General features: G+C 37.4%; 1 protein-coding gene and 1 pseudogene across 1 annotated transcript; both read right to left on the minus strand.

Annotated features, from left to right (window-relative positions):
• Positions 1-6776: 6776 nt before the first annotated feature.
• LOC141680059 (uncharacterized) lies at positions 6777-12005 on the minus strand. The gene is made up of 7 exons (XM_074486386.1): positions 11629-12005; positions 11055-11385; positions 10221-11003; positions 9504-10166; positions 8197-9383; positions 7421-7638; positions 6777-7189 (listed from the first exon to the last, which is right to left on the minus strand). Exons 1-7 carry the CDS (start codon positions 12003-12005, stop codon positions 6777-6779), a joined length of 3972 nt encoding a protein of 1323 aa, XP_074342487.1.
• Positions 12006-14235: 2230 nt separating this feature from the next.
• LOC141678347 (endochitinase EP3-like) lies at positions 14236-15423 on the minus strand (annotated as a pseudogene).
• Positions 15424-72089: the final 56666 nt, after the last annotated feature.

Consider the following 72089-nt stretch of genomic DNA (forward strand, 5'->3'; position numbering starts at 1 on the left):
GAGGGAAGTTGAAGAACAGGTGAACGCCATCACCTTAAGGTCTGGAAAGGTCGCAAGCCCCCAAGTTCAGCAAGACGAAGAGCCAGAAAAATCTCAAGATTCAGAAAATACAGTTGTGGCTGAAGAAGATGTGCAGAAGGAAGTAGAGGTGGAACCAAGGAAGACTACTGTGGAACACACTCCTCCTGAGGGTAATACAGGGGAGAAACAGATTTATCCTCCACCTCCGTTTCCTAAAAGGCTGCAAAAGAAAAAGTTGGATAAGCAGTTTGAGAAGTTTCTGGAGGTGTTCAAGAAACTTCATATCAACATACCTTTCGCTGAAGCTCTTGAACAGATGCCTAGCTATGCGAGGTTTATGAAAGGTATTCTCTCTCGGAAAGTGACGCTCGATGACTTAGAGACCGTTGCTCTAACGGAGGAATACAGTGCTGTGCTGCAACAGAAGTTGCCTCCGAAGCTTAAAGATCCTGGAAGCTTCACTATTCCTTGCACCATCGAAAACTTGTCGTTCGACAAGTGTTTATGTGATTTAGGAGCTAGCATCAATCTGATGCCCTTATCTATCTTCAAGAAGCTTGGTCTGCCTGAGCCGAAACCAACATACATGTCATTGCAACTAGCTGACCGTTCCATCGCTTATCCACGAGGTATAGTGGAGGATGTCTTGGTCAAGGTGGATAAACTCTTCTTCCCTGCTGACTTTGTAATTCTTGATTTCGAGGAAGATAAGAAGATTCCCATTATCTTGGGAAGACCATTCTTGGCTACAGGCCGAACTATGATCGATGTGCAAAAAGGAGAGCTTACGATGAAGGTTCATGATCAGAAGGTCACTTTCAATGTGTTCAAGGAAATAAAATTACCCACGGCTAAAGAGGAGTGCTTTAAAGTAGAGCAACTGCAGGTTTTGAATGCACCTCCATGGGAGAAGAAGTTGGATATGCCATTCGATTCTCTTGGGTTAGCAGAGCTGAAAATTTCTCAGGAGCGTTTTGAACCATTTACTCAAGAAGTTCCCACACTTGAGCTCAACCGACAGCCAAATCACTTGAGTTATTCATTCTTAGGTGCACCCCTTGACAAAGGGGTTGAGATATATCTTTGATGATGAAGAGGGTAGTCGAACGGATCCTGTAGTGCCTACAGAGGGTTCTTCTCATGTGCAGCAGGTAGTTGATAGGAATGGTGTTGGTGACGAGCAGTACATGCGAGTAATTAGGCGTATGGAGGCCATGCATGACATTCACCGTCATTTTGCTGAAGATTTGACACACGCTTTCGGTACTATTTTCCGAGACACTAGTGGCGAGGTTGATTGGCCACCGGATCCTCCACCCGACGAGGGTGAATCTCCCGCTAATTAGGTATGCCTGAAATCCTTATTATTGCCTTCAATGAGGACATTGAAAATTTTAAGTTTGGGGGTGATAATGTAAGGATTAGTAGTGTGTGTCCATATAGATTTATGTTGCATGTTTAGTTGTAGTTCATTCATATTTTTGCATGATTGTTCATTTAGGACATATTTGTTTATTTTTATGTAATTTCATATAGTTGCATTTGCATGCATATTTAGCATGATCCCTTAAGATGAACTATGATATTTGATAAGTTGATGTTGATTTGAGTGTGGTGATGAGGAATAGAGGGATGTTTAAGTCTTAATGAATTGATTTGCATGCCAGAAATAAATATTTTCACAAAGTCTTATAGGGTTGCTTTTGATCTAGATCATGATCATACTTGTTTGTTGTTGAGATTTAATCACTTGGTTATATTTAGAATTTGTGATATTCTCGTAATGACGTAAAAACACTGATTTTTTTTATCTGGAGAAAAACTTGGATTTCATTGCTAGTTGTTGTAAGGCTAGGCGTCAAATGGCTAGTAGCCGGCTCATATTTTTATGAGTAGTCTAGGGTTGAATGAGATTGAGCGAAACGCACTCATTCATAAATTGTTGAAAAAAAGGAAAAAAAAAAAGAAAAAAAAGAAAGAAAAAAAGTATGTGTTTATGCACAATTGATCAAGAGTGAGCTCTTTAATACTCGAGTTATTAAGTTCTAGGGGACTTTGTGCCTAGTGACCTAAGGCTTTTATAGTCTGGGATCCGCTAACCTAACGCTCGCTACATGGGTATTATTGTATAAGTCTTTTGGGACCTCATTCATTGCACGATCAAATAAGCATCTTTGCTATGTGTTCAATAATAGTGTGAATCCTTGTATAACTCTAGTAGAAAGGAGGTGTTGTGAGTCATAATGCGTTTATTGTCTATTCTGTTTATAAACTTTTGATTATTTCAATGATAGATAAGTTAGGGTTATTGATCTAGTATCGAGAGTATATCTGTTAAGCATCCACACACGCACGTTTCTGGTTTGTGAGTTGGTTTGTGGGATTTATTCAAACTCTGTTTCAAGTTATTGCATTCTTAGAGGCATTGGCTTATTCATTTGGTTATGGTTATTCTGAGGGGATCGATTCCATTGTCATTTAGTTGCATTCACATAGTTGCATTCATGCATTAGGTTTGTTTTGTAGTTTGGGGGTGTGATAAGTGGATTTTATATCCACTTGGAACGCTCTATTACAAACTTAAATTGGTGTTTTGGACTCAAGTTGTTGGTATTTTGATGTGTTTTTGTGTTATTGCATTTCAGGTATCAGTTAAATGAAGAAAAGAGCTTTTAAAGGAAATATGATGAAAAATGATCAGAATTGGAAGCCAAGGCCATTGTCAAGTTGTAGAGAATCTCAATAGATTCGCGTGGGCAGTTGAATCGCCTAATTCTGACGAGTAGAACTCAAGTTATGGCCAAAACAAGATTCATCAGAATATTTTTCCCAGTCAGTAGCTGAGCGCCCGCTCAGCAGAGCTGAGCGCCCGCTCAGGAGAGCTGAGCGGCCGCTCAGGGCGCGGCTGGTCGCTGATTTTGCTGAAAAAGCCTTTTTTGAGTAGAATTTGACGATTTTAAGGGTCCAGGTCCACTAGGGGCGTATATATACTTAAAAAAAGGGTTTTCATCATCCGGGAAGATTGGGATACCAAGGAGAAGACCTAGAAGCACAGAACAACTCCGAAAAAGAAGATCTTGTTTTCAACTTGCGATTCTTTGAATTAGTTGTAACTTTGGATGCTCGTTTTCGTTCTTGTTGAACCTAGATCTCATTTATTCGTACTTTGATTATTATTTAGTTTATTAAGACCTTGTTTATACCATGCTTTCATTGGAACCCATGGTGACGATGAGTTCGATTATGGGCTAATCGTTGTCATGTGATTCTAGCGGATTTACTTATGGATTTCAATAGTTAATTGTTTTGATATCTTGGTGTGTGGTGATTGTATGATATCCTAGTATTAGTTGTGCTTATTCATCTTATGTGCGTAGCTAACATATAAGATAGCGTGTTAATCTCTATTGAAGCGACAGTGAATATAGAGGTTTAAAACTTGACATGCTAGCATAGGTTCTTGTATGTGTATACATGATTCGTAGGTAACTCTAACCGTTTTACTTGCCCTATGTAATCATTATAGATAACTTATACTTAAACCGTTATGTTGTCAAATTCTATAGACATATAGGGTCTCAATATAATTGGTGCCTATTCAGCTTCTATCTCTTTTGTGGATGTCTGGTAGAATGGTACTCGTGCAATGAAAGTTGGCGTTTATCAGTTTCGTGTTATCTGATTAGTGTCATCACCATCACATGCTAAGGTTAAGAATAATAAGGCTATTGAATGAAGTATTTAATGAAGTTAGGATCCCATGTTTGTCATATATAGTAATTCAACCTCAATTCTCTTAGTTAATGTTATTTAGTATAATCTCTTAGTTTAATAAAAACCCAATTTGTTATTTGTCTTAACATTGAGCGATAACCATACATTGTTGCATATGTGCATAAATTGAACTTAACCTAAACCAGTCTCTGTGGGAACGAATCTGATTTATATCTTATACTATTTGTGAACGCGTATACTTGGGTGAATATTAGCGCGTGTTTTCGCCCTAACAGCCAGGCAGAGTGCTAATATGGCCGCCAGGCTTAGGGCGCGTCTTGCTGCTACAGACACTACAAAGAGCCAGGCCAAAGACAAAGTTAAATCTCTGGAGAGGTACATTACCCTCCTTGTTGCAGAAAAAGATGCTGAGATCAAATGTCTGGAGGGGGAGAGGACGCGTCTGGAGACGGAAAAAGCTGTGTTGGAAGGCAATGTCTCCTCCATAGAGAAGCAAATGGACAATGTCATTGCACTGAATTCCACTATGCAACTGGAGCTTGACACCCTAAATGATGATAGGCTACATGGATGGACAGAGGAAAAAAAGCTAGTTTACCAACACGGCTTCCAGGCTGGGTTTGAAGAATGGTGCTCTGGGTTCATTGCCAATGACCCAGAGTATACATTCTCAAAGTTTGATGCAGATACCCAGATATGGGTAAATGATTTCAGGGTCAGGGCCGCGGACTCCATCAAGAACAAAAGGATTTTTCTGGGCTTAGAGGAAGAGGACGCGTCCCCTGATCCTGCTCCACTTCGGACTCAGCCTCCCCCTGCGGATGACCAAGACAAGCCACATGACGCGCCTCCTGCTTAAGACGCGTCCTTTATCTTTTATGCCCTTGAACTATTTTAAGGGTGCGGGCCCCTTGAAGCCTTACAAGTTGTAGTACCTATGTTTGAACTTCATTTGTCTGCACTTTTATAAAAACCTCTTTGCCTTATCCATGCATATTTTTACTTAGCATCCTATTTTGCCATTCACTTGGACGCGTCCTAGTCTTAGGACACGTCTATTTTGACTATCACCAGTTAAGCAAGTAACCATCCTGGGCGCGTCCTCCTTGACTGGACGCGTCTTTTATTATTTTTTTAATGAATATTTTTGTTTGCAAAACATATGAGCATAGCACCATGTTACACCTGCGTATTTAATCAAGGCACAAGGCTCAGTTGGGCGCGTTATATGGTTTTGACGCACCTCACCTTTAATCCAAAATACATCATCCTTCAAGCAGGACGCATCCTTAACAAGGACGTTTTCTTTTTCAATTATGTTGTGAATATTACAGTAACATTCAGTCTAAAGGAGCATCAACCAAGATAACTTGGGCGCATCCTTGAAAATAGTACATTTTACTTGAGTTTCATTGTTCCTTTTGACAACCACTACTTCAGTTATCATTCATACAAAGCCCTTACTTAGGGCGCGCCCTACGTTTAGGACGCGTCATGAAACCAAGCAAACTGAGCAAATATCCTTTTGGAAAGTTTCAAAATTTTATTTATAATCCGCTCTGGTGTCAAAAGTGCACCAGTCCCACGACTACTATGCTCTGTTGGGAAATTATTTCTAAAAAATGACCCTTCAACTAGTTCCAAGGTAAGTAGTACATGCACTACCCCCCTAGGCTAGGATGAATTTATTTAATTCTAGCCTATAATCCGGGCATAACCCAAAATAATAAAAGAAATATGTAAGGGGCCCAAGCCGCGCCTTACTGGTAATACTTTCGGAGATGTTCCGCATTCCAAGCTCGCGAAACCAGCTTCCCTTCCATATCTTTAAGGTGATAAGTCCCCTTCCACAGGATGGACTTTATTTTGTATGGTCCTTCCCAATTAGCTCCAAACACACCATGTTGGGGGTTGTTTGTATTGGGCATCACTTTCCTAAGTACCAAATCTCCCACCTTCAGCAATTGTCCTTTTACCTTCTTGTTATAATACCTTGCGGCGCGTTGTTGATATGCCGCTAGCCTTAGCTGAGAATTTTCCCTCGTCTCCTCTAAAAGATCTAAATGAAGCCTTTGATTAACCTCAACATCTTCTTTTCTGTAACAATCTCTGTGAAGTGATCCCGATCCAACTTCCACGGGGACCATAGCTTCGTAGCCGTAAGTCAGCATAAACGGCGTTTCTCCCGTAGTAGATCGTGGCATAGTGTTGTATGACCACATCACCTTCGGGAGTTCTTCAGGCCAATTCCCTTTGCATTCCTCTAGCTTGGTTTTGAGGGTATGCTTTATTATTTTGTTAATAGCTTCTGTTTGTCCATTGCTTTGAGGATGATAGACCGCCACAAACTCCTTCTTGATTTTCAACTCCTCACATAGATATCGCAATTCCTTGCTATCAAACTGCTTTCCAGTGTCGGAGACAAGCTTGTAAGGGATTCTGAACCTACATACGATTAAGTTGAACACAAAATCCCTGATTTACTTTGCGGTGATAGTAGCCAGTGGCATAGCTTCCGCCCATTTAGTAAAGCAATCGACTGCAACCACTGCATACTTGACGTCTCCTTTAGCTTTCGGCAATTCCCCGATAAGATCAATTCCCCACATGGCAAACGGCCACGGGCTTGCCATAGGTGTCAAGAGTGTCGCCGGCATAGACGAGTAGTTCGCAAAGCGCTGGTAGCGATCACATGCCTTGACGAAATTTGTAGCATCTTCTCTCACTGTGGGCCAATAATACCCTTGGCGCAAAATTTTCATTATCAACGAGCTACTCCCCGAGTGATTGCCACAGATTCCTTCATGCACCTCTCTTAGGATGTAATTTCCTTCTTCTTCTTCAACACACCTAAGCAGAGGTTGGTTGAACCCTCTCTTGTATAGGACTTCGTCGTATATCACATATCTTGCAGCCTGATAGCGGAGTCGGCGAGCCATAAACTTATCCTCGGGGAGTATTCTCTTGCGAATGTAAGCTAGAATGGGCGTCATCCATGTTTCCTTGGGAGCCTCATCCACTCACATAGTTTCTACCTCTGGGATACTAGGAATCTCCTGGATTTCAAGGGGGATGGATCCTAACAACACAGCCTCTTGTTGCGACCCCATTTTTGCCAGAGCATCCGTATTACTGTTCTTCTCCCGCGGAACACATTCCAATCTAACTTCTTTGAACATTCCAATCAGGCGCTGTATACATCTCAAGTATAATTCTGTTCGTGGGCCTCGCGCTTGAAACCCCCCGTTCACCTGATTCACTACCAACTCTGAGTCACTTCTTGCAATTAAGTTCCGCACCCCCATTTCTAAAGCGATTTTAAGGCCATTAATCAGCGCCTCATACTCCGCATCATTATTGGTTGCATAAAACTTGAAATGAATGGCGCTCATCAGATGGTGGCCCTCCGGAGACACAAGTACTATACCTGCACCTGCTCCTCCATTGTTAACCGCACTATCCACATGCAAGATCCACCAAGGATGCGGAAACTCCTCCAAAGACTCCTCAGAATGAGGCAGATGTAGCATTACCAAAGCTTTATCATCAATTTCAGAATCAAATTCCAACAAGAAATCGGCTAAGGCTTGCCCTTTTATCGCTGTTCGAGGTACATATTCCAAATCAAACTGTCCCAACTCCATAGCCCATCTCAGCATTCTGCCTGATGACTCTGGTTTGTGCAGGACCTGTTGCAGCGGGTACGCTGTACGAACTTCAACTCTATGGGCTTGAAAATACGGTCGCAATTTTCTTGACGCAAGAATCAGGGCGTAAACCAGTTTCTCCATGCTTGTGTAGCAAGTTTCAGCGTCGTGTAACCGCTTGCTCACATAGTACACTGGTGATTGCTGCCCATCTTCCTCTTTTACCAGAACTGCACTGATCGAATATTCAGACACTGCGGGGTACAGTATTAGAGACTCCCCATCCAACGGTTTTGACAACATGGGAGGGTTTCCCAGTTGCTTCTTGATTCTTTTGAAAGCCTCTTCATATTCTGACGTCCATACAAAGTCTTTCCCAGCTAATTTGATCGCCTTGAAAAATTCCTTGCATCTATCGGACGACTTGGAAACAAATCGATTTAACGCGGCGATTCTCCCAGTCAAACTCTGCACTTATTTCACATTGGTGGGTGACTTCATATCCATCAATGCCTTGATCTTTGCGGGGTTGGCCTCAATTCCCCTGTGGTTGACAATGAACCCGAGAAACTTGCCCGACTCCACGCCGAACACATATTTTTGCGGATTTAATTTCATACGAAACCTCCTTAGAATGTTAAACATCTCCATCAAGTGCTTGATGTGGTCACCCGCTACCTTGGACTTTACCAGCATATCATCCACATACACCTCCATAGTTCTCCCGATTTGATCCTTGAACATCATGTTTACCAACCGCTGGTAGGTCGCGCCAGCATTAATCAATCCAAACGGCATTCCAATGTAACAGTATAACTCCCTGTCAGTAATGAAAGATGTATGTTCTTGATCGGGGCCATACATCGGAATTTGATTGTAACCGGAGTATGCATCCATAAAACTCAGCAACGCATGCCCCGCCGTTGCGTCAACCAACTGATCGATTCTTGGCAGCGGGAAGCTGTCCTTTGGACAGGCCTTATTGAGATCTGTGAAATCCACACATGTCCTCCATTTCCCATTCGGTTTCTTCACCAGTACCGGATTTGCAAGCCATTCGGGGTAGAAAAATTCTTTGATTAGCCCCACCTCCAACAACCGGTCCACTTCTTCTTTTAGTGCTATTGCCCTTTCTCCACTTACCGGGCGGCGTTTCTGACGCATGCCCTTACAATTTGGAAGGATATTCAAACGGTGACACATTACTTCTGGGTCGATTCCTGTCATATCTGAATGACTCCATGCAAAGACATCGAGATTTACAATTAGGAAGCGGGCAAGACTTCTTCTCATTTCATCAGCCAACTGGGACCCCACTTTCAAAACCTTGCTCGGGTCATTTTTATCAACCGGTATGGATATTGTGTCTTCGGCCGGTCCCGTCTTTTCGGCGGTCATAGGGGGGATCTTGGGATCCAAATCGAAATCAAAATCTCGGAGGTCTTCAACTTCCACTTTTATATCTGAGGGCGCGTCCTCTTGGGTGGGAGCGTCCACCTCCAGACAGGACGTAGCCTTGTGTAACGCAGATGAAGAGGGCGCGTCCTCGTTTGGAGGAGCATCAACCTTAATTTCATTCAAGGGCGCATCCTTCTCTCGAGGAGCATCAACCTTGAAGTTATTCCCGAGACCTTGCAAAATCTCACTTCTTCCTTCCAACTTTTCCCCGTTAACCTCTTTCTGTATGATTTCCTCTGTATGACTCACCACCACTTCTTCTACGCTACGGATCTTCGAAACACGTCCCCACGTCAAAAAAGAGTTCCCAGAGGCATTGGTTTCTTCCTTTCCGGGGCTTTCAACAAAATAGTGGGCATGGACCTCTCCACTCGGTTTTGTATGAATATATTCTACATCTTCAAATGGGAGACCTTTCCCTTCATACCTTCTTCTGCAAAATTCCTTGACAGCCTTGTGATAGCAGTCGCGTGACTCATACTGTGACCCTCTCAGACTGCCAACTCTGTTTGGCGTTGGGAACTTTATCATCAAGTGGTGTATCGAGGTTATCACCCTGAACGCTCGCATCCAATGTCTGCCGACTAGCACGTTGTGCGCGGAATCTTGATCTAGCACCTTGAAATCTATCATTTGAGTTACCGACAAAGCCCCTTCCCCGAGCGTTACGGGAAGCCTGACCGAACCCATAACTCTCACTGCTTCCCCAGTAAAGCCATAGACGTGCGCATCTTCGAAATACATGTCACTATCTGGGAAACCCAGCTTTTTGTAGGTGCTATAGTACAAGATGTTTGTAGAACTCCCATTATCCAAGAAGACTCGATGTACGTTCATTGCCCCAATAAGCATGGTAATCATTAGCGCATCGTTGTGAGGATGATGCACCCACCTAGATTCTTTTTCCTTGAACGTAATATCAGCGGACTCTCCCTTAAAGACCTGCGGGGGTCTATCCTCCAAGCTGTGGATGTTGGTGAGCGGTGGATATCGCACTTCTCTCGCGTTTTTCTCCAGTGCTCGATTACTATCATCAACAAAAGGGTGTCCTCCGAAAATTGCCCTGATACTGCCAGCCCTCTGAAACTTGACCTCTGCTGTTTTTTCAACATCCTCCTTCCGCGTGGGCTGTTTTTCATCCTTACCCTTGTCATCAAGTCCCCGGCGTCGCTTCACCTTGTCAATCCATTCGCCTAGGTATCCTGCCTTGATCAATTCTTCAATCTCATCCCGCAAGTGACGACACTCATGGGTGTCGTGGCCAGTAGACTCATGGTAGTCACAATACTTCTTCTTGTCTCTGCTCTGCCATGAAGTTAGACGGTCGGGCTTCTTGAAGGTTCCTCTATCCTTATTTACCTCAAAGATATGATCAATGGACGCTGCCAGCGGTGTATAATTGCTGACTCTTCTCTCGTAGTTCGATGGTGGGCTCCATTCTCTCCGCGAGCTCACAGCATTTACCCTGTTAGGGCTTCTGGCGTTTCGCCGATAATCTGGGCTCAAGGATCTGTCCCTTCTCTTGGATCGCCCCTTGGAGTTATAGGTATTGTCATTATTTTTTATTTCTGCAAGCGACTGCTCGATTGCTTTGAACGACTCTGCCTGCACAAGCACATCAGCTAGCGACACTGGGTCCTTTCCTTGTAGGTGCTTCCAGAAATCCGTCCCCACACGCAACCCAGCTATAAGCAATATTTTCAATGTTTCATCAGTTGCACCCCTAACCAAAGTAGATTCTGCATTAAACCTCTTGAAATACGAAGTCAAACTTTCTCCTTCCTTTTGTTTCACATTAGCCAGCGTAGTAACATGTGGTGTATACTTCACCGCGGCTTGGAATTGTGTCAAAAACAAAGTTTTCATCTGTTTCCAGGATGAAATCATACGTGGACCAAGTTTTTGGAACCACTGCTGAGCGCCTTCTCTAAAATTGGCTGCCAGAAGACGGCATCGACCCAAATCAGGTACTTGATACACGTCCATTTCAATGTTAAAGCGCCCCAGGAATTCCACAGGATCAGAATTCCCATGAAAACACAAGTCGTTGGTTGTGTTCCTGTATCCAGCGGGCAATTGCGCCTCCCTCACGACAGCAGCAAAAGGAGAAGGAGCTTGCACAGTCGCTGTTACTCTTCCTCCCTCAAGATGGTTGAGCAACCTCTTGAGGTCGTTCACATTAAATGTCCCTACCCCAGGAATGGTTTGAACATTAGGCTGCTGGGGTTGCTCTGCGACTTGCTGAAATTCCCCTTGATTACCCCCTGGGTGTGGCGGAGGATCTCGCCGCCCCTCGCCCTGAGACTGCGGCGATGGCATGTTACCATTTTGGTTCTGGATATTTTCCCGTACGCGAGGTTCATCTTGACCGCGTCGCGGAATTTCATCATTGTTCTGCATTCTTACTTGAATTCGCCCGTCGTCCTGGTCATGAGGACGCGCCCCAGACCCATTACCAGTAAAGCTGTGGGAAGCTACGGGAATAACGGCGGGGGCTTCTCCAGCGCAGTGTGCTCCACCTCTTCTACCATTGTAAGGGGCTCTTCCGTATTGATATCCCATTCTTCCTCGTCCATTCCTCTGATATCCCCGGTAATAATTCCTGGGTCTTCCTCGCGGAGGGGCACGCTCGTGCTCGCGGTGCCGCGCCCCGTCATCCCTTTGGAATGCGGGGGGCACACGCGTCGTGTCACGGGGCCTCGCTTCTCCGGCGTTTCCTTCCTTTTGCCATTCTACCAGCAACATCCTCAAATCGTCGTCCTCCAACCTTATGCCAAGCCTCCTTTTTAAGGCTGAAAGATCCCTTCCTTTGTCATCTTTGTTTTGAGTGTTCTCCGTACGACGACATTCGTCCATCGTACGCCCAGACCTATGCGGGTGTGGCACTACCTGGTTACCCAGGCGAGGCCTTTCTCTGCCATCAGTGTCTTCATCCGCAAGCTCCACAATAGGTTCTACATCATCAGAGTACTCCAAGCGCCGTGGAGTGATTTGCGGGTTTTCCCCGCTCCCCTGGGTATCTCCTTCAACTACTGGGGCTTTTCCCAAGGCATGACCGTGACGGGGGAAACGACGACCTCTCCTCGTCTTTCGACGCTCCACCGTGTTCAGTCTTGAGTTAAAACTGTTAAGAGTATCCCCCATGCGATATAATTGCTCCAATATATCAGCGTTGCTGATGAGAACTGGAGGTGTCCCCCCCACATCCGGAGCCCTTGGTGGATCCGCCATGTTCCTGGAAACGTAAGGTTCGTGGCGAGTATAGCGCCCCCTGCCTTCTCCTTCAGACCTGCTGTCACTTCCATCATAAGAACTTCCATCACGATTGTAAGACATCTTTTCCTCCTAAGATTGCGACCTTAATTAGCACCCCTCCTTCTAGCTCCAATTTGTTGAAGGAAAGTAGCATATTTTTCTATACAATATCTTTGTGCCTGTTAGAAATTTATCTGCTTTCATATCTAATATGAGAGATGCCTCCCCATTTCATTAGTAATTGATGGTTTATGAGGCACTTGGGTAAGGCGAGTCGAACGCCTAGGGGCATCACTACCTCAGGGGCACCAAAACAAATGATGTATATGTAGTATATAATGACGAGTTTATGCCATGGAGGCGAATGATGTATGAATTTCTTTTTCCCATCAATGATGTGGTTCTCTCCTATATATCTGACAAACTTAAGATGATAATTTTATTTATTCAGTAGTAATGCTTGCAGTGTATATGTAGTTTTTTGGTGTCTGGCTAGATCCTGACTTTGCATGCTCTCGTAGTGCAGAACTAGTTTGATCGCTCCCTGTAATGCTGTTGATTGGGTAGCCAATATTTTGGAAAGTTGAACTTTGGTAATCCCTACCAAGAATGCTGGTGTAACTGGGAAAACCACGTATAGATCTGATAGTGCTAGGTAGTAGCAGTAGCAGGCACAAGGATTACATACTTTAATGTGCGTTTACCTGGTAGCATTACAGTGTCTCAAGTTAAATTTGAAACTAAAAAAAAAACTGATCTGCGAATGATGGTGTCCCTGGTATGGTAATATGAGATAGACATATACCCCTCTTTTTCATAATTACTAATTGACATGATGCTTTAAGAATCTTAATTAGAATTTCAGAAAGGGTATATGTTGATGGAGGAATCTGGTAACAACAAAGATTGAGGTTTCTCGCCGAAACTAAGATCTGTGATGGTAATTCTTTGCCGGAAACTTAAGCGGTGTGTGGTTGATTGTGGTTGTTTTAGGCTGAGATTGATCAGAGTAAGTGGTGGCTCTCTTATCAGCTCTCAACTTCTTACCCTCTCAATGTGCCTACGTACCCTTTATATAGGGATCAAGCCTGACGTAGTTCTCGTAGAACAAGAAGCCTGATGGGTTTAGACTTCTTATTCCTAAGTCCAGTAGAAGCTCATCCAATATCCGTCTTCCGCTAGCTTTAGGAATGTCCAACTATGAGGCCCAACCGCGAAGGCCCAAGGCTCGTCCATAATCGTAGGACTTCACGGATAGTGCATCTCCCTGCGCAAGGATAACATTCCGCTACAGCTATCTCCCTTGATTTACGAACGCAGGTATAGCCACGGTTCACCCCAAGTGCCAGACGCGTCCCTGTCCCCCGAATGAGGATAACCCACCAGATAACAGGATAGGTGATCCCTAGCTCTTGGGTGCAAAGTGCAGGATGACTCCAAAGTTCTCCAACGAGGACACCCGTTGAATACAAGAACATAGCTCCCAAAGCACACACCAAAGTAAACCCCGCATCCCCAACGAGGACACCCGTTGAATACAGGAGGAGGCCTTCAATCATCAGGCATACCCCTGGAGGCCTTCAAGCTTTTCACGGACATCCCCCTCCTTGACTGTCTCAAGGAGGGAATTCTTCAAAGAGTACCTGCAACAAATACATTAGTAAAAATAACCTCCATTGCTCCTCTCCATGCAAGCTTTGTCCTGAACTCAACATCAAAAGTATATAGACCAAACACAGGACGCGTCCTACCCTTTGGGGCGCGTCCTAACCTTCATAAATCCAACCCTGCTTTCTCATCAATCGTTCCTTATAACATGTAAAGCCACAGGACGCGTCCTAGTGGAGACAAGCGCGTCCTACCTCTTTCATTGCCACAAGATCATGTTCACCAGGTAATATTCCTAATGTTGACGCGTCAACCAAATGTGGGCGCGTCCATATCCAAACTTGCTATTACCAAAATATAAGGCACCAACTTAAATATACGCGCGTCCTATCCTTCCGCAACGCAATATCGGGTTTGACCGTATGTAATCCGCATTTGACCCGAATCAACTCAATACCAAATTTTGGATATAACAGTATATATAACTCATGCTGGTTTAAGATTTTCCAAATTTCTTTACCTTTGATATCCATAAATAAATACATAATTATTTAATCATCTGTGACAGACATGGGTACAAATAAGATTATAGTCGCACAGAAGAATTTATGTGTTTATTGATAGTATTGTTCCTTCCCTCTCAGGGACTAATAAATGAATAGAAACGTAGAGGAGCATTATGTGTTCTAGCTAACACGTGCACCAACGGCATCAGGTCTTTTACCGTCGCACACCATGCTGTTGTGGTTGCCCCGAAACCTTGGTTGGTAACAGACTCAACGTTGACCTTCCAATACCACAAGGCTGTCTTGAAGGACAGCACTGCATCTGAGGCCACTTTGTCTGGATTGTTTAGCCCATCCAACTCATCCGGCATCGATATAGTTATAATTCCATGTTAGCTGAAGAGGGCCACTTCTGGCTTCGGATCACAGTAATTGTTGTTGCGGCCATCCGTCTCTTCTTTATGGCAAATTGTGTTACAACATTTTCTGACTGAGTAACAAAATTAGCAGTAACTTTAAAAGTTGAAATATAGAATGAATTTCATAGTTATACTAAAAAAAACAAAATACAAGTGCATAGCTAACTTCTCAAGTAACAAAAAAAGAGGTAAGGAGAGAATTTTTACATCCTGTCTCATGGGTGGCGTGGGCAAAGAAAGCTGCAATTTCACGCTTAGAACCGAATAGGATTTAAGTGCTTCAAGGAATGCTGATCTAGTATAGAAGTTTCTTCCATCGCAATTTCCTGTAGCTTGATTAGTTATCCCGTTGAAGAAATCGTCCGAAACAATATCAGCAACCGAAACACCATTACCACCACTGCTTGGGGCTCCGTTACTGCAAGGGCCACCTTGGCATCCCTCCCCACAAAAATCATTGCTAATGCCACAGTAACCGTACTTGCTACAACAGAGGTCCGGTGCACAATTGCAGTTCTGGGCAGAAACAAGAGCCACCGCAATAATTCCGGTTAGGAGGGTAGTAAGGAAAATGTATTTAGTAGTGAATAATGTTGTCATTTTGTTGTATTAAGATGGTGGAAAATAAGGTTGGCGATGGATGGGTGCAGCATGAAGGTGGATTTTGAAAATTAGAGTTTGATAATTTGACTTGGCATCGGTACAACTCAAGTTGGCAGTAATATGTACGTTACGTAGACCCTTGACTCAGTTGTGGGAGCACCACTGAGTAAAAAAAATGAACACAACCTACAATCCAGTACTAGTCATTATAGACTTGTCTATATATCTCAAATGATATCATCAAATTTCTCAACGTAAAGTTTTAGAGGATGTCCGGGTTTACATTGGAAAAATGCAAACATTTTTACCACACCCAATTTAACAATCTCTTTATCTTCAACTTCCACCATCCCCTCTTTTTAGCTATAACCTCCTTTTCTACTTGTTTGGTTCTAGCCCTAATATTTTATTTAAGTACGCCCTTTCCCCGAGACAAATCATGATCCATTTCCTTAATACTGACTCTGTATTTCACAATTTTTACTATAACCTGCAAATTCCTTGAAATGTTCCTGAGTGAGTCAGAATAGCAACAGATTCTTGAATTTTTAAGTCTTCTCAACTGATGATCAAGTCCTCTACACTAGGTAGAGGTGGCCGCCCGTGCGGGTCGTGCGGGCCGGGCCGGGTTGGAAGCGGGTTGGAACCGGAAAACCTGAACACTGAACCGGCACTGGAAGCGAGCGAATCGGGCCGGGCTGTGTTTGAGCTTACAGAAAGTAACCCGGATTCGGCACTGAACTCGTGTGCGTGCCAGGCGGTTCACGGGTTTGCGGGTTGCAGGTACGCGGGCTGGCACGCGGGTTGGCGGTTGTGCGGGTTGAACAGAGTCTTTGTACAAATTCCTCAGCATTCAACACATCAAACCTATTCTGAATAATCACAGGAGGACCACCTATACTCTTGTTCTCCTTTAAACCCCCAGCTTTCACATCACTACCAACCACCTTAGAAAAACCCGAGCTCCCCAAACCACCCTTCTGCAAATCAAAAGGGTGCGGGTTAGTGCCGGTTCCGGTTTTTTAAAATTAAATTCGTATTCGGTTCGCTTCTTTCGGCGGGTTGTGCGGGTTTGAACCGGCCCGAATCGGGCCGAATATTTTACGGTTTCCGTACGAGCCGGTCCCGAATGTGCGGTTCGAACCCGCACATTTGGCCACCTCTAACACTAGGCTCTCTGAAAAATGCAGCCATTCATTCAGACTCCTTATTAAAAACCCTTTTAGATTCAGTAGTACTAAAAGTCAACAAAAATTTCCAATAAAAAATCTCCTTTACCTTTGATAAAATCTATCTTTAGTTCACCTAGAACCTCGTGGAGTATATCTCCATTAATAAGGAAATGAGAAAAGCATATAAAGCTGTTTTCAAAACAATACTCCCTCTGTCCCATCCATTTCTTTACGGTTACTATTTTGGGCCGTCCCATCCATTTCTTTACATTCCAAAAATAGTAAACTTTTAATAATATAAAACACTATTACACCCACTAACTTCCTCCACTCTCTCAAATCTATTATTAAATATTAATAGGTCCCACTACTTTAACCACTTTTCATCATTTTTCATTACTTTACCTATTTTTATATATATATATATTGGTCTCCGTGCCCACCAGAGATGTAAACATCCTGGTGGGACGGAGGGAGTAACATTCTCAAAAAGTAAATCTAAGCTCTTAATTAAAGTAGTTAATGTGCTACCCACCTCATTCACCTTCTTTTTATATTCATAATTAATCACCGCTTCTTTTAAAATCTCAATATATTGAAAATATGTGTTTACCCTCTCCTTGTGAGATGAGTTTTTATTTTTAGCTAGCTGAAAATCCAGATTAGCACCATAAAACTCACTCCCTTCATCTTTTCTATGATGTTAAAGGCTCACTTAAAAAGATAATATTCAAAATTTTCCCCGCATTTAAAGAAGTGATACTAGATCTCCCTTGCTTTAGCTTCCTTAGAGAATCTCCAATAAAATTTATCCCTCTCGGGGACTTTCTTAAGAATAAGAAAGAGAACCTCATGTAAATACCATGGAGTAAGGTTTGGTCCTATTCATGGAGATTCCATAAATATTCCATTCTATTTTCTTTTCCTTACTCGCTGACAACCTTGCTAGCTGGCTGGAAGGTTGGAAGGAGAAGGGTTTGCCAAATCTTAGGTGCCATAACAATTTTGATTGACTAACCTATTGAAAATGTATATTTGTCTTTCAATATTGTCAAAATTTGACAATTTCCCAAATTGGTTAAATCATACTTACTAGTACCAAAAATGGATATCAATAATATTTCTTCTATTTAATGTAAAATTTACAATTTAACTTAGGTAATATTTAGAAATTGCTAATTATTGAAATAAAATATTTTTAAATTAATATAAAATTGTCTGAAATAGAATATTAATATTATAATGATTTGATAAGATTGGCCCTCTTTAGGTACCCCTCTTGAATAGCTATTTGGAATTCTAGCAACAAAAATCATGCCCCCACTAGTCTTAGGGATAACCTTCATCTTTCTCGTTATTGTTTGCCATTTAAAAACTGTTTCTTTAAACCATCTCCAATTATAATAGCTAAAATGGTTAGTTAAATTAATCATCTAAAATTTTATTAAATCAGTAAGGTTATTTGCTCCAGTGATATTAACTATATTGATTAGCTAAATTTAATAATAGTATGTTATATGTATTTTCAAATTATTTTATATATATAAAAATTTCACATGCTAAAATAAATTTAAATATTTAATTAAATACAGTAAAAATAAAAAAAAAATTATATAATAAAAAATATTGAATATATATTTATATAATTGTAAAAGTCACTTATATGTGTTTAAAAGTATATACTTATATTTATAATAAAATTTTATATTTAAATTTATATTACATTTTATTATATTAGATTAGATTTATTAATATTTTTATAAATATGTAATGTTTATTAAAATAATTAATAAAATTGTTCAATAAAAAAATCATAGTTTGACACTTAATATAACATAAAGTTAAAATATTAAATGTGGCGCCCCAAAATCCGGGGTTAGGGATCTCGGAGGCCACGCCATCTCAATCACTATAAACCACATATCTCGCATCACAATATATAAATACTCACACTTTAAGACCCCACACTTATCACACACACTTATAGGTTATTGTTTTGGAAACGAGTCATTCATTACTAGAGTAGATCAACCACAAAGTGATAATTATTACAACCCAAAAGTAATTAAGTCTTACCGGGGAATATCCTTGAAGTAAGGCTAGTCCGTCGGCCAAATATACGTTTCTTATTTATTACCTTACATAAGTCATACTTATAAATAAGCCGAACTAAAAACAACTGAAAACCAATCCAGCTTATTCGGACTACCTGTGGTACAACACCAAACAACCTACGGAACAGCTGACCATTTCCTACCCGTTTCCTGGATGTGGTTCTAATGGTAGGCATCTTGATTCACTGTTGTGTTGTGTCAATTTAAGAAAACAAGTGTGAGTTATAATGCCCAGCATAAAAATGTACAGTATGAAAATGACTGTATGATAACCTACGTAAAACATCATATATGATAATTATGTTTTATTCGAAAATAGTTTTCCTTGGTGATACACACCTTCTTATGAAAACAATTATTTAGTGGATTTTATTATCATGCGAATACCTTAATAGTAAACCCAGCACCTAGGCTTGGGTTACGGTATTGCATCACAATTCCAATTGGAAGAATAGGACATTCACTGAAGCCACCGTATACGATGATCAGTCGTACTACGGAAATAGTAATATTTTCTACATGTAGGTGCACGATTCCCTTTTATTATTGGTTATCACCCTGGCCGCATTTGGGCCTTTTCTGTGTCCGTCCCTCTCAGGTACACACTTCGTGTCTATCCCTCTCAAGACACGATTTTGTGTCCATCCCTCTCAGGTACGCATACTCCATATGTTCATCAGTATATAAGATACCTTCTCATATGGTAGTAAATTGGTAGTCTCCCCAGTCCACGAAGTACTGGAGTCTACCCCTCCTTGTCCTTGTAAGAATCTCATCATCAATCTGGAACTTATATTGTTCCCCAAACATATTGCTTATTGATAGGTACACTTTGATTTGTATGTATATATATGTACTTCCGAGAATTTTCGGAGGAAGTACTAGGGATGTGAGTTGACCGTTGTCAACATATTTGTTATATAAGGGGGAGTTTCTTTTGAAACTATAATCTAAATATTTAAAATAAGTCGAGATAATATTCTCCGACGATCTGAAATTATTCGAATGATTTTCCGAAAATCAGAAAGTATTTTGAATCAGGTTCTATGATTTTTAAATCATAATTAAACCATTAAATAACTAATGCTTAATAATTAAATATTAATCGTTGAATAATTAAACCTCGAATAATTATACTTTTAAAAGAATATTTGAAATAATATTCCTCAACTAATTTATGTTTAAGTAATTTAATAATCTTTAATATTTAATCGAGTCTGAAATAAATATTTACTAGAGCATACTTCTCCCATAATAAATGAATAGTAAATAGATATTTATTATTCGAATGATAAAGTATAGTTGAGGGAATATGATCTTTAGAAATCGTTTTAATAAAAGTTCGAGGTGTTTAGTATTTTGTAAGTGGACGTTGAGTCCTTTTAAACCGTACTACTATGGACTTTTAATCGTCCTATAATATCACCGGGATGATCACCGAGTTTTTATTTTAAAATCCCGACCGACTCATGGTCTTATACTTATATGTCACGCTTAAAGCGGAATTAAACATTCAACGATACTTACTTATCGTACAACATCGCTATATTATGCGAAAAGTTCAATTACTACGTATCATGACAAGCATGGTATTTATGCAATGATAATAAAACAATCCTTTCACAACACAACAGTAAATGGAGTTGGGTTCGTAAACTTGCCTGGGTATCTCGAGGTGGAGGATGCTCTATGTTCCGCTCGGAAATCTATAATTATAAACACAATCCATTTCGTTAGGTCCCGTTCTAATTTACGGCTAACCGCACTCATGCACTAATTATTATGCACCCTCTCAACTTATACTACCCTTATAATTCCTTTAAGTCCTTATTCACTGTTAGATATATTTGATAATGTCATGTGTAATATGATTTGTGTTTAGTTTTCAGATCTTACCTAACATGACAAATCAATACTTAACTGGAAATCAGCACTTATACTGAAGACAAAACTTAAAATATCAGAACTTAAGTTATCAGAAGATATCTATCAGGAGATAATATCAGGACTTAAGATGACTTTCAGATAAGGCAGGCGGCTGATTGAAAGGAAAGAAGATCGAGACTAAGACATAAAGAATTGTGTATGAAGAAGGAATTCTATGAAGAATAGAATACTTGGAAGAAAAGATAACTAGTTGATATTGTTATTCCCAGTGGACTAACAATGAGATTTACAGAAGGGGGGTTGAATGTAAATCTCAAAACTTTTTCAAGTTTTGAGTAGTTTCTAAGGCTAAGTGTTTTAGTGAGCAAATGTGTGTGAATGGCTTGAAGCTGATACAGACAGATATATATTCAAACACAAATGTAAAGAACACAAAGAACTTAAAAACTTTTCTGGTGGATTTGTTGTTCCACCAGAGATGTGTTATTTCAGAAAATCTGTGTCTCAAAGAATTAAATCACAGTTGCTTCCTAGTACAAACTAGATGATTTTCTCTCTGGATTTTTCTAAACAGCTCTTGAAAATTCACACCTAATTACTAGCTGCTACTTGGTTTATATATCACCAAGTTTACAAGTGAAGACAAAATTGTAAAATACAATTAAAGAGGCTCTTCACATGTTTCTTCTTCATTTCTCTATCCAATGCAATTTGGGTTTAGCTGTTGATCTTTGAATACTCCCTTGTTTGCACCAGAATGGAAATGCTGTATTTTCTTGATTCCTCCTAGATACTGCCACATTCCAGTTTGTCTCTGTCAACCCATGTGTCTCTCTCAGCTTATAAATTGTCACTATCAACTGCTATTGAACTAAGCATCCGTTGAAGCTTTCATCCGTTGATGCCTTATCCGTTGAGGCTTTATCCGTTGAAGCTTTATCCATTGATGCATTAGCAGTTGAAGTCTTATCCGTTGAAGCACTTATCTGTTGATGGATATTATCCGTTGAAGCTTTAGAGACATCCGTTGAAGCTTTGTTTCTTATCCGTTGAAGGTCTTCAATTTCAGTTGATACTTCTTCACTTATACAAAATTACAAGGCATGAAATATTTACAATTAGCCCTCCTATTTGTATATCCACTAGTAGTCAATATGACTGATAATTTCCTACAACATCTAAGAGTTACAACTTAAATCCAGAGAATGAAATGTGCTACAATACTAAACTTATTTCTAAGTAAAGCTACTCCTTCAACGGATAGCCAAGATGGTCTTATCCGTTGAGGCTACAAACACTAGATTTCTACTTAAGTGTTTTGTTTAACTTATCATCAAACTAATACACATATTCCTAACAATCTCCCCCTATTTATGTCTACTAGAACTGTAGGCATAAATTTGGGTTTAGCTTGATGTTAACAAAACACTTGACAAACATATTAACTGTAATAAAGCAGAAATTCAAAAGTGCTGCAAAAATATGTATGCTGAGATGAAATTGAAGAATTACATTGTTTCCAAGGGTGCTCCTTTAGCCTGAGCAGATTAATTTCTTTTCCTTTGATCCCTTGTTTTCTTTCCTAGCCTCCTGTCATTCTCCTCTATTTGAAGTTGAAGTTGTCTGTAGAACTCAGCTTCATCTTCTTCATTGATGTCCAACTTAGATTGCATATCCTTGAGAGTTTTATTACTGGCAATCTTGAGCTGATCTTCAAGTCTGAAAAATCTTCTGACTCCTTTGTTGTCTCTGAACTCCATCAACCAATGAGGTGATTTTTGAACTGTAATTCCTCTTTCTTGAATGAGTAATGTTCTAGGCAAGGCATTGGGCTCCCACCAAGTCTTCCTTATGTTGGCAATCTTGTTGAGAATCTCAGTCTTGGCAGTTCTGGTAAAGCCAGAATCCCTTTTTATGGCTGAGTAGACTCTAACCAAGGTAGAGTAGCCTTCATTCAGAATCCTGTAGAGAGGCCAAGTTCTTTCCCCACTTCCTTTGTATTTGAACACTAGTCTTTCTGGTAGCTGTCTGTAAGCATCTATTGCCCTCACTTCCTCCAGCTCATCTAGATAGAGTTCAATGTCTGAAAATTCTTTTATGTCACAAATGTGAACATAATCATCCTTAGAGGCTTGTGGCTTAGGCTTAGGCTTCTGAGTGAATTTGATTGAGGTTGGAGGAGGTGTTGATTTGATTTTCCTTTTCTGTTTCTTTGGTGGAGAAGTGGTTAAGAAGGTGGGCAATTTGATGGTGTCCCAATCAATTGGTTCCTCCTTAGGATTGATTGTTTCACCATGGATATTTATGAAGGGGTTAGGCACAATGGGTTTAGGAATAGAAGGTAGTGGTTTGGATTTTGATTGGGTATCTTCAGTCTCATCTACCATCTTTCTTTTTGCATTGGCCTTCTTTCTGTTCCCTTTCTGCCATTCCTCTATTTCCTTACTTCTTTCTCCCACATCATCACTAAACATATCCCCCATACCTACATCTTCACTCTTGTCTTCAATTTCTTTCTTTTCTTCATCTTGACTTGACTTTAGCTATTTTTCAAGTTTTGCTTGTGCTCTTTTGTCAGCCTTTAGCTTTTTGGCTTCTTCCTTCAACCTTCTGGCTTCTTCCCTCTTGGCTATTGAGAATTTGGGATGTCCTTGCATCACACAGATGCTCTTTCCCTCTATAAAGATAATAGCCATACTCATCCTTTCAACCACATCCATGGTCTCTTTGTGCTTTATGATACTTCTACCCAAAACCTTGTCTTCATCAGGCTTTGGAAGAGGAAAATCCACTTCTTTCATCTGAGCAAGGCTTAGAGGATTCTTTGTAGAATCCTTATTGGATCTGTTGTTGGGCTTGAGAACCATAGGTTTCATATTCTTGGAAGAAGTTTCTCCAACCTTATTCCTCCTAACTAGCTTGAGCTCCAAAATGATTGATTCCACCTTTGTGCTATGCTTCACAGATTGTGATTTAGAAGTTGTAGAACCAAAAATTTGTTGCATCTTTTCATCAATTTTCCTCCTTTGCTCTTTGACTTGCAATTCAGCTGCTGCTATCTGGATTAGATCAATTCCATCAAGCTTTCCTTTGATTTGAATAGTTGGAGAAGTGGTGATGGCAGGAACTAGCACTTGAGATATTTGAACTGTTGTTGATGGCTCTCCTTCCCCTTCCCTTTGATTCTCCCCCTTTTTGTTATCATCAAGGGTAGGGGTCAAGCCTTGTGCTTTTGCCAGCTGCATTAGTAGATTTGTCTGAGTTTGTTGATTCTGAAGAATGGTGACCATAGAGTCTTCAATGATCTGAACTCTGTTTTCCAATCTGGCCAGCCTCTTATCAGCATCAGATTATTTCCTCAGTCTCCCCAACAAATCTTGCATAGTACCATAAGGCATGACTGAATCCAACTTCTCAGCATTGTAGGATTTCAGATCAGCAATGTCCTACTTGAGTTCATCCACACTTAGATTCTGTTTGAAATGCTGCAACTGCAAGAGATGCAGAGAGTCTAGATGAGCTTGAAGAATTGCATTGGTACCAACATCTGTAGTCTCCTGAAGGGCCTTCTGAATAGTCATTACTTTCCTGACCAAAGTTACACCAAATTCTCCTGGTGTAGATGCCTTTGCCCATGCCCAATCAGGTAGATCTGGAACAGAACTTGGGCCTGCTACTCCCCCTAAGTTCATGCTCTCATCCAAAGAATTAGAGTCATCATCATTAGAATTTACTCCAAATTCTTCAGATGGCTCACCAGCTTGAGAAGGCAGCCTGTTAATAGCAACTTTGTCTCTGAGAAGAGATTCTAAAGTGTGTACAATGTTCAAAGTCTGTTCTGCCTCCACATTGCCCTGAGCAGCCAACAATTGATAGGCTGGAACAAGGTGAGTAAAAGTGTCAGCATCCAAGGAAATGTTATCAATTACAGCTTTGTAATGTTGCTGAAATTGTCTTTTCTTTTCTGTATCATCCACTATCATTGACTCACTAGCAATGGCTGGATCCACCCTTATAGCTTCTGTACCTGCCTTTCTCTCATTTTCTCTATTTTCTTGCATCAGGGGCTCCCCCTGGCTCACACACACCCTCACACCCTCACCCTCACCTTCTAAGGTGGCACTCCCCTCACTCACTTTTGCCATGCTGGAAGAAATAGCATGCATATGGTTACTCTCAACCTCTCCTTTTGTCTGGGAGCAACCCAGCCTCTCACTCAAATTATCACTCCCTTCCCTCAAACCTAAAAGTGATTGTACAGTAACCATGTCCTCTACAGTTGTAATTGTTTCTGTTATTTGAGTAGAGACCATCAACGGATAGGGAGTATCCGTTGAAGTGGAAACTGATGATATCAACGGATAACTGCTGTTAAGCTTATCCGTCGAAGAACAACCACTTGTCAACGGATGAGAGATATCCGTTGAAGAAGGAAAAGATGTAGATATTGAAAGTGACATAATTGTTGAATCTGTGTGAATTGATTTTAAGTGAGGTGACACAGATTCTTCAACTATATCTGAAAGAATTGGCTGATGATCCAACAAATCATCTAAAAGATGATGATCATCAGGTTTTGAGTGGGGCTCCTCCCTGAGTTTTAAGGAGGGAGAATCAGAAATTGATGTGAATATCATATCCACATCCAGAGAGGGTGATGGAGAGTTTGATGATTGATGTGTTTCTATTATGAGAGAATGGGGCTGTGACTCCATATTTGATGGAGTCACATCAAGCTGAATTTGAGAAGGCAAAGATACAAGTGGATGTATCTGTGTTGTGTGTGCCCCTTGTGTGGAAACTAGGGTCTTGGTCTTCTTCTTCCTTGAAAAGGCTTTGATTGGTGAATGTGTGGCTCCAGTGTCCCTCCCTCTTTTGTTCTGTGTCCCTGGTTGGGGACTATTTTCAATAGCTGCATCCTTTTGGGAGGATGCAACTAGGGATGTGTTTGACTCCTTTTGAACCACCACAGTCTTTTGAGAGACTATGGCTTGGCTGGCTGGGGTAGCACTCACCTCTCCCACCTTATCCTGGGGGGTTTCTTGATGTTCACCCCTCCCCTCACCACTCACACCCTGTTCACTCCCTTCAGTGTTTATGGTAGTTGTTACAACTGTTGTCTTTTGAGAAACAACAGAGGTGGTTTTCTTTGACTTGTGTTTTGAAATTTTAGTTTTGGTGGCTTTGGTAGGAACCTGTTTGGACAGAGACACAGATTCCATTGCCACACTGGAAGGTAAAGAAACAGTGGGGTTGGAAACAGTAGGAGTTATTGAAGTGTTTACCTCACTTACCTGTGGTGCATTCATGATTGGTAAATATACCAATGGCACCTGACTGTTGAGGTTGATTCTCAAAAGGTCTGCAAGGACCATTTTCTCTTGTGCCCAGCATTTGAGTTTATTGCTCTCATTAGATATAACCAGTCCTTCAGCAACATGGTTAGCCAATAACATAAAGAATCTAGCATAGAGATGTTATGTGGTCTATTAGCTTTGTTACCTAACCTGGAACCTAATTCTAGCATGACATAGTTGCTAAAATTAAAGTACCTATCAGAAACTAGCATATAGTGCATATTAACAAGAGATGAAGTTATGGCATCAAAATTGCTAATCTTCCCAGAGAAAACCTTGATAAAGGCATCTCCAAGAAAACTCCATTCTTTCCTAAGGCCCTTCCTTCTAATACTACCTAAGCTAGCAGAATCAAAAGCATAGCCTATGGAATCTAACATAGCAGATACATCTTTATCAGTGTGTGGTGTCATGGTATTATTCTCAGGCAACTTAAAGCAAGACTGTATATCATCACAGTTAATGCAATAATCCTTACCTTTGAGAGAGAAGGCAATAGTCATATCTGTGGAGTTGAACTCTGCAGTTGTCCAAATCTCCTCAATTACCTCACAGTAAATGGTTGGGGCTTCCAGCATTGCATAGCTTAGTTTGCAGTTTTTGATGAAGTCCATCATCTTGTGATAGTCAGTATGGGCTTCATTCTTTTCAACCAAGGCTACGAAATTGTTCTTTTCATAAACAAATCCAGACTGAGACATAATTTTGACTACTGGTGCCATTGTTGTGAGTAGAGATTACAAAGAAAAACTTGAGAGTTTTGGGAGAGAAGGAGAATAAAACTTGCAAGAAAGCGTAAAGTGAAAATAAGAAATCAATGGGCTTTTATACTTTCTTGAATTAAAACATAAATAAAATGATTAAATGATACTTTTAAATAAATTACAGCCGTTTAAGAATAAAGAAAACTGTAGAAATTCTGAAAACTGCCTTTAATACAAATATATACAACAGTGTATATCTGTATCAACGGTTGAGTAAAAGAATCAACGGCTGTGACTCACTTAAAGTAACTGATGTGACACTTCAACGGATAAGGTAAATAGTTATCCATTGATGATCAACACTATTTTATCCATTGAGGGATAAAATTACCAGAAATGTATTTGTCTTTCAACGGATAATGAACATCCGTTGATAGAACAATTTTGGCTTTCAACGGATAGGGAATATCCATTGATAGAATAATTTTTACTTAAAGCCAACTTTGTTCTTGCAGCAAATTCATTTCAGGCTTCAGGGCAGATTATAAAAAGGACATAAATTTATGAATAATTAAGCATACCTAGCTCACTTACTAATCTTGTGAATGTTGATTCATCAAGTGGCTTAGTAAATATGTCTGCAATCTGCTTTTCACTTGGAACAAAATGATGTTCCACTGTACCTTTCATCACACGCTCCCTAATGAAGTGGTACTTGATGTCAATGTGCTTGGCTCTTGAGTGCTGCATTGGATTTTCAGTAATGGCAATGGCACTTGTGTTGTCACAGAATATAGGAATTTTGTCAACATTTAGTCCATAGTCAAATAGTCGATTCCTCATCCATAGCATCTGTGCACAGCAACTACCAGCAGCAATGTACTCAGCTTCAGCTGTTGATGTAGAAACAAAATTTTGCTTCTTGCTGAACCATGACACAAGCTTGTTCCCTAGAAATTGACAGGTGCCAGTTGTGCTTTTCCTGTCTATTTTGCAGCCTGCATAATCTGCATCTGAGTAGCCAATTAGATCAAAACCAGACTCTCTAGGGTACCAAATTCCTAGATTTGGAGTCCCTTTGAGATATCTGAAGATTCTTTTACTAGCCACTGAGTGAGATTCTTTAGGGTCAGCTTGAAATCTAGCACAGAGACATGTAGAAAACATTATATCAGGTCTACTAGTAGTTAAATATAAAAGTGAGCCAACCATGCCTCTATAACTTGAAATGTCCACATACTTTTCAGCCTTGTTTAGTTCAAGCTTGGTGGCAGTGGCCATGGGAGTTTTTGCAGGTGAACAGTCCATTAAGTCAAACTTCTTTAAAAGATCATAAATGTATTTAGTTTGACTAATGAAAATTCCACCACTAACTTGTTTAACTTGTAAACCAAGAAAATAAGTTAGCTCTTCCATCATGCTCATTTCATATTTACTTTGCATTAACTTAGCAAACTTTTTACAAAGCTTATCATCTGTAGATCCAAATATAATATCATCTACATAAATTTGAAAAAGTATTTTAGAGCCATTAACATTTCTAAAGAAAAGAGTTTTGTCAACAGTACCTCTTGTGAAGTGATTATCTAGAAGAAATTTTGACAAAGTCTCATACTAGGCTCTAGGTTCTTGCTTTAGTCCATAGAGTGCTTTCAACAGATAATACACATAGTCTGGAAAGTTTGGATCTTCAAATCCTGGAGGTTGGCTTACATAAACTTCTTCCTCCAATTCCCCATTTAAAAATGCACTCTTGACATCCATTTGATAGACTTTGAAATTGGCATGGGCTGCATAGGCTAGAAAGATTTTGATGGCTTCAAGTCTGGCAACTGGAGCAAATGTCTCATCAAAATCTATTCCCTCTTGTTGAGAATAGCCTTTAGCAACCAATCTGGCTTTATTCCTTATGACAATGCCATTTTCATCCATCTTGTTTCTGAATACCCATTTTGTGTCAATAGAACTCTTGTTCTTTGGCTTAGGTACCAGCTTCCATACTTTGTTCCTCTCAAATTGGTTTAGCTCCTCTTGCATTGCTAAAATCCAATCTGGATCCAATAGAGCTTCCTCTATTCTCTTAGGTTCCTCCTGTGATAGAAACCTACTATACATACATTCATCTTGAGTAGCCCTTCCAGTTTGCACTTTAGATGTAGCATCACCAATGATCAGTTCAAAAGGGTGATTCTTGGTCCATTTCCTTTGAGGTGGTAGATTAGCTCTAGATGAGGTTGCCTCAGTATTGTCATGATGTGAGATAGAATGTTGATTGGTTGAAACTCCCCCTGAGTTGCTGATCCTTTGAAAGGAATTGGGAGCTCTATCAACTGATGAAGTGAATTGATTATCCGTTGACAGACTGTTATCAACGGATGCTTCATTGTGAACTTCAACGGATGATGCACTTTGTCTTTCAACGGATGCTGTATTGCTTCTTTCAACAGAAGTTGAATTATGACTTTCAACGGATGCAGCATCCTGTGCATTATCCAAAGGCAGATTTTGAATACTTCTTGAGATGCCTTCTTCATCATTCTCATCTTCACTATCATCACAATATATCTCAATATTGTCAAATTTGAGTCCTTCATGATGTCCCTCATCTGTTAATCCATCAATCTTTTTATCATCAAACATAACATGTACAGATTCCATGACAATGTTGGTTCTTAGATTGTAGACCCTATATGATTTTCCAGTAGAATAACCAACAAATATTCCTTCATCAGCCTTTACATCAAACTTCCCTTTATGATCAGGTTGATTCCTTAAGATGTAGCATTTGCAACCAAAGACATGCAAAAAGTTTAAAGTTGGTTTTCTTCTCTTGAATAATTGATAGGGAGTCATGCCTTTTGCCTGATTAATTAGAGAAATATTCTGAGTGTAACATGCACAGTTAACAGCCTCAACCCAAAAATAAGTTGGGAGTTTTGACTTTTCAAGCATTGTCCTTGCAGCTTCAATTAGTGATCTGTTCTTCCTTTCCACCACACCATTTTGTTGTGGAGTTCTTGGAGCTGAGAACTCATGCATGATCCCATTTTCTTCACAGAACAACTTCATGGTTGAATTCTTGAACTCAGTTCCATTGTCACTCCTAATATTCCTTACTTTGAAATCAGGATGATTGTTGACTTGCTTGATATGATTGATAATGATTTCACTGGCTTCATCCTTTGATCCAAGAAAATAAACCCATGAAAACTTTGAGAAATCATCTACAATCACTAGGCAATATCTTTTCCTTGAAATTGACAATACATTGACTGGTCCAAAAAGATCCATGTGTAGTAGTTGTAATGGTTCATCAATTGCAGATTCAAGCTTCTTACTGAATGATACTTTCTTTTGCTTTCCTTTCTGACAAGCATCATACAGTCCATCCCTTATGAATTCTACTAGAGGCATTCCTCTAACTAAGTCCTTTTTGACTAGATCATTCATTGTCTTGAAATTCAAATGGGACAGCTTCTTGTGCCATAGCCAACTTTCAACTGAACTTGCTTTGCTGAGAAGACAAGTAATAGATTCTGCATCTGTAGAGTTGAAGTCAACTAAATACACATTCCCTTTTCTAACTCCAGTTAGAACCACTTTATTGTCCTTCTTACTTGTGACAATACAGGCTTCAGAATTGAAGGAAACAGTATTCCTTCTGTCACATAATTGACTGATGCTCAATAAGTTATGTTTGAGACCATCAACCAATGCAATTTCATCAATGATGACATTTTCTTTTGAAATCAAGCCATATCCCATAGTGAATCCTTTGATTTCATCTCCAAAGGTTATGCTAGGGCCAGCTCTCTCCTTAAACTCTGTGAGCAGGGTGAAATCTCCTGTCATGTGTCTTGAACAGCCACTGTCCAAGTACTATAGATTCCTTCTTTTTCCCTGCACACAACAAAATCAATCAAGTTGATTTTGGTACCCAAGTTTCCTTGGGTCCAGCCTTGTTAGTCTTTTTCCTAGACTTCATTCCTCCTGCATCTTTTGACTTAGGTAACTTTGGGTCAACCTTGGTCTCAGATGTGGTTGGTTGAAGTGTAGGGTTAGTCACAGAATCATTTAGCACATTTGATTGAATTTGATAAGGCATAGATTATGCAAACATATTATTCCACATAGGCATATTGTATGGCATTTGAGGCATACTAAATGCAGTAAAATAAGGATTATTAATATATGGCATGTTTGTAAAGTGTGCATGGGGATTCTGATGAGACATAACAGGCATAGCATGCAGAGGTGACATAGACATGTTAGGCATGGAGGGATTTGAAGGCATGGGAGCATTTTTGACAGATTTGCAATTATCAGATAGATGATTAACACTTTTACAATGCACACAGCTTTTTCTAGGAGCATACCTATCAGGTGTGTAATTGTTATGTTTATTAATCCCTACCTTCCCATTTCTTTTAGATTTTCTTTTAGTTTCCTTTTTATCCTCAACCAACTTAAGCCTATTTTTCAGTTGATCTAAAGTCATGTGTCCTATATTCACCTTACTGACATCTTTGGATCTGCTAGCTCCTTCTTTGACAAAGTTCTTGAAAGTTGAACCATCCTTCTTATTGAGATTTTTATTTTTGAAATTACTTGCCTGTTTTAATATATGAGCCTTCAACGGATGCTCTTTTTCTTCCTTCAACGGATAACTTTCATCATCCATTGATTCCACATCCGTTGACAATCCATCAATTAATTATAACTCCTTTTTGTTTTTCTTCCAGGCATCCTCACAGAATGATTCAATTCCCTGAACCTTAGCAATCTGAACACTAACATCCCTAGATGTTTTCCAGGCCTTGATTACCTCTTGCTCACTTTCTAACTGTTTAGAAAGAATTTCTACTTTCTTAACAGCTTCTTCTAGTTCACTCTCAACAGTCAAGCATTTAAGTTTAATCTTTTCAAGCTCAATTACCTGATCCTCTAACACAGCATTTCTATCACTTAAAAACACATTATTCTCTTTGATCCTAGTGTTTTCTTTAGCTAGTGATTTAAGGGAAACACGCAAATGATATAATTCATTGGACATATCATTTATGGCTTCATTGCATTTATTTTTAGAAAGCTGAGAGAGATCAGTAGTAATTACCTGGTTGCTTGATGAACTAGTTTCATTTTCATAAGAATTAGCCATCAGGGCTAGGTTGACATATTCCATATCATCATCTTCATTTACTCCATCTGCTGCCCAATCATCTTGAGTGAGAAAAGCTCTTTCCTTTTGTTTGGGCAAATCAAAATACTTCTTTTTGTAATCAACTTGCTCAAATTTCTTCTTGTCAGAGGTTGGCTTCCTACACTCACTTGCAAAGTGTCCACTAATGCCACAGTTATAACATTTGAACTTGGATTTTTCCACAATGTTTTTGTTTGGCTTAGTGAATTTTGTATTTTTCCTGAACTTCATCTTTGCAAACCTCCTGGACAGAAAAGCCAGATGTTCATCAATATCATCAGAGTCATCCTGACTGGAATTGTCTTCATCCTCAGCTACTTGCTCTTTACCCTTGCTTGATTCTGATTTTCTTGTGCCAATTTTGAGACTTGGCATTGTCTTCTCCTCATTCCTGGCTTAAATCTTCTCACTGTCAGCTACGAGTGCAACTGTTCCTCCTTTTCTCTTTCCCTTTTCCAGCAGCTCATCCTGCTCCATTTCAAGTTTATAAGTCTTCAAAATTCCATATAATCTTTCAAGTGTGAAGTTCTTATAATCTTGAGAATTTCTTAGGGAGACAGTCATAGGCTTCCATTCCTTTGGTAGAGACCTTAGAAATTTGAAGTTGGAGTCCTTGACTTGGTACACTCTACCATACAACTTCAATCCATTTAACAGTTTCTGAAATCTTTTGAAGGTATCATTTAATGATTCTCCTTCTTTAAAGTGAAAATATTCATACTGTTGAATAAGAAGCTGCATCTTGTTCTCTCTAACCTGCTCAGTACCTTCACAGATGATTTGTACAGTATCCCAAACTTCCTTTGCAGTTTGGCTATTGATGACATTGTCAAACATATCTTGATCTAAGCCATTAAACAAAATGTTCATGGCTTTCTTGTCCTTGCGGATTTCTTCCATGTCTTCAATAGTCCATTCTGCTTTTGGCTTGGGAATGGACTGTCCAACAGCAACTGTTGCAGTAGCAGTTGTGGCCACTTTGTGAGGGATGTGAGGACCATTTTCAATACAGTTAATGTAGCTTTCATCTTGAGAAAGAAGATGTAAATGCATCTTCACTTTCCAGTGATGATAATTATCTTTTTCAAGGACTGGAATCTTTATACCAATATCCTTCCTACTCATGTTGACAGCACGAGGATTCTTCTGTGCACTCATGATGTTAGCAGAATAGATCTTTAAACTCTTTGTATGTTAAGAGCTTGCTTTGATACCAATTGTTATTCCCAGTGGACTAACAATGAGATTTACAGAAGGGGGGTTGAATGTAAATCTCAAAACTTTTTCAAGTTTTGAGTAGTTTCTAAGGCTAAGTGTTTTAGTGAGCAAATGTGTGTGAATGGCTTGAAGCTGATACAGACAGATATATTCAAACACAAATGTAAAGAACACAAAGAACTTAAAAACTTTTCTGTTGGATTTGTTGTTCCACCAGAGATGTGTTATTTCAGAAAATCTGTGATTCAAAGAATTAAATCACAGCTGCTTCCTAGTACAAACTAGATGATTTTCTCTATGGATTTTTCTAAACAGCTCTTGAAAATTCACACCTAATTACTAGCTGCTACTTGGTATATATATCACCAAGTTTACAAGTGAAGACAAAATTGTAAAATACAATTAAAGAGGCTCTTCACATGTTTCTTCTTCATTTCTCTATCCAATGCAATTTGGGTTTAGCTGTTGATCTTTGAATACTCCCTTGTTTGCACCAGAATGGAAATGCTGCATTTTCTTGATTCCTCCTAGAGGCTGCCACATTCCAGTTTGTCTCTGTCAACCCATGTGCCTCTGTCAGCTTATGAATTGTCACTATCAACTGCTATTGAACTAAGCATCCGTTGAAGCTTTCATCCGTTGATGCTTTATCCGTTGAGGCTTTATCCATTGAAGCTTTATCCGTTGATGCATTAGCAGTTGAAATCTTATCCATTGAAGCACTTATCCGTTGATGGATATTATCCGTTGAAGCTTTAGAGACATCCGTTGAAGCTTTGCTTCTTATCCGTTGAAGGTCTTCAATATCAGTTGATACTTCTTCACTTATACAAAATTACAAGGCATGAAATATTTACAATTAGCCCTCCTATTTGCATATCCACTAGTAGTCAACATGACTTATAATTTCCTACAACATCTAAGAGTTACAACTTGAATCCAGAGAATGAAATGTGCTACAATACTAAACTTATTTCTAAGTAAAGCTACTCCTTCAACGGATAGCCAAGATGGTCTTATCCGTTGAGGCTACAAATACTAGATTTATACTTAAGTGTTTTGTTTAACTTATCATCAAACTAATACACATATTCCTAACAGATATATTTTAGGAAGCAGAATTATATTTCATATCAATTAGAAGATTATCTTGTAACTGTGTAGTATATAAACACAGGCATAGAGTTTACACTATAAGTGTTACGATTATCGAAGTTATTATTCTTTGTAACTCTAGCAGCTCTCGTGATAATTTGTTCATCACTGAGAGAGGACAGTTCCATATTATAACAGAGTTTATTGTGTTGAATAAAATCTGTTTTCTGTTACTTGAGTTCTTATATTCGATTTGATTGTGCTAAACACTGTATTCAACCCCCTTCTACAGTGTGTGTGACCTAATAAGTGGTATCAGAGCGATTTGTTAACACACAAACAGTTTAAGATCCAAAAACAATCATGTTTGAAGAAGAAACTCCAACCAAGCCCACCAAAACTGAAGAACCTCCAAAAACCATAACTCATAGTCGATATGAGACTATAAGAGTTTCAATGTTGAAACCTTCTGAGTATTCCATATGGAAAGTGAAGATGGCTATGTTTCTGGAAGCTACAGATCCAGAATATCTCGACAGGATTTATGAAGGACCACATATGCCTACCAAACTCTCTGTGGAAGTTGCAGGTCAGCCAGCAAAGTCTGTACCAAAGGAGAAAAGTGATTACACTGCTGAAGATATCTCATCGATTGCAAAGGATGCAAAGGTAAGACACTTGCTGCATAGTGCCATTGATAATGTCATGTCAAACAGGGTAATTCAATGCAAGACTGCAAAGGAGATATGGGATGCTTTGGAAGCAAGGTGTCAGGGAACTGATGCAATCAAGAAGAACAGGAAGACGATACTCACTCAAGAGTATGAGCGCTTTGACTCAAAGCCTGATGTGTCATTAACTGATTTATATGACAGATTTGTCAAACTCTTGAATGATTTGTCACTAGTTGACAAAGAGTATGGTATTGAAGATTCAAATCTTAAGTTCCTGTTAGCTCTTCCTGATAGATGGGATTTGAAGGCCACAATAATAAGAGACAACTATGCTCTTGAGGAAATAACTCTTGATGAAATTTATGGGATGCTCAAGACTCATAAACTTGAGATGGAACAAAGAAGCAAGAGGAATGGAAGAAAGTCAAGAACAGTTGCCTTTGTGGCTGAGGAGGAAAGTCCCAAAGTAGCTGCCTCAAGAAAAGGCAAGGAAAAGGCTCTCATCACAAAGTCTGATACCGAGTCATCAAGTTCTGATAGTGATGATGACTCAGAAACTAAAAGTATACCTAAGATGGAGCATGATGAGGAGATGATGAAGTTGTGTGCTCTTATGGTGAAAGGGATCACAAAGATTGCATACAGAAAATTCAGGAGATGAAAGAAGTTTTCCAGGAAAGGTGCAAGTTCTGATGAGAAAGGTTTCAGAAAATCTGAAGGCAAAGGAGGAAAGTCTGACAGAGGAGATTACTCAAATGTTAAATGCTACAACTGTGGTGAGAAAGGCCACATATCTCCAGATAGCAGAAAAGGGAAAAGTGACAAAGGGAAGGCTCTTGTCACAAAGAAGAAAAGCTGGTCAGATGCTTCAGATTCTGAGGATGAGGAAAATTATGCCTTGATGGCAAATGCTGATAGCAGTTCTGATACTGCTGACTTAAAGGTACCTCAAACTATTTATGCCTTTCATACTGATGATATTACTGAGTTGAGAAGATATCTTAAAACCATGTTCATTAATTATAAAGATCAAACTTTAACATGTGAAAGATTAACTTCTGAAAATCTTGCTTATAAAAAAAGGAATGATTATTTAGAAAAAGAGTTAGTCATGTTCCATCAAACTCAGAAAGATAGAGATGATGCCTTTTATGTTAGGGATGAAGTGTTAAAAATGAATGAATCTTTAAAAACTAAGTTAGAAAAGGAAAGAGAGATTATCAGGACTTGGACTAACTCTGGTAAAACAACTCAGGATATTCTTAGTAGTGGAAATTGGAAAAAGGGCTTAGGTTATGGAGATGATAAGAACAGTAAGGGAACTGTAGAAACTGAGCCTATAGTTGTTAAACAAAAACCGAAGGTAAATCCTGTTAAGTTTGTAACTGCAAAGTATGATATTGATAAATCAGAAGTTAAGGAGAAAGTAACTTCTGAGAAACCTAAACAGGATAAGCCAACTGAAGTTAACATAGGCTTAATGACTAAGAAGCAGCTTAAGCATAAGCTAAAAGATGTTAAGAATGTAAACAAGGTAAAGCCACCTAAGAAAAATAGGAATGGAAAGGAAGGTGTGAACAAAAGTAACAATTATAAGCCTGTTCCTAATGCTCCTAGAAAAATATGTCATAACTGTGGAAATTCTAACCATCTGGTTTCTTTTTGCAAGAAGAATAAGAATATAAACTCCTTACCTTCAAAATCAGGAGTTAAGAGTCAGTCTGTTAGATATAAGCCACAAAATCCTTGTTTTCATTGTGGTAGTTTATGGCATTCCATTTATACTTGTAAGGAATATCATAGTTTGTACTATGATTATTATCAAATAAAACCTTCTGTAAAGAAAGTTAGCATTATTCCTTCTAGTATAAGTTCTGATGCAAAGTCTGATATTGCAAATTCTGATAAGAAAACTGTTAACATAAAATCTGATGCTAAATCCGTTGCAAATGTTAACAAACTTAAAAAGGCCAAAGGATCCAAGCAAGTCTGGGTCCTTAAAACTAATCATTAGTGGTCTTTGTGATTGCAGGGCAACAGGAAGAACATCCTAGTTCTGGACAATGGATGTTCAGGACATATGACTGGAAATAAAGCCCTGCTATCAGACTATGCGGAGAAAGCTGGCCCAGGTGTTTCTTATGGAGATGGCAACATTGGAAAAGCTCTGGGATATGGCAATATCAATCTTGGGAATGTCATCATTGAAAAAGTAGCTCTGGTCTCAGGACTTAAACACAATCTGCTGAGTATGAGTCAAATCTGTGACAGAGGTTATCATGTGGATTTCTTTGAAGAACATTGTGTAGTTGTAAGCAAATCTACAGGCAAAGTTGTTCTGAAAGGATACATGCATGGTAACATTTATGAAGCCAAGCTTTCAACAAGTACTGATGGTTCTGCAATCTGTCTGTTGAGTAGAGCATCAATTGAAGAAAGCTGGGATTGGCACAAGAAACTCTCTCATTTAAATTTTAATAATATAAATGAACTAGTCAAGAAAGATCTTGTGAGGGGACTGCCAAAATCAGTATTTGCTCCTGATGGCCTTTGTGATTCATGTCAGAAGGCAAAACAAAGAAAATATTCATTCAAGAGCAAGACTGAATCATCAATTCTTGAGCCTTATCACCTACTACATATTGATCTATTTGGTCCAATGAATGCCATGTCTATTGCAAAGAAGAAATATGATATGGTCATAGTGGATGAGTTCACCAGATGCACATGAGTGTATTTCTTGCACATAAAAAGTGAAACTGCATCTATCTTGATTGATCATGTCAAGCAACTGGATAAATTGGTCAAAGATTCTGTGAAGATCATAAGAAGTGATAATGACACTGAGTTCAAGAATTTGATCATGGAAGAGTTCTGCAAAGACCATTGGATAAAGCAGGAATTTTCTGCTCCTGGAACTCCACAGCAAAATGGAGTTGTTGAAAGATAGAATAGAACTCTTATTGAAGCTGCACGAACTATGCTTGATGAAGCAAAGTTGCCAACCTACTTTTGGGCTGAAGCTGTGCAAACTGCTTGTTTTACTCAGAATTCAACACTTATCAACAAGCATGGAAAAACACCATATGAGATGGTGAAGAAAAAGAAGCCAAATCTGAAGTATTTTCATGTATTTGGATGCAAGTGTTTTGTTCTTAAGACTCATCCCTAACAGCTATCTAAATTTGATCTAAAAGCTGATGAAGGAATTTTTGTTGGATATCCACTTTCTACAAAAGCCTTCAGAGTCTATAATTTAAGAACAATATTTGTCATGGAATCTATCAACGTCTCTTTTGATGATAAGAAGATTACTGGACTTGAAGATTTCAATGATCATGATCAGCTGAGATTCGAAAACGAAGTTTTAAATTCCGATTCTGTAAATCCTGACAATCTAAATCCTGATACTACAAACTCTGATGGATTAAACTCTGATGTTATTGAAACTGTGGTGACTACGCCTAAGGAAAATGCACCTGTGTATGGGGAGCATACTGAAGATCCAACCACATCTCAAGAAGCATCAGAACCTACAACAGGCTCTTCAAGTTCTGATGGGCCAAGTTCTGATAATTCTGGAAACTCATGTTCCGATATATCTGGAAACTCAAATAATGAAGGATCCAAATCAGAGAGCATAATTTCAGGGGGAGCATCAAAAAATGTTGATGGAGACAACATGGATCATGGGGGAGTATCCAGTTCTAGAGAAAACCTTCCATCTGCAAGGAAGTGGACTAAAGCACATACACCATACTTAATTATTGGAAATCCTGATGCAGGTGTCAGAACTAGAACAACTACATCAAATGAATGTCTTTATCATTCTTTTCTTTCTCAGACTGAACCAAAGAAAGTGGAAGAAGCTCTTCAAGATGCTGATTGAGTGCAAACAATGCAGGAAGAGTTAACTGAATTTGAAAGAAATAAAGTCTAGACCCTAGTGACAAGACCAAGGAACAGATTAGTTGTTAGTACAAAATAGGTGTTTAGAAAAAAAACTGACAGTGATGGCATAATTACAAGGAACAAAGCAAGGCTGGTTGCAAAAGGATACTATCAACAGGAGGGAATTGATTATGATGAAACATTTGTACCAGTTGCTATATTGGAAGCCATAAGGATATTTTTGGCTTATGCTGCTCACAAGAAGTTTAAAGTCTTTCAAATGGATGTGAAAAGTGCTTTTCTTAATGGAGAATTGGGAGAGGAAGTATATGTTGAACAACCTCTAGGCTTTGTAGATCCCAAATTTCCTAATCATGTCTTTAGGCTTGATAAAACACTTTATGGCCTTACGCAAGCTCCAAGAGCATGGTATGAGACATTAGCTCAGTTTCTTCTGGAAAGTGGATTTAACAGAGGGACTATTGATAAAATATTGTTCTACCTCAACCATGTAAAGGACTTACCTTTGGTGCAAATATATGTTGATGATATCATTTTTGGTTCTACAAATGATAGACGTTGTAAGAAGTTTGCCAAGCTGATGCAGTCAAGATATCAAATGAGTATGATGGTAGAACTTAACTATTTTCTGGGCCTTCAAGTCAAGCAGAATGAAGAAGGAACTTTTATTTGCCAATCTAAGTACACCAGAAATTTGTTGAAGAAATTTGGAATGCAAGATTGTTCAAGTGCATCCACTCCTATGGCCACTGCAATAAAATTAGATAAAGATACTGGTAAATCAGTAGATATTACTAATTACAGAGGTATGATTGGCTCACTACTCTATCTAACTGCAAGTAGACCTGATATCATGTATGCTACCTGTCTTTGTGCAAGATTTCAAGCAGATCCAAGAGAACCTCACTTAACAGCTGTGAAAAGAATTTTCAAGTACCTTAAGGGTACAGCTGATCTGGGATTGTGGTATCCTAGAGAATCAGACTTTAAGCTAATAGGTTACTCAGATGCAGATTTTGCAGGATGCAAAATTGACTGGAAAAGTACAAGTGCAAGCTGCCAATTTCTTGGAGGCAGATTGGTTTCTTGGTTTAGCAAGAAACAAAAGTCAATTTCCACATCAACTGCAGAAGCAGAATACATTGCTGTAGGAAGCTGTTGTGCACAGATTCTTTGGATGAAGAATCAGTTACTGGATTATGGGTTAGAATTTTCTAAAATCCCTATTTACTGTGATAATCAAAGTGCTATTGCTATGACAGGTAATCCAGTTCAACACTCAATGATAAAGCACATCAACATTAGGTACCACTTCATAAGGGAACATGTGGTTGAAGGTACAGTGGAATTGCATTTTGTTCCCACAGATCAACAACTAGCAGATATCTTCACAAAACCATTGTGTGAAGCTACTTTTACAAGATTGGTATATGAACTTGGAATGGTTTCAGTTTCTTTCTCTAAATCTGCTTAGTTTATGTTCTGATACATCAGACTTTATGATCAGTATTTACAGATATTACTATCTTTGTATATTCTGCGCTTAAATTGAAAATTACTTAAGTGTTGATTGTTGTCTGATGTGAATTTCTAAACTCTGATAGTGATATGAATGTTTCTGTGACTATTCAATCCAATGAGGATAACTATGCTAGATACTTACCTAGTAATCTTTAATATACTAAAGATCCCATGTTTGAAGTAATTGTTTATATGGAAATCGTTTTCACACAAGCAAATTCTGATATTGAGCTTAGATAATTTTACTTTGTGTATCTTATTACTGAGTCAAAAACTAGAATAGTGCTTCTTATCTATTAAGTTCTGATGTTAGTAAATCCGGTGGATGTACTAAGTGCTGATAAGCCTCACTTATCAAAAGAAAAAGAAAAGAAATAAAAAATCAGGTACTCATTTGAGATCTAGAGTAAAAATATGGAAGGGAAGACCCAAGTGCATTGCTGGTATTAAGTAATATGCATTAGAAAAGCAAAATAAAATTTTCTTGGTGACTTTTCACACTCTATGATTACTGGAGAAATACTCTGATAATAACATAAATTCTGATAAGCTGTCGTGACTCACTTACACTGAGAAGCCACTGTAAAATAGAATTTCAAAAGATGCATAAAATGAGCACAAAACAGTTGAGGTGGACTCATGCATGAACTCATTCAATAGTAGGCTTCAGAATAATGACAGATTTTGAGTAAAGTTCTTAGTTATGCCTTATTTCTAAGATGTACTGAAGTGAATCAGACTTTACTCTTTGTCTGATATTTAGATTAATGCACACACTTACACTCCATATGAATGATGAAAATTACTGTGGTGATCAATGTTATTTTAGATGAATAGTCTATGTGTCAGATTGCATAAATTCTGAGGACAAGTTCTGATGGAAGTTCTGATAATTAAGTTCTGATGAAACCATATCAGTATTTGTGTGAAGAATTACAGGAATACGCATTCACTTTTCGAGTTAAGTAACCATATTCTGATGACTTTTAAATCCTGATAATAATCAAGTTTTGATGCTTACGTGGCAGTATTTATTTACCTGGTTTATTTTTGGTCATTACCTGGACGATAATATTTTTACAGAATATTGGTTAATGTGAGATAAAACAGTCATAATCATTATGGGTTAGTGGTTAGCGTGTATGCCTGAAAACCTGCATGCGCACATTAATAATTATCATATCCCGTGCCCATTAACTCTGGCTGTAGACCTTTTACTGACTGTTATTATTACACATCAGTTTAGGGAGTCGAGGGGTCATTATTTTTACTTGTAATTTTTAACCAGTCCTCGTGTCCCTTAGTATTCCATTGCCTATTTAAATGACTGATCATTCTTCAGTAAAACCACATCTGTTCATTTCTCTCAAATAATGACACATTTTAGTTGGTTTTACTCTTATGGCACCGCAACTGTGCACATTTTTCGAAATAGAATTCCGACTCCATATCCTATCAACAACATTCCATTTGTCATCTGGATTCAACTTCCAGATAACATTAAAAATGATCTTTTATCTTTCCAAAGAGAAGCTCATCTTCGTATTCTTAAACAGCAGGAGCAAATCATTCGTCTTATTGTTCTCTTTGTTGAAAGTAGGAAGAAGAATTAATTGTTATCCATCCGTTTCTCTTCACCGTCAGATTTGTCAGGCTTCTTAGCTTAGGACTAAGGCTGTTGATGTTAGGAATCGTAGAATAGAACTATCTTCTAATTATTGCATGTAATTGATAAATTTCATCGAATGTAATTATCTGATATATCAATGAAATTTTCTTTAATTGCAAGATTTGTTCTTTGTTTCTCAAATTATGTGACTGTGCATGTTTAATTGCAGTTTATTAATCTTTACTTCATCGACTTTTAATTTTATTTTGTGATGAATGTTTTGATTAAATTCTGTTGATTTGAGAAAACAACTGAGGAACAGGTTCCGATATCAGAACCTGTTGTTGTAGAAGCTGAGAAGGTTTCTTCTCAGAAAGATACTGTAACTGGGAGTTCTAGGCCCCTCAAAAGGCTTAGAAAGTTAAATTCTGATGATAAAGCTCCTACAGTGTCTCCACCTTTGAGGAAATTAAAGAAACAGAGAGCTCATATGGACATAGTTGAGTCAGATTCAGAGGATGTAGTGGAAGCAGCTAAGGGGATCAGGAATCTCTGATCTCAACAGAACCAATTGTTATTGAATCACTTCGTTCTGCACAACATGAAACTGCTCAAGCTAAAATACATACACCTCCTATGTCACTTATAGTTGATCCAGTACATACTGAAGAACCAGGTACAAGTGCTGAAATTGATATTCATAACTTAACTGTGCCTGAGGTTTTGTACTTGGAAGCTCCACCAATTCAACTCACTCCACCAACAACATCAATTTTGGATGTTGATCAGAACCTGGCCGCAGATCAGAATTTAGAGGATAATGTTGAAGCCTCTATAGCCTCACATACTGCTATTTTATCAGAGGATGCTGATACTGCAGGATCTACAAGTTCTGATGCTGCTAATGAAGAAATTACTGGTGAAGCTGCTGCCAATTTAGATGCTGATGCAACTAGTCCATCAGGATATGCACCTCAACAAACTGTTCATAAAGCTGATTTAGTCAAGAAGTTTGTTACAGGGGAAGCACCAGTACCTTGGAGTGAAACTCCTAGATGAAAGGAGTGGACTAAAGAATGGAACTCATTTAGTTTTATTCCTTCTGAAAAGATTCTTGCTGAGCATCTTGCAAAAGCTGATGAAATGCTGTTAAATGATTATTTCAAGACACGGCTGAGAGTTACTGCATTGAGTACAAGGCACCTTAAAGGTCAACACTCAATAACTCATGACAAGGTGAACAAAATTCAGGAAGCTCTGATCCAGCAAGATATGAATGCAAAACATGAAAAGAACAGATTTTTCAACCCAGCCTTTGACAGAATTGCCTACATTGAGAAAATTCAGGAGAACCAACAAACTCAAATTGAAGAAATTCTGAAGAATCAAGCTTCTCACCAAAGTCAACTCAATGAGATCCAATCCTCAGTGTAATTGCTTGTCTCTCTTTTTTTACCTGCTGATGCCAAAAAGGGGGAGAAAGTGATTAAGTCCAAATGCAAATCTATTCAGACATTGAAAGGAAAGGATGATGGAAATGGAGACCAGGGAAACTCTGATAAGGGTAGAGGTCAAGGTCAAGGCAAAGGATTTTCATCAAGTAAAGCTAGAATTACAAGTCAAGGAACAAGTTCTGATACTGGGAGAAGAATAAGTTTTGATACTGATAAAATGATAAGTTCTGGTGAACATCTGGAACTTGATGAAGAATTTCAAAACAGTTATTTCTTAAAGAAAATCCAGGAATGGACTTTGAGAGTCTAAAGGAAGAAAAAGCTAGACTCAAAGCAGAAGGTGTCAAGATAAAATCTAAAGCTTCTGTTGTTGAAAAGAAATTTTCGAAGCCTAAGGGTATTGTGATAAAGGAAAGAACAAGTTCTGAGGCAAGCAAGGCCAAATCACAAATTGAAATTGATCCAAGGTCCAAGGGCAAAGAAAAAGTTGATGAACCTGTAAAGGTTTATATGCCAGTCATGGATGAAGAAATAACTGATGATGAAGAAGATGCTAATCTTACTCTGATGCATATGAAGATTTTTCAAACAACCTCTGACATGGCTCATTTGTTCAGAGTCAAGATATAGTAAGTTCTGATAACATAGCTCAAGTTGGCTTGATATCAGAAGAAAAGGAAAAGGAAACCTCTGACATTGCTCATGTTAAACCTTCAAAGATATTCCTACCAGGATTCACCAGAGCTAAACGGGCTCAACCTTTGAAGACTGCAACAAGTGGTTTTGAAGCAAGAGTTGTTACAAGAAAGGAAGCAAGAGATAAATCTGGGTTGGGTAGTTCTGATGAAAGAAGAGTATATAACACGACCAATGATCCAACTTCCGTAAGTGAACCATGTGTTGGAGCAACTACTGAAAGATTGAATCGACTTGAATCTGTATAAATGGTTTACCATACCTTCTTGAAAGAACATATCTTGTTATATTTTATGACAGATGGAAGGGTATACCAGATTAAGTAGAATGCTATACCACTGAAGTATTTTGAAGAACTGGAACATGTTCTATTCCTACTTCCAGTGAAAGACAGATTAACAGATAGTGTTGTAGGGTATTTAAAGTCTCAAATTCAAAGACAGAAGAAGCTTTATTCTGTAAAGTCTGACAACACATATTGTCCCAAGTACAGAGATCACAAAGGTGATATTGTCGATATGAAGCCTAACTCTGCTAGGATTATAACTACTTTTCTGGGTTATAAGGCTGTGGAATTCAATCTAGAGTCTGACAAGGCGTATCTGATAAGACTAGATCAAGAGATAAGAAAAGCTAAGATAAATGACCTCAGAGAAGCTATTTTTCAAACTGGAGAAGATACAGCTGAATTGATAAATGTTAAAAGGAGGATGGTTAATGAACTTGAATATGCTGAGAGATGTTTGTTGAAGAACTATCTCAGGACAACTCCTGATATCAAAGAGATCAGAAATTGAAAGTGACAAAGATCTACAACTGCTTAAATTCTGAAGTATATACAGACTGAAGCTGTTATCAGAAGTTAAAGATGGTAAAGCTGAAAGGAATGTAAGTTGTAGTATCTAGTCAAATTCTCATGCATTTGTACTTAATGTTTTTGACATCATCAAATATCTGTTGAACTTGTATATTATGCTAATTTACAAGTTGGGGGAGATTGTTAGATATATTTGATAATGTCATGTGTAATATGATTTGTGTTTAGTTTTCAGATCTTACCTAACAGGACAAATCAATACTTAACTGGAAATCAGCACTTATACTGAAGATAGAACTTAAGATATCGGAACTTAAGTTATCAGAACTTAAGTGATCAGAAGATATTTATCAGGAGATAATATCAGGACTTAGGATGACTTTCAGATAAGGCATGTGGCTGATTGAAAGGAAAGAAGATTGAGACTAAGACAGAAAGAATTGTGCATGAAGAAGGAATTCTATGAAGAATAGAATACTTAGAAGAAAAGATAACTAGTTGATATATTTTAGGAAGTAGAATTATATTCCATATCAATTAGAAGATTATCTTGTAACTGTGTAGTATTTAAACACATGCATAGAGTTTATACTATAAGTGTTACGATTATCGAAGTTATTATTCTTTGTAACTGTAGCAGCTCTCGTGATAATTTGTTCATCACTGAGAGAGGACAGTTCCATATTGTAACAGAGTTTATTGTGTTGAATAAAATCTATTTTCTGTTACTTGAGTTCTTATATTCGATTTGATTGTGCTAAACACTGTATTCAACCCCCTTCTACAGTATGTGTGACCTAACATCCACATCATTGTCGCTTCCTTTTTCAAAATATCTTAAGTGCATCTTCATTTTCGTCATCGGCCCCGCTTATGGATTCTACGGTTTATGATCGCGCGGTCTCGGCTCCGATATTTTTATAAAATTGAAAAATCATTAATTTCACTTAAAATTTTTATGTCAGTAAGGAAACTCAATATAATACTATCTTTAAAAATTTCATGTTTTATGAATATTCTTAAGTCGATACTTTATATTTTCAAAGTTGGTAATTCGTTGCAGTTTTTTTCGTGTAAATAACTTTTAGTAAAACGACCATAACTTTTGATGGGTAAATAGGAATCAAGCGATTAAAGTGCCTAAACGATCCTTATAACATTGTCTATCATAATCAAGGGTCATTTTTCAAGAAACTATAGTTTTCATCTTCGGGACTTTCTGCAGAAACTTAAAGTTATGTTATGTTCGTTTTAACGAGATTACGGTTACGATCAGAGTTTCGTTTATGCCTTAAATTTTTATACTACCACCAACAATCAACATATCATCATCACCAAAATAACTCCTCCTAAGAACATCATGTTCTTGAGGAAACAACAATCAACCTTAAATCTACTTAGCTAAACATCAAGATTACAACAATACTCCCACCAAAACTAGGTTTACGACTATATACTAAAAGGATCTTGAACTTAGATCTTAAATAAGGTAGGGTCAAAGATTAATACCTTTCTTGAGAGCTTGAGATGTGTTCTTGATGATGGTGAAGTCTTGGGAGTGCTTAGTATAGTTTTTGGAACCTAAAACAACCATTAAAATCAAGAAACTAAAGAAGAGTTACTATTCACACTATTCCTTATCAACTTTCTTGATTTTATTTCACCCATCAAACCTTGATAAAAAGAGCTCAAAGATTTATCTTAACTTAGTTTGGTTGGTAGGAAGCTTGAGAATTAATGGGAGGATTTATCCATGGCTAGAGCTTGAAGTTTTGATTTTGATTTCTTTGTTTTAGGGTGAAGGGCCGAATGGAGAAGGTTGAGAGAGAAATAGAGAGTTTTTGGTGATGCTTCCTTGGTTGCTTCTTGGAAATGAGGCTTGTGATATATTTTTATTTGATTGTTATTCCTTAGTATCTATCCTATGATTTGATCGTTGTTTCTAATCTTGGAGACAAATCTAGCTAGCATTGGTAGATTACAAGCTAAGCCACTTGTTTAGCTCTTTAGCTTACTATTTGATAGCCTTGGTTGATCATCCTACACCTTAGCTCACTATTTGATAAAGTAACTATGGTTAATTTTCTACCATGGTTAGTTAGTGCGTTACGTTTATTTAATCATTTACGCGTTCGCTCGTTCGCTTAAACGTTTTCGTAATACTTCCTCGTAAATGATTCACGATATAATTCCACTCATATATATTCCTTATGTTTTGAATTATCATACTTGGATATAAATACGTAGGGTTTTAAATTCGTAATTATATTGTGATTCCCGTAATCCTTGATGATTCGTAAATATGGTCGTTTTTCAAAGTTCGTTTTCTTCGAAAACTAATAGCGTTTACATACACTCATTTGGTACGTATAATCATAATATTAACTCCGAAACTCATTTTCTCATGCACTACATAGTGTGGGCTAAAAAGTTTTCCCCGTCCGTCAGGGTTACTATTCATTAAACGTTTTACAAGGTCTCAAAAATTTGAGTTATTACAGTCTTCCCCTCTAACAAGGATTCCGTCCCGAAATCAATTAGAAAATAAGTGGGGATATCTATTCCTCATTGCGTCTTCAAGTTCCCAAGTTGACTCCTCGACATTTTGATTCCTCCACAAGATTCTAACCAGCTTCACAGTCTTGTTCCTCAACACTTGTTCTTTTTGGTCCATTATCCTTACTGGCTGCTCGATGTAGGTCAGGTCTTATTGTAAATCTACCTGCTTGTATTCTATTACGTGTCGTGCATCTACATGGTACTTCCTTAAAATGGAAACATGGAACACGTTGTGCACTTGTTGCAGATTAGGAGGCAAGGCGAGCTCGTAAGCTAGAGGTCCTATTCTCCTCAAAATTTTAAAGGGTCCTATGAATCTGGGACACAGCTTCCCTTTCTTCCCAAATCTCATCACTCCTTTCCACGGAGATACCTTCAATAGCACTGAATCTCCTACTTCATATTCCCTATCCTTCCTGGTCTGGTCGGCGTACTTCTTTTGTCTGTCCTGAGGCTCTACCAGTCTTTTCCTGATGAGTCCCCCCATTTCCCTGGTCTGTTGGACTAACTCCGGTCCTATTATCTTGTGTTCTCCAACTTCATCCCAATATAGGGGAGAGCGACATCTCCTTCCATAAAGAGCTTCATACGAAGGCATTCCTATGCTAGCGTGATAGCTATTATTGTAAGCAAATTTGATCAGGGGTAAGTGATCATTCCAATTTCCTTTAAAGTCGATGGCACACACTCGTAGCATATCTTCTAGGGTGTGAATAGTCCTTTCGCTCTGTCCATCATTCTGGGGGTGATAAGAGGTACTCATGTTTAGTCTGGTGCCTACACATTCCTGGAAGCTTCTCCAAAATCGGGAAATAAACCTCGGGTCTCGATCTGACACTATGGCAACTGGAACACCGTGTCTCACTACAATATCCTTCAAGTAAATATCTACCAGCTTATCTACGGTGTACCTTTCGTTGATTGGTAGGAAGTGTGCGGACATGATCAATCTATCTATTATAACCCATATGGCGTCGTGATTGGTCTTTGTCCTTGGTAGGCCTGTCACAAAATCCATGGCTATATGCTCCCATTTTCATTCTGGAATTTCCAGGGGCCATAATAGTCCACTAGGTCACTGATATTCAGCCTTCACTCTCTGGCATGTCAAGCACTTGCTGACCCACTCTGCTATTTCTCTCTTCATGTTAGGCCACCAATAATATTCCTTAAGGTCACGGTACATCTTCGTACTTCCTGGGTGGATTGAATATCTAGAGCTGTGCCCTTCATGCATCAGCTCGTCCTTTAACTCTTGCACATTTGGAATCTAAATTTGAGACGCATACCTCATGATCCCTTTCTCGTTCTTCTCGCATCTCACTTCCTTACCGGTCAATGTTCCTCTTTTTTCACTCATCTTCTTTTCCTGACATACTCGTATCTTAATCTCAAATAATCCTTCTGTTCATTTACCGGTCGTCCTCACGTCAATTTCCATCTTCTCAAATTCTTTAATCAATTCCTTATATCTCATTATCATTTTGAGTCTTTCCTTCCTACTAAGGGCGTCAGCCACCACATTGGCTTTACCCGGGTGATACAAAATTTCACAGTCGAAGTCCTTAATCAACTCTAACCATCTCCTCTGTCTCATGTTCAGTTCCTTCTGAGTAAAAATATATTTGAGGCACTTATGGTCTGTGTAAATCTCGCACGTCTCACTGTATAGGTAGTGTCTCCAAATCTTCAGGGCAAACACTATGGCTACTAATTCTAGATCATGTGTCAGGTATCTGCTCTCATACTCCTTCAATTGCCGAGAGGCATACGCTATAACTTTGCCGTGCTGCATAAGCACATATCCTAATCCTTTAAGCGATGTGTCACTGTATATCACGAACTCTCCCTTTCCATCGGGAAGAGCGAGCACTGGTGTTGACACCAGCCTCCTTTTCAGTTCCTGAAAGCTTTCCTCACATTTCTCTGTCCATACAAACTTTTCTAACTTCTGGGTAAGTCTAGTCAGTGGACCGGCTATCTTAGCAAAGTCTTGCACGAATCTTCGGTAATATCCTGCTAAACCCATAAAGCTCATAACCTCTGTTGGGGTAGTTGGTCTTTTCCAGTTGGACACCGCCTCTATCTTGGCGGGGTCAACTAAAACTCCTTTGCTACTCACCACATGTCCTAAGAACTGAACTTCCCTTAACCAAAACTCGCATTTCGAGAACTTGGCATATAATTTCTCATTCCTCAAGATTTCTAAGACCATCCTCAAATGTTCTACATGTTCTTGCTCTGTCTTTGAGTAGATTAGAATATCATCTATAAAAACTATCACACATATATCTAGGTACTTTTTGAACACTCTGTTCATCAAATCCATAAAGGTTGCGGGTGTATTGGTTTAAGGCAATTATAGATCCTGGGAGGTAGTTAGAATACTCGTGTGGTATTTTATCAGATTTTGCCCAAACGACATGACTAAGAACTCATAGTGTCCATACCTAGTGCGAAAAGCAGTCTTCGGTATATCATCAGGTTTGATTTTCAACTGGTGATACCCAGTCCTCAAATCTATTTTGGAAAAATGCACAGATCCCTTGAGTTGATCGAATAGGTCATCAATCCTAGGGAGAGGTTACCTATTCTCGATAGTCTATGCATAATCTCATACTGCCGTCCTTTTTCTTTACAAACAGTAATGGCGCTCCCCATGGCGACACACTGGGTCTTATCATCCCATTATCTAATAACTCTTACAGTTGAGAAGCTAGTTCCTTCATCACAACTGGGGCTAGCCTATAGGGGGCCTTAGATACTGGTGTCGTTCCCGGTGCTAATTCTATAGCGAATTCTATTTCTCTGTCGGGTGACAACCCTGGTAAGTTCTTTGGAAATACATCCTCGAATTCATTTTGTAAGATATATTTGTGATGTCATGTGTAATATGATTTGTGTTTAGTTTTCAGATCTTAACTAACAGGACAAATCAGTACTTAACTGGAAATCAACACTTATACTGAAGACAGAACTTAAGATATCAGAACTTAAGTTATCAGAACTTAAGTTAACAGAACTTAAGTTATCAGAAAATATTTATCAGGAGATAATATCAGGACTTAAGGTGACTTTCAGATAAGGCAGGCGGCTGATTGAAAGGAAAGAAGATCGAGACTAAGACATGAAGAAATATGCATGAAGAAGGAATTCTATGAAGAATAAAATACTTGGAAGAAAAGATAACTAGTTGATATATTTTAGGAAGCAGAATTATATTCCATATCAATTAGAACATTATCTTGTAACTGTGTAGTATATAAACACAGACATAGGGTTTACACTATATGTGTTATCATTATCGAAGTTATTATTCAATATAACCCTAGCAGCTCTCGTGATAATTTGTTCATCACTGAGAGAGGACAGTTCCATATTGTAACAGAGTTTATTGTGTTGAATAAGATCTTTTTTCTGTTAATTAAGTTCTTATATTCAATTTGATTGTAGTAAACACTGTATTCAACCCCCTTTACAGTGCGTGTGACCTAACAAGTGGTATCAGAGCAATCTGTTAACACACAAATAGTGAAGATCCAAAACAATTATGTCTGAAGGAACACAAACTCCATCCATGCCCAGCAAGACACAAGATTCCGAGAAGAAGCTTTCCAGGAAAGGTGGAAGTCCTAAAAAGAAAGGGCTCAGAAAGACTGAAGTCAAAGGAGGAAATTCTGACAAAGGCCATATCTCTCTTGATTACAAGAAAAACCATTCAGACACTTCAGATTCTGAAAAAGAGGTAAACTATGCCTTAATGGAAAATTCTGATAGCAGTCTTGAAACTGCTGAATTGAAGGTACCTCTATCAACTCTTGCTTTTGATACTGATAATATTATTGAGTTGAGATCTTATCTTAAAACCATATTCATTAATTATAGAGATCAGACTTTAACATGTGATAGGTTAACTTCTGAAAATCTGCTTTTAAGAAAAGGAATGATTATTTAGAAAAAGAGTTAGTCATGTTCCATCAAACTCAGAAAGATAGAGATGATGCCTTTTATGTTAGGGATGAAGTGCTAAAAATGAATGAATCTCTAAAAACTGAGTTAGAAAAGGAAAGAGATATTATCAGGACTTGGACTAACTCTGGTAAAGCAACTCAGGATATTCTTAGTAGTGGAAACTGGAAAAAGGGCTTAGGTTATGGAGATGATAGGAACAGTAAGGGAACTGTAGAAACTGAGCCTATAGTTGTTAAAAAAAAACCAAAGGTAAATCCTGTTAAGTTTGTAACTGCAAAGACTGATATTGAGAAATCAGAAGTTAAGGAGCAGCTTAAGCCAACCTAAACAGGATAAGCCAACTGAAGTTAACATAGGCTTAATGACTAAGAAGCAGCTTAAGCATAAGATGAAAAAGGTTAAAAATGTAAACAAGGTAAAACCACCTAGGAAAAATAAGAATGGAAAGGAAGGTGTGAACAAAAGTAACAAATATAAGCATGTTCCTAATGCTCCTAGAAAAACATGTCATAACTGTGGAAATTCTAACCATCTGGCTTCTTTTTGCAGGAAGAATAAGAACATAAACTCCTTACCCTTAAAGTCAGGAGTTAAGAGTCAGTCTGTTAGATATAAGCCACAAAATTCTTGTTTTCATTGTGGTAGTTTATGGCATTCCATTTATACTTGTAAGGAATATCATAGTTTGTACTATGATTATTATAAAATAAAACCTTCAGTAAAGAAAGTTAGCATTATTTCTTCTAGTTTAAGTTTTGATGCAAAGTCTGATATTGCAAATTCTGATAAGAAAATTGTTAACATAAACTCTGATGCTAAATCTGCTGCAAATGTTAACGAACTTAATAAGGCCAAAGGATCCAAGCAAGTCTGGGTCCTTAAAACTAATCATTAGTGGTCTTTGTGATTACAGGGCAACAAGAAGAACATCCTAGTTCTGGACAGTGGATGTTTAGGACATATGACTGGAAATAAAGCCCTGCTATCAGACTTTGTGGAGAAAGCTGGCCCAGGTGTTTCTTATGGAGATGGCAACATTGGAAAAATTTTGGGATATGGCAATATCAATCTTGGGAATGTCATCATTGAAAAAGTAGCTCTGGTCTCAGGACTTAAACACAATCTGCTGAGTGTTAGTCAAATTTGAGACAGAGGTTATCATGTGGATTTCTTTGAAGAACACTGTGAAGTTGTAAGCAAATCTACAGGCAAAGTTGTTCTGAAAGGATACAGGCATGGTAATTTTTATGAAGCCAAGCTTTCAACAAGTACTGATGGTTCTTCAATCTGTCTGTTGAGTAGAGCATCTATTGAAGGAAGCTGGGATTGGCACAAGAAACTCTCTCATTTAAATTTCAACAATATAAATGAACTAGTCAAGAAAGATCTTGTGAGAGGACTGCCAAAATAAGTATTTGCTCCTGATGGCCTTTGTGATTCTTGTCAAAAGGCAAAACAAAGAAAATCTTCATTTAAGAGCAAGACTGAATCATCAATTCTTGAGCCTTATCACCTACTACATGTTGATCTATTTGGTCCAGTGAATGTCATGTTTATTGTAAAGAAGAAATATGCTATGGTCAGAGTGGATGAGTTCACCAGATACACATGGGTGTATTTCTTGCACACAAAAAGTAAAACTACATCTATCTTGATTGATCATGTCAAGCAACTGGATAAATTGGTCAAAGATTCTGTGAAGATCATAAGAAGTGATACTGGCACTGAGTTCAAGAATTTGATCATGGAAGAGTTCTGCAAAGACCATGGAATAAAGCAGGAATTTTCTACTCCTGGAACTGCACAGCAAAATGGAGTTGTTGAAAGAAAGAATAGAACTCTTATTGAAGCTGCATGAACTATGCTTGATGAAGCAAAGTTACCAACCTACTTTTGGGCTGAAGCTGTGTAGACTGCTTGTTTTACTCAGAATGCTACACTCATTAACAAGCATGGAAAGACACCATATGAGATGGTGAAGAAAAAGAAGCCAAATCTGAAGTATTTTCATGTATTTGGATGCAAGTGTTTTATTCTTAAGACTCATCCCGAACAACTATCCAAATTTGATCTAAAAGCTGATGAAGGAATTTTTGTTGGATATCCACTTTCCACAAAAGGCTTCAGAGTCTACAATTTAAGAACAAGGGTTGTCATAGAATCTATCAATGTCTCTTTTGATGATAAGAAGATTACTAGACTTGAAGATTTCAATGATCATGATCAGCTGAGATTCGAAAATGAAGTGTTAAATTCTGATTCTGTAAATCCTGACAATCTAAATCCTGATACTACAAACTCTGATGGATTAAACTCTGATGTTATTGAAACTGTGGTGACTACGCCAAAGCAAGATGCACCTGTGTAGGGGGAGCATACTGAAGATACAACCACATCTCAAGAAGCATCAAACCTACAACAGGCTCTTCAAGTTCTGATGGGCCAAGTTCTGATAATTCTGGAAACTCATGTTCTGATATTTCTGGAAACTCAAATACTGAAGGATCCAACTCAGAGAGCATAATTTTAGGGGGAGCATCAGAAAATGTTGATGGAGACATCATGGATAATGAGGGAGCATCTAGTTCTAGAGAAAACCTTCCATCTGCAAGGAAGTGGACTAAAGCACATACACCTGACTTAATTATTGGAAATCCTGATGCAGGTGTCAGAACTAGAACAGCTACATCAAATGAATGTCTCTATCATTCTTTCCTCTCTCAGAATGAACCAAAGAAAGTGGAAGAAGCTCTTCAAGATGCTGATTGGGTGCAAGCAATGAAGGAATAGTTAAATGAATTTGAAAGAAATAAAGTCTGGATCCTAGTGCCAAAACCAAAGAACAGGTCTGTTGTTGGTATAAAGTGGGTGTTCAGAAACAAAACTGACAGTGATGGCATAATTACAAGGAACAAAGCAAGGCTAGTTGCAAAAAGATACTCTCAATATCAGGGAATTAATTATAATGAAACATTTGCACCAGTTGCTAGATTGGTAGCCATAAGGATATTTTTGGCTTATGCTGCTCACAAGAAGTTTAAAGTCTTTCAAATGGATGTGAAAAGTGCTTTTCTCAATGGAGAATTGGAAGAAGAGGTATATGTTGAACAACCTCCAGTCTTTGTAGATCCCAAATTTCCCAATCATGTCTAAAGGCTTGATAAAGCACTTTATGGCCTTAAGCAAGCTCCAAGAACATTGTATGAGACTTTAGCTCAGTTTCTTCTGAAAAGTGGATTTAACAGAGGGACTATTGACAAAACACTGTTCCACCTCAACCATGGAAAGGACTTACTTTTGGTGCAGATATATGTTGATGATATCATTTTTGGTTCTACAAATGACAGACTTTGTAAGAAGTTTGCTAAGCTGTTGCAGTCAAGATATCAAATGAGTATAATGGGAGAACTAAACTATTTTCTGGGCCTTCAAGTCAAGCAGAATGAAGAAGGAACTTTTATTTGTCAATCTAAGTACACCAGAAATTTGTTGAAAAAGTTTGGAATGCAAGATTGTTCAAGTGCATCCACTCCTATGGCCACTGCAACTAAGTTGGATAAGGATACTGGTAAATCAGTAGATATTACTGATTACAAAGGTATGATTGGCTCTCTACTCTATCTAACTGCAAGTAGACCTGATATCATGTATGCTACCCGTCTTTGTGCAAGATTTAAAGCAGATCCAAGAGAACCTCACTTAAAAGCTGTGAAAAGAATTTTCAAGTACCTTAAGGGTACAGCTGATTTGGGATTGTGGTATCCTAGAGAATCAGACTTTAAGCTTATAGGTTACTCAGATGCAGATTTTGTAGGATGCAAAATTAACAGAAAAAGCACAAGTGGAAGCTGCCAATTTCTTGGAGGCAGATTGGTTTCTTGGTTTAGCAAGAAACAGAAGTCAATTTCCACATCAACTACAGAAGCAGAATACATTGCTGCAGGAAGCTGTTGTGCACAGATTTTTTGGATGAAGAATCAGTTACTGGATTATGGGTTAGAATTTTCTAAAATCCCTATTTACTGTGATAATCAAAGTGCTATTGCTATGACAGGTAATCCAGTTCAACACTCAATGACAAAGCACATCAGCATTAGGTACCACTTCATAAGTAATATATGGATGAAGGTACAGTGGAATTGCATTTTGTTCCAACAGATCAACAACTGGCAGATATCTTCACAAAACCACTGTGTGAAGTTACTTTTACAAGATTGGTAAATGAACTTGGAATCGTTTCAGGTTCTTTCTCTAAATCTGCCTAGTTTATGTTCTGAAACATCAGACTTTATGATCAGTATTTACAGATATTACTATCTTTGTGTATTATGTGCTTAAATTGAAATTTGCTTAAGTGCTGATTGTTGTCTGATGTGAATTTCTAAACTCTGATTGTGATATGAATGTTTCTGTGACTATTCAATCCAATGAGGATAACTTTGCTAGATGCTGACCTAGTATTCTTTATTATACTAAAGATCCCATGTTTAAAGTAATTGTTTATGTGGAAATCTTTTAACACAAGCAAATTCTGATATTGAGCTTAGTTAAGTTTACTTTGTGTATCTTGTTACTAAGTCAAAAACTAGAATAGTGTTTCTTATCTGTTAAGTTCTGATGTTAGTAAATTTGATGGATGTACTAAGTGCTAATAAGCCTCACTTATCAAAAAAAAAGAAAAGAAATAAAAATCAGGTACACATTTGAGATCTAGAGTAAAAATATGGAAGGGAAGACCCAAGTGCATTGCTGGTATTAAGTAATATGCATTAGAAAAGCAAAATAAAAATTTTCTTGATGACTTTTCACACTCTATGATTACTGGAGAAATACTCTGATAGCAGGATAAATTCTGATAAGTAGTCGTGACTCACTTACATTGAGAAGCCATTGTAAAATGGAATTTCAAAAGATGCATAAAATAAGTACAAAATAGTTGAGGTGAACTCATGTATGAACTCATTCGAAAGTAGACTTCAGAATAATGACAGATTTTGAGCAAAGTTCTTAGTTATGCCTTATTTCTAAGATGTACTGAAGTGAATCAGACTTTACTCTTTGTCTGATATTTAGCTTAATGCACACACATACACTCTATATGAATGATGAAAATTACTGTGGTGATAAATGTTATTTTAGATGAACAGTTTAAGTGTCAGTATATAAGTTCTGAGGACAAGTTCTGATGGAAGTTCTGATGATTAAGTTCTGATGAAACCATATTAGTATTTGTGTGAAGAATTACAGGAATAAACATTCACTTTTCGAGTTAAGGAGCCATATTCTGATGACTTTTAAATCCTGATAATAATCAAGTTCTGATGCTAATGTGGCAGTATTTATTTACTTGGTTTATTTTTGGTCATTACTTCAACGATAATATTTTTACAGAATATTAGTTTATGTGAGATAAAATAGTCATAATCATTATGGGTTAGTGGTTAACGTGTATGTCCTAAAAAACTGCATGTGCACGGTAATTATTGTTTATTTTACGTGCCCATTAACTCTTTTTCTAACCGTTTACTGACTGTTCACATGGTGCCAGGTGTAAAGTGTATCCCATGCTTCAAAAATACAACTATTGAGTGGAGAGAGTATATATATGAGAGATAAAAGGTTTTCTAATCTTTTACTTACTTTTCTATTCTAAATCTCTTTTACTTTCTCTCTCTCTCTCTCTCTCTTTTATTTTCTGAAGTTGTATTTCTCTCAGGAATTTTTACAAACACTTTGCAAACATTCTCTTATTCACTTAATTTCTTACAGAGATGGCACCAAAAAATGTAATTTTCAATGGGGCTAAGTTTGTTCCTAATAACTTCTCCGCTATTCTTAACAAGTCAGAAGCCCCATCAGAACTTCACTTCATTCAGGACTTTCTTACTAGTTCTGATATTGGGTACGCTCTGACCGAACCGAATGAAGTCTCTGGTACTCAAGTGCTGGAGTTCTGGAGAAGCGGAGTATATGATGATGGTGGTGCTCAAGGGTCCCCAAGTATAATTTTTTCATCAGGGGAGGATGAGCATGTCGTGTCATTGGCTACGGTTCGATAAGCACTGCAGCTGCCTGAGAACTGTGTTTATTCTATTGTTGAAGAGCCAGTTCTTCAAAACATGATGGCCAGTCTGGGTTATGAGAGGACATTGGCAAAGCTGGGTTAGTTGAACTTACATAAGGAGGGAATGGAGTTTCTTCTTTGACTGCATAACCAAGGCTTTTGTAAACAAATGTTCTAATTTCGATGCAATCCCCATATTCAGCCAACAAATCGGGTATGCTCTCATAAATCAAACTGATTTTGATTATGCAAGTGCTGTCTTAGGTTTCATTGGGGATAGAATGACAAAAGACAAAAATACTGTTTACTTTGCTAGATTTTGTCAGCTTATCTATAGTTTTTGTTATGATGATAAGCCCCAATCAGCTAGTGAATTAATTTCATCATTCAGACTAGCTAAAAGAGCTTTTAATGACTTATTATCTACTAATAATAAGAAGGCTGTGTTAAGACCCCTTCTAGTTCCTTTATCTGTCAAACAAGCCTTAATAACCTATGATCCAGTTAAATACACTGAACTATATCCTGATGTCCAACCATCAGAACCTCATCCATCAGCACCTACCACCTCTACACAAACACATCAAACTTCTCAACCTCAACCTTCAGATCCCACAGTGCAGCCTTCATCTTCCAAACCCAAGAGGACTAAGAAAGTACCTCAGACTCAACCGAAGAGAAGGAGAATTATTCTGCGAGATGAATCAGATGCTGAGGAACAGGTTCCCATATCAGAACCTGTTGTTGTAGAAGCTGAGAAGGTTTCTTCTCAAAAAGATACTGTAACTGGGAGTTCTAGGCCCCTCAAAAGGCTTAAAAAGTTAAATTCTGATGATAAAACTCCTACAGTGTCTGTACCGTTGAAGAAATTAAAGAAACAGAGAGCTCACAAGGACATAGTTAAGTCAGATTCAGAGGATGGAGTGGAAGCAGCTAAGGAAGGGGATCAGGAATCTCTGATCTCAATAGAACCAATTGTTATTGAATAATTTCTTATGCACAACCAGAAACTGCTCAAGACATAATACCTATACCTCCTATGTCACATATAGTTGATCCAGTACATACTGAAGAACCAGGTACAATTGCTGAAATTGATATTCATAACTTGATTGTGCCTGAGGTTTTATACTTGGAAGCTCCACCAATTCAACTCACTCCACCAACAACATCAATTTTGGATGTTGATCAGAACTTGGTTGCAGATCAGAATTTAGAGGATGATGTTGAAGCCTCTATAGCCTCACATACTGCTATTTTATCAGAGGATGCTGATACTGCAGGATCTATAAGTTCTGATGCAGCCAATAAAGAAACTACTGGTGAAGCTGCTGCTAATTTAGATGCTGATGCAGCTGGTCCATCAGGATATGCACCTCAACAAATAGTTAATAAAGCTGATTTAGTCAAGAAGTTTGTTACAGGGGAAGCACCAGTACCTTGGAGTGAAACTCCTAGAGGAAAGGAGTGGACTAAGGAATGGAACAAAGTTAGTTTTGTTCCTTCTGAAAAGATTCTTGCTGAGCATCTGGCAAAAGCTGATGAAATGCTGTTAAATGATGATTTCAAGGCATAACTGAGAGTTAATGCATTGAGTACTAGGCACCTTCAGGGTCAACACTCAACAACTCATGCCAAGGTGAATAAAATTTAAGAAACCTTGATCCAACAAGATATGCATGTGAAACTTGAAAAGAACAGATTTTTCAAGCCAGCCTTTGACAGAATTGCCTATATTGAGAAAACTCAGGAGAAGCAACAAACTCAGATTGATGAAATTTTGAAGAATCAAGCTTCTCATCAAAATCAAATCAATGAGATCCAATCCTCATTGGAATTGCTTGTCTCTCTTCTTTTACTAGCTGATGCCAAAAAGGGGGAGAAAGTGATTAAGTCCAAATGCAAATCTATTCAGACACTGAAGGGAAATGATGATGGAAATGATGACCAGGGAAACTCTAGCAAGGGTAGAGGTCGAGGTCAAGGAAAAGGATTTTCATCAAGTAAAGCTAGAATTACAAGTCAAGGAACAAGTTCTGATACTGGGAGAAGAATAAGTTCTGATACTGGTAAAAGGATAAGTTCTGGTGAACATCTGGAACTTGATGAAGAAATTTCAAAGCAGTTATTTCTTAAAGAAAATCCAGGAATGGACTTTGAGAGTCTAAAGGAAGAAGAAGCTAGACTCAAAGCAGAAGGTGTCAAGACAAAATCTAAAGCTTCTGTTGTTGAAAAGAAATTTCCAAAGCCTAAGGGTATTGTGATAAAGGAAAGAACAAGTTCTGAGGCAACCAAAGTCAAATCACAAGTGGAAATTGATCCAAGGTCCTAGGGCAAAGAAAAATTTGATGAACCTGTAAAGGTTTATATGCCAGTCATGGATGAAGAAATAGTTGTTGATGAAGAAGATGCTAATCTTACTCTGATGCAAAAGAAGATTTTTCAAACAACCTCTGACATGACTCATGTTGTTCAGAGTCAAGATGTAGTAAGTTCTGATATGACAGTGAAGTAAGCAACCTATGCCATAGCTCAAGTTGGCTTGATATCAGAAGATAAGGAAAATGAAACCTCTGACATTGCTCATGTTAAATCTTCAAAGATACTCCTACCAGGATTCACCAAAGCTAAACATGCTCAACTTTTGAAGACTGCAACAGGTGGTTTTGAAGCAAGAGTTGTTACAGAAAAGGAAGCAAGAGATAAATCTGGATTGGGTAGTTCTGATGAAAGAAGAGTACATAACACTACCAATGATCCAACTTCCTTAAGTGAACCAGGTGTTGGAGCAACTCCTGAAAGATTGAATCGACTTGAATCTGTACAAATGGTTTACCATACCTTTTTGAAAGAATATATCTTGTTATATTTTATGACAGATGGAAGGGTATACCAGATTAGGCAGAATACTATACTACTGAAGTATTTTGAGGAACTGGAACATGTTCTATTTCTACTTCAAGTGAAAGACAGATTAACAGATAGTGCTGTAGTTTATTTAAAATCTCAAATTCAAAGACAGAAGAAGCTTTATTCAATAAAGTCTGACAACACATACTGTCCCCAGTACAGAGATCACAGAGGTGATATTATCGAAATGAAGCCTAACTCTGCTAAGATTATAACTACTTTTCTGGGTTATAAGGCTGTGGAATTCAATCTAGAGTCTGACAAGGCATATCTGATCAGACTAGATCAGGAGATAAGAAAAGCTAAGATAAATGATCTCAGAGCAGCTATTTTTCAAACAAGTGAAGATACAGCTGAATTGATAAATGCTAAAAGGAGGATGGTCAATGAACTTGAATATGCTGAAAGATGTTTGTTGAAGAACTATCTCAGAACAACTCCGGACATCAAAGAGATCAGAAATTGAAGCCAAGTCAAAGATCTACAACTGCTTAAATTCTGAAGTGTATACAAACTGAAGCTGTTATCAGACCTTAAGATGGTAAAGCTGAAAGGACTGTAAGTTGAAGTTATCTAGTCAAATTCTCATGCATTTATACTTAATGTTTTTGACATCATCAAATATCTGTTAAACTTATATATTATGCTAATTTACAAGTTGGGGGAGATTGTTAGATATATTTGATACTATCATGTGTAATATGATTTGTGTTTAGTTTTCAGATCTTACTTAACAGGACAAATCAGTACTTAACTGGAAATCAGCACTTATACTGAAGACAGAACTTAAGATATCAGAACTTAAGTTATCAAAAGATATTTATCTAGAGATAATATCAGGACTTAAGAGACTTTCAGATAAGGCAGGCGGCTAATTGAAAGGAAAGAAGATCGAGGCTAAGACAAAAAGAAATATGCATGAAGAAAGAATTCTATGAAGAATAGAATACTTGGAAGAAAAGATAACTAGTTGATATATTTTACGAAGCAGAATTATATTCCATATCAATTAGAACATTATCTTGTAACTGTGTAGTATACAAAAACAGGAATAGGGTTTACACTATAAATGTTATCTTTATCAAAGTTATTATTCTTTGTAACCCTAGCAGCTCTCGTGATAATTTGTTCATCACTGGGAGAGGACAGTTCCATATTGTAACAGAGTTTATTGTGTTGAATAAAATCTATTTTCTGTTACTTGAGTTCTTATATTCGATTTGATTATAGTAAACACTGTATTCAACCCCCTTCTGCAGTGTGTGTGACCTAATAGGATAGAACTTCACCAGAAACTTTTGCGCGAGATCTTCCCAAGTAGTGATAGACCCAGCTGGTAAGGAATGTAACCAGTCCTTAGCCTTGTCCCTCAGAGAGAATGAGAAAAGCCTCAGCTTGATAGCCTCATCAGTAACACCATTATATTTGAAAGTACTACAGACCTCGATAAAATTCCTGATATGTATGTTGGGATCTTCAGTCGCAGCACCTTCGAAAGAAACAGAATTCTGCACCATCTGAATAGTGCCCGGCTTGATTTCGAAAGTATTGGCCTGAATAGCCGGATAAATGATGCTTGACTGAATGTCATCAATTTTAGGCCGAGAAAAGTCCATAAGAGCTGGATCAGCTGGAACTATACGAGCCCATTGTTACAGGTTCAATAAATCCTGAAATACAACCGAAAGCAGTAAGTAACAAGTCTTAATCAATGAATCCTAATGATCACTGATGGCAACTACATAAACTAAACAAATTAACACCGAGTCCCCGGCAGCGGCGCCAAAAACTTGTTAGGGCACAAAGCATGCGCTAAAATACATGCAAGTATATGTGATCGCAAGTAATATAGAATGATTTCTAGTTCGTTCCCACAGAGACTCAGACTAATTATATTTAATTAACACTTACTCACCATTGTATGATTACTCTTCAATGTCAAGACAATAACAATTAAGGTTGATTAACTAATATTAACTACGAGAATTAAACACTTAAATTATCAATATTAAATACACATGAGATCATAACTTCATTAATACTTCATTCAATAGTTATTGTTATTACCCTTAGCATATAATGGTGATGATATTAATCGAACTACATGAAACTGATAAACGCTAACTTTCGTTGTACGAATACCATTCTACCAAGCATCCACAGTTAAGATAGAAGTTGAATAGACATCAGTTATGTTGAGTCCCTATATGTCTACAGAATTTGATAACATAACGATTTAAGCACAAGTTATTCATTATGATTACACATGGCAAGCAAAACGGGTAGAGTTACCCACTAATCATGGATACAATACATGAACCTATGCTAGCATGGCAAGTTCTAAATCTCAAGATTCACTGTCGCTTCACAAGAGATTAAAACGCTATCTTATATGTTCGCGACGCATATAAGACGAATAAGCACAACTTATGCTAGATATCATACAATCACCATATACCAAGGTATTAAACAATTAACTAAAGAAATCCATAGTGAATCCGCTATGACCACATGATCATGATTATCCCATGATAGAACTCATCGTCACCATATGTTCATATGAAAACATGATATAAACACAATGATATAAACTAATAAAAATACTTAATAAAAACAGAGTACGTCACAAGAGTATTAAGGTTCAAAGAGTAAAGAAAACTAGCATCCACTGTTACAACGAATTAAAGAACCACAAGATAAATATATGCTTCCTCTTCTTCGTTGTTGCGTGCTAAAACGGTCATCTTAATCTTCTCTCCTTGTTACTTGTTTCTTGCTTTTTGTGAAAACATCTCCGAAATAGGTTTATATAAGAGTCCACAAGAAACAGCGCTATCAGAAGCCCTATAGAACTCGACTTAGAAAATCCAGAATTAAAATTCCCGCACCCAGGCGGCCACCTCCAATCTCCACGCGGGCGCCTCCTGGCAGGCGGTCGCCTGCTCCTTCCAGGCGGGCGCTTGCTCCTTCCAGGTGGGCGCCTACTACCTTTCTGGAAAAATAATATTTTTCGCTTCTGATTTTGCTAATTTCTTCGCACAACTCCCCACAACTGATTCCAAGCACTTCCCTAGGCTTATTTTGATGAAATCTCCCTAATTACGCAAGTTATACCCTGAAACGCAAAAAACATTAGAAAAATGCATCAAATACACAAAATACTTGATTTCAAGTCATCAATTCAAGCCGTTATAAGATGCTCTAAGTGGTATAAAATGCCACTTATCAGGTTTGAGAGATTTGAACGCCCTAAAGGCAGTGGCTGCAGTCTGTTGGGCAGCATGCGGCTGTGGTGGAATTGGCTGTTGGTTCAGATTTGCTCTTAAAAGTTCCATAAACTCATTCATGGGGTTCCCTCCCTGATGGGTATCCTCAGCCTCTTCTTCTACATATTCTTCCTCTTCATATTCATTATAGTCTAGGTCCTCTATACTTTCTTCATTTACTACAAGGTCAGGTTTATTCCGTTGTTGGTTACAGATTATGCGGGCTATGTCCTGGTTCCTCTTCTACGGGGTGGCATTGTTCTGGTAATGGAAATTTATCAATATAGTTACAATTATTTTACAATTGGATTAATTTATTCATATGTAAGCATGTCATCTATTATCTAACATGTTTTTATCAAGTGCAATATTATGGAAATCAATTTCTTACTAACTGCTAGATATATACCATATGGTCTCCCAGTTATATCTTGGGGATAAAACAACTAACCGAGTTCATACACGGCTTGATTATACTACATCATTACTTGTCCTGACTACTGAAATGCAAATACATAAGTCGTGTACCCTGAAGGGCTAGGAACGCTATCTACTACTAACTATCCTATCAAAATTGGTGACAAGTCACCCAGCCTTCTTCAAGATCTATAAATAGTCACTAGTCCCTCAGTCAATGTCACTGCGCGTGAGGTCACGCACCCTCCTCATCCCTCCTGCTAACATCTGCTCTGCATCAACTACCAGGATATATCCTCCAACCGCCATCATCCTCATCTGAACCCGGGTACGGAGCTCGATCCCATCAATCTCTCTGTGGGCTATGGCTGGGGAAGCAGCTCTGAAGTCCCTTGGGTATCCTAGTCTGATGGCTCTCTCAGCTGTCAGTGCCTGGCATAACTCCACAATGCGGGCAGATGCCGCAGTGATCTTAGCGTTAAGCTGAGCCACCATCTAGTCGTGTACAGCTACATGCATGGTCGCCAGGGGTGGTAGAGGTGAGTCTGGGTCGCTAGAGGATATATCATAAGCCTCGTAGATCTGTGCATCCATCCCATCCTCCTCATCATCATCAGTATAGGGCAAAGGGCTCTGCATCCCTGGGTGTGGTGTATGAGAGCAAATAGTCGGGAGAGGGTACATCTCTACATCCCTCCAGCCTAAGTCATCTCCCTGGGGCATCTCAATATCATCAGCTATGGGGACAGGAAGGTCAGTATCCTCCTCTGGGGCATCCTCAGTATGGTCATCATCTGAGTCATCAATGGGTGGGTCCTCCGGCTCGGGAGTAGGGTCACGCTCAGGGACTATAGCATCATCAACAGGGTCAACCTCCCTCATAGGCTCCACTGGTACCTGACATAATAGGCAAGGTGTTACTAACTTAGAGTCGGAATTCTTTTGAGGGTAAAACTGTCAAGACTACCCGTGTAGCCCAACGACGAACTCGACTTGAGCTCTAATTAATTATTTTATAATTCTTATGTCTACATATTTTATATCTTATCGTTTCCAAGATTTGATAACCTAAGGCTCTGATACCATTTATGTGGCGCCCCAAAATCCGGGGTCAGGGATCTCGGAGGCCACGCCATTTCAATCACTATAAACCACATACCTCGCATCATAATATATAAATACTCACACTTTAAGACACCACATTTGTCACACACACACACTTACAGGTTATTTTCTTGGAAACGAACCATTCATTACTAGAGTAGATCAACCACAAAATGATAATTATTACAACCCAAAAGTAATTAAGTCTTACCGGGGAATATACTTTAAGTAAGGCTAGTCCGTCGGCCAAATATACGTTTCTTATTTATTACCTTACATAAGTCATACTTATAAATAAGCCGAACTAAAAATAACTGAAAACCAATCCAGCTTATTTGGACTACCTGTGGTACAACACCAAACAACCTACGGAACAGTTGGCCATTTCCTACCCGTTTCCTGGTTGTGGTTCTCATGGTAGGCATCTTGATTCACTGTTGTGTTGGGTCAATTTAAGAAAACAAGTGTTTACTATAATGCCCAACATAAAAATATACAGTATGAAAATGATTGTATGATAACTCACGTAAAATATCATATATGATAATTATGTTTTATTCGAAAATAGTTTTCCTTGGTGATACACACCTTCTTATGAAAACAATTCTTTAGTGGATTTTATTATCCTGCGAATACCTTAATAGTAAACCCAACACCTAAGCTTGGGTTACAGTATTGCATCACAATTCCAATTAGAAGAATAGGACATTCACTGGAGCCACCGTATACGATGATCAGTCGTACTACGGAAATAGTAACCTTTTCTATATGTAGACGGACGATTCCCTTTTATTATTGATTATCACCCTGGCCGCATTTGGGCCTTTTCAGTGTCCATCCCTCTCAGGTACACACTTCATGTCTATCCCTCTTAAGACAAAGTTTTTCGTCCATCCCTTTCATGTACGCATACTCCACATGTTCATCAGTATATATGATACCTTCTCATGTGGTAGTAAATTGGTAGTCTCCCCAGTCCACGAATTACTGGAGTCTACCCCTCCTTGTCCTTGTAAGAATCTCATCATCAATCTGAAACTTATATTGTTCCCTAAGCATATTGCTTGTTGATAGGTACACTTTGATTTGTACGTATATATATACTTCCGAGAATTTTCGGAGGAAGTACTAGGGATGTGAGTTGACCGTTGTCAACATATTTGTTATATAAGGGGGAGTTTCTTTTGAAACTATAATCCAAATATTTAAAATAAGTCGAGATAATATTCTCCGACGATCTGAAATTATTCGAATGATTTTCCGAAAATCAGAAAGTATTTTGAATCAGGTTCAATGATTTTTAAATCATAATTAAACCATTAAATAACTAATGCTTAATAATAAAATATTAATCATTGAATAATCAAACCTCGAATTATTATACTTTTAAAAGAATATTTGAAATAATATTCCTCAACTAATTTATGTTTAAGTAATTTAATAATCTTTAATATTTAATCGAGTCTGAAATAAATATTTAGTGATGAATACTTCTCCCATAATAAATGAATAGTAAATAGATATTTATTATTCGAATGATAAAGTATAGTTGAGGGAATATGATCTTTAGAAATCGTTTTAATAAAAGTTCGAGTTGTTTAGTATTTTGTAAGTGGACGTTGAGTCCTTTTAAACCGTACTACTATGGACTTTTAATCGTCCTATAATATCACCGGGATGATCACAGGCTTTTATCTTAAAATCCTGACCGACTCACGGTCTTATACTTATACGTCACGCTTAAAGCGGAATTAAACATTCTACGATACTTACTTATCGTACAACATCGCTATATTATGCGAAAAGTTCAATTACTACGTATCATGGCAAGCATGGTATTTATGCAATGATAATAAAACAATCCTTTCACAACACAACAATAAATAGAGTTGGGTTCGTAAACTTGCCTGGGTATCTCGAGGTGGAGGATGATCTATGTTCCGCTCGGAAATCTATTATTATAAACACAATTCGTTTCCTTAGGTCCCCTTCTAATTTACGACTACTCGCACTCATGCGCTAATTATTATGCACCCTCTCAACTTATATTAACCTTATAATTCCTTTAAGTCCTTATTCACATTATGGTCGCTTCCTTTTTCAAAGTATCTTAAGTGCATTTTTATTTTCGTCGTCAGCTCCGCTTATGGATTCTATGGTTTCTAATCGCGCGGTCTCGGCTCTGATATTTTTATAAACTTGAAAAATCATTAATTTCACTTGAAAATTTTATGACAGTTAGGAAACTCAATATAATACTCTCTATAAAAATTTCATGATTTATGAACATTCTTAAGTCGATCCTTTATATTTTCAAAATTCGTAATTCGTAGCAGTTTTTGTCGCGTAAATCACTTTTAATAAAATGACCATAACTTTTGATCCGTAAATCGGAATCAAGCGATTCAAGCGCCTAAACGATCCTTATAACATTGTCTATCATAATCAAGGTTCATTTTTCAAGAAATTACAGTATTCATCTTCGGGACTTTCTGCAGAAACTTAAATTTATGTTTTGTTCATTTTAACGAGATTACGGTTACGATTGGAGTTTCGTTTATGCATTAAATCTTTATACTACCACCAACAATCAACATATCATCATCACCAAACTAACTACTCTCAAGAACATCATGTTCTTGAGGCAACAACAATCAACCTTAAATCTACTTAGCTAAATATCAAGATTACAACAATACTACCACCAAAACTAGGTTTACAACTATATACTAAAAGGATCTTGAACTTAGATCTTAAATAAGGTAGGGTCAAAGATTTATACCTTTCTTGAGATCTTGAGATGTGTTCTTGATGTTGGTGAAGTCTTGGGAGTGCTTAGTATAGGTTTTGGAACCTAAAACAATCATTAAAATCAAGAAACCAAAGAAGAGTTACTATTCACACTATTTATTATCAACTTTCTTGATTTTATTTCACCCATCAAACCTTGATAAAAAAAGCTCAAAGATTTATCTTACCTTAGTTTGGTTGGTAGGAAACTTGAGAATTAATGGGAGGATTTATCCATGGTTAGAATTGAAGTTTTGATTTTGATTTCTTTGTTTTAGGGTGAAGGGCCGAATGGAGAAGGTTGGGAGAGAAAGAGAGAGTTTTTGGTGATGCTTCCTTGGTTGTTTCTTGGAAATGAGGCTTGTAATATCTTTTTATTTGATTGTTATTCCTTAGTATCTATCCTAAGATTTGATCTTTGTTGCCAATCTTGGAGACAAATCTAGCTAGCATTGGTAGATTACAAGCTAAGCCACTTGTTTAGCTCTTTAGTTTACTATTTGATAGCCTTGGTTGATCATCCTACACCTTAGCTCACTATTTGATAAAGTAACTATGGTTACTTTTCTACCATGGTTAGTTAGTGCGTTACGTTTATTTAATCGTTTACGCGTTCGCTCGGTCGCTTAAACGTTTTCGTAATACTTCCTCGTAAATGGTTCGCGAAGTAATTCCTTTCGTATTTATTCCTTATGTTTTGAATTATCATACTTGGATATAAATCCGTAGGGTTTTAAATTCGTAATTATATTGTGATTCCCGTAATCCTCGATGATTCGTAAATATGGTCGTTTTTCAAAGTTCGTTTTTTTCGAAAACTAATAGCGTTTACATACACTCATTTGGTTTGTATAATCAAAATATTTACTCCGAAACTCATTTTCTCATGCACTACATAGTGTGGGCTAAAAAGTTTTCCCCATCGTCAGAGTTACTATTCATTAAACGTTTTACAAGATCTCAAAAATCGAGTTATTACATTAAATATGAAATAAAAATTTCAATATATATATTTATACTATACTATTATAAGCAAAACATGGTTTCGTTTGGTCGGTTGGTTAACACCTTCCTAAAAAGTATGTATCTAATTGCACTCAACTTCTTTCTTTATAGGAAACCAAACACTTTCAAAATCAATTTTAGTAATTCAAATTATAATATAAATATATATTTAATAAATCAAGAAAAAATATTTAAAAAAATAATAATATTAATATATATGTATATATATATATCCATACTATATTATTATAAGCAAAACATGATTTTGCTTGGTTGATTGGTTAATACTTTCCAAAAAAAAAAGTCTAACACTTATCATTTTTTATTAAAAAATTGAAATTAAATTCTAAACTTGCAGGTCGTTGTCACGGGACTCACTATTAAAAATCTACTCCATTGACCATTTATATCAAACACATATTTTTATCTCAAAATTAATAAATAAATTTGAAAAAAAATAAGATTAAACAGTTTATATTAAAATTAATATCAAAAATTTCAAAAACTTATTTATTTTGTTTCATAATTACCTTTTATAATAAAAAGTAAATATAATAATAATAATAATAATAATAATAATAATAATAATATGATAATATATATTAAAATTAAACCATGCATCACATATGTTATATGCTATTTTCAGCGTAATATGTTATTTTAAGCGTAATAGGTTATTAATGGTTGTTTGATTAAAACCTTCCTAAAAAATAGTTAACAGGACTTTCAAAAATATTATTAATATTAAAAAAGAAAAAAATAAGTATCTTTGACTCTTCTAAAATTAATTTAAATTATAATTTTCTCTGAATCGAATACCAAATAATCTCATGATCAATTAATTCTTAATAGTTAATACACATCAGATGAACAAAAATACTATATTTAAAAGTTAAATTAAAAATACATGAAATTGAAAAAAAATACAAAACTTGCATTCTCTTACAGACATAGGCCAACATGAAATAGGATTTCTTATGTTGAAATATAATTCTTTATATTTAAAAAACACCGATAACTAAAAAACGGATGTATTCGAAGTAAAAAAAAATCGAGTATAAGGTTTGTCCACTAAAATTTTAGTTATGAAATAAATAATTTATGGTGTAAGTATTAAAATATGAGTAGCCATGTCACATTTTTAATATCTTTCGATTTTAATAATTTAGTATTGATATGTAATGGTATTATTAAATTTTAAAATAAATATATGAGAATCGTTATATTTAATATGGACAATATTCTAAATCTTAATATTTTAAATATCCAAATTTGAATCCGACAAAAGTATAATATAAAAATTATACGTATCATTAATTTTTTTAATAAATGTATCAATAATTTCAATTATACATAGTTATTATATTTCATTTAATTATCTTTTAGAATTTTTTATTTTCAATATTATATAAATAATAATATTATGTTATAATTAGCCAGTGTATCGTACAATTATAGGCTAGTATATATAATATAAATATATGTGTATTGATGTGGAAAGTTATGTTAAAATAAGGTAGAAAGTTGACAGAAAGATGTGGTGGATGTTTTAGCTAATTGCCACGTGATCAACAGATATAGAAGATTGGATCCAATGATATCTAAATTTTTTGCTAAAAGATAACATGATTAGAGTAGTATATTTTTTAGCTAATATGTATATAATATGTCACTAATTTTTTTAGCTAACAGATGGTGATGGTTAAAGATGCTCTTATTACCCAAGCTTGACCTGAGCTGGATGCATATGATTTTGCCCCTAAATCATCCTTGTATTGGTGTTTAATAACCCCTCATAGATTTGTAATTAACTTGATTAGCTGCCATTCTTAATCTTTCCTTATCACCTTTCAGCGCTGAGACTTGAGTATTGGGATCAATCCAAGCACGATTGTTAGATAAGGATTTCTGAAATCATCTCTACATCCAATAGTTTGGAGAATCTAGAAATTTTAACAATAGGTCCTCCCAATTAGACAACAAAAGCATTCTTAAAACTCTTTCCATTGCTTTTGAATTTCTTTTAACCTTCCTGGAGAGTCTGAGCATATACAATTTTCTTAATTCTGCACAACCAATTAGAAACAAATCTTATTATTCTTCTATTACCTTTATCTAAAGCCGCCATTGCTTCTTTGTCCAGCAGAGCTCTGTAAACTTCTGCTTCCTTTTTTATTTCTTCAAATCTCCCTTCTGAAATGGCTATTATTTTTGTTTTAAGCTGATGCACCAAATCTAATTTATTATATTTAGTTTTTTTTTTAATTTGATTCCGAATCAATAAAATAATTTTGTTGAAACACTGACGAATAGTGTAGATTATTTTTTTATCCCTTTATAATGTATATAAATATCAATGAATTATTTTTTTTTAATTTAAATTTTGTTTTAAACGAGTTTTATAAATATCAATGAATATTAATTTTTAAAATTTCGTTTATAATATTATAGTATAATTTTTTTATATAGGACACATAAATTTATTTTGTATGGGACATGAGTCATCTTATTTAAAAGTAGAGACACATATTAATACCATATTAAATTTTTTACTCTTATTTTAATTTCTAGAATACATAATTATTTTTCTTTATTCCCAATTAACTCATGTCTAAGATTCTAAAAGTGATATTTGTTTCTAAAAGTTTCTTATTAATGAAAAACTTCCCAATTGAATTTTAATTAATTCATAGAAAAAGAACTGTTTTTTAGTTGTAGTTTCACCATCAAAACTCTTCTTTAATATATTTTAAAAACGTGTATATATTAAATATATTACAAAATAGTAATTTTCAAAACAAAATTTTTGTTTGGATTCCAAAGAATATTAGTTTTGTTTGGATTCTAGATTTATCTATAACTATTAGGGATGTTTTACTGATATATCTCGTTTTGAAAACTGATTTATAAAAATGTCCCATTTATAATTCTGATATGGATAGAAAATACATCCTAAAAACACATTAAATGTCGCATTAATTACACTTGTGCTTCTTGTCTGAAAAGTCCAATACAAACCTGTCTGGTCCAAACTTCATAGCAGGCCTGTCTGGTCCAAAACTTTGTAACATGCCTATGACGGCCCAAACAAATCAAGGCCCACCAGCGGAGGTTATCCAAGTCCACGAACACGAGCTGTTCATAGACTAGGCCCAATACTGATGGAAGAGCAGAGACATGTTTTCTAAACGGATTCAAAGTCCTACATAGAAGGTTCTGGATCTCCTTCCTCAAGAGGACTCCTAATCACCATCTAAGTTGGAGACTTGTCCACCAAGTCTCCCAACAGAAGTCTAACCCTAGACTCACCTCTATATAAA

Source organism: Apium graveolens, chromosome 8 (assembly GCF_009905375.1).
Source record: "Apium graveolens cultivar Ventura chromosome 8, ASM990537v1, whole genome shotgun sequence".
NCBI lineage: Eukaryota > Viridiplantae > Streptophyta > Magnoliopsida > Apiales > Apiaceae > Apium > Apium graveolens.

Excerpts from the sequence above, each read along its gene's own strand:
- LOC141680059 (XM_074486386.1), bottom strand. The coding sequence starts at position 12,005 with ATGGGGGATACTCTTAACAGTTTTAACTCAAGACTGAACACGGTGGAG. Across the intron at positions 11,386-11,628 it reads AAAAGGAGGCTTGGCATAAG|AAGAGGTGGAGCACACTGCG; the intron begins GTTGGAGGACGA and ends TTACAATGGTAG. Across the intron at positions 7,639-8,196 it reads TACTGTTACATTGGAATGCC|TGCAGTTCTGGTAAAAGAGG; the intron begins GTTTGGATTGAT and ends ATATTCGATCAG.